At 51.8% G+C, this 50931-nt stretch overlaps 1 protein-coding gene across 1 annotated transcript; it reads right to left on the minus strand.

The window, feature by feature from the left end:
- Positions 1-456: 456 nt before the first annotated feature.
- Positions 457-40640, minus strand: LOC135184131 (sodium/hydrogen exchanger 2-like). Its single transcript, XM_064159720.1, is given in 13 exon segments — positions 457-1004; positions 2600-2672; positions 9732-9866; positions 11299-11410; positions 12661-12825; positions 14423-14493; positions 16615-16704; positions 24538-24734; positions 29435-29652; positions 36653-36903; positions 39223-39686; positions 40381-40540; positions 40542-40640. Coding segments are annotated over 13 exon segments (2169 nt in total). The 3' UTR covers positions 457-870.
- Positions 40641-50931: the final 10291 nt, after the last annotated feature.

A 50931-nucleotide genomic window follows, 5' to 3' on the forward strand; every position in this document is an offset into this window, starting at 1 on the left:
GCTCTACGGCAGTGAGGTTTTGGGTGCCTCTCTCTGCTGTGTTTCAGAAGCAGACATATCCAAACCTCCTCTGACACTGCAGCCTTAGCAATGGCTGCAGAGATCGCCTGGGACAGTTGTGCCAGGCTTGCTGCAAACAACCAGCACAAGGCTTGCCCACCTGTTGAAGAGCTGGCACATTCAGCACCTGGTACCAGCACTGGGGTTGGAGCTTCCTTGGATTCGTTTTTTTGAGGTGAACTATTCCTCAAACACTTTGAAGCATCACCAAGAATATCTTTTCCCTTCTTAATGCAGCTGCAATGAGATTTCACGAGGTGTAGGGCAGTCCCCCTGGCAAGACACATTGCCTTACTTAACTATGTGCTTTAACTCTGCCCTTAACATGACTGATGTTCATAGCCAGGACCCACCAGCTCCTGAGGAGCAGAAGAGATCTTCTGTCATTCCTGGTGGCATGCTCCATCACCTAACAAACTCCCCCTTGAGATTAGAAAGTTTTTTTCCCTAACATATAATCTAAAATGCTCCCTGCTGCTTACTCTGTCCCTGCTGACAGAGAAAATCTGAGAGCTCACCTTATTAAAACCTCCTCTCCTGCAGTTGTAGACAATTCCAGCAATTTCCCAGACTGAACAGACTAATTTTTCCTAGACATGTCTCAGAAATCCTCTCTCAGCCATCACCTCACATTGCCAGTGCTCAGCTGGGCACCTTCTCCTTGGTTCCTGCGGCAGGGAGAGCACAGGCTCGGCTGCAAGCCACTCGGGGTACCTGCCCTCTCCATGCTGTGCTTTGCAACGTGCCTCTTATTTACACTATCTACACGTAGGGAAGCAAACTTGGGTCCCTCTTGGAGAGCCAGAAGCGTCAGTGCTGCTCTTCCATCTCCAAAGCCAGCTCTTTCTCCCCGCTCCTGGCGGTGCCGCCGGGCTGTGGTGGGATGACACACACCGACCTCGACCGGTTCTGCTTCACCTCCCGAACCTGCTCTGCGTTCCCCACTGCGGGAGGAGAGAGAACACCAACCTGTGTGAGAAGGCTTCTCCCTTGTGGGTCAACAGGAATGCAAAAGTACTTAGGGGAAGGGACTTCTGCAGGGGCTTGTGATAGGCTGAAGGGCAATGGCTTTAAGCTTGAGGAGCGCAGATTTAGACAAGGATTTTTTACAGTGAGAGGAGTGAGACACTGGAACAGGTTGCCCAGGGACACTGTGCATTCCCCCTCCCTGGAGAACTTCATCTCCTTCTGACCCCCCTGCCATGGGTAGGGACACCTTCTACTAGCCCAGGTTGCTCGAGGCCTCATCCAACCTGGCTTTGAACACCTCCAGCAAGAGGGCACTCATGAGCTCCCTGGGCAACCTGTTCCAGAGTCTCACCACCCTCACTGTAAAGGATTTCTTCCTAATAGCCAGTCTAAATTGGCCCTCCTCAGGCTCAAAGCTGTCCCCCTGCCATCCTATCACTATGAGCCCTTGACTCTGCACCCTTAACCTGTGGCAGCCCACGCTGGGAGGCAATGTTCTTTCTTTGTTGTTTTCAACAAGCACCCATCCCTCCCACGGCACTAAAGGTGTTGTGCCTGGTGGTGTAAAAACCCAGTGCTCAGCTCCCCACTGAACACCTCATTGTGCCAACTCTGCTGACAGCTTTGTCCAACTCTATGTCGTGCTGCTGGTATGAAACCATTGATATCACACCTTTGCTGCTGCTAAGTGTGAAAACAATGCTCTCAGTAATCTAAAAACTGAGCCTGGGCTTACAAAAACATGAGGCCCTGAGCCACAAATCTTGCTGTAACAGATAATCAAAGCAGTCAGTGCTGCTAATGGGGCACTCAAAGTGCATTTTAATAACACTTAGCAAGCAAGCAAGCACCAAAAAAAAAAAAAAAATCTTAATTTTTGGAAGGCATTTGGACACAAACTTCACATTTTGAAGTGTGGTTCATTTTCACAAGGCTTTAGTTCATGCATTAGCATCACCGTGAGCAGAGTGATCTGCAGTTGCTGCCAAACCCTCTTAGTGCTCAGTGGAATATGAAGGCTGTACCTGTTTCAAATCATGACCTGGCTGGACTTGGGAGACAAAGAAGCTTCATGGAAATCCCTGCACCCCCCTACCAGCACACAGGTAATAAAGAAGGCAAACATCTGGACTGGGGCACACTTCTCACTGTTCTGGTCCCCAGCACCACTCATGTCCCCAAGCAGATGCCTGCTGCCCCTTCACACATCCCAGCGCACACTACAACTAGTCTGAGGTCAGGCTGGGATGGGGCAGTGGGGCTGGGAAGGTTCCTGGTTCTGTTTGCTCATCTAAGGAGTCCCCACTTTGTCCCCACAGACTTGGATTGATGTCCCTGCAGCCACCAGCCTGCAACACACAGCCCAGATCCTCCTGCTGCTGCCTGTAGCCAGGGAGGGACGGCAGAAAGCTTGGCCTTGGCTGTCTCCTCAACCCCAGTCCTGCAACGGACACGCCATGGATCTCAGCCCAGCCTCTCTGTCATATGCTGGACCATCACATGGGGATGGGGCAGAGTGAGCAGGGGAGGGAGGAAGTCACCACCAGCACCCACCAGCTCCCAAGCTTACCGGTGAAGGAGCGGCACAGCTTGGGCTGCACGCTGGAGTCACTCTGCGTTGAGCAGGAGTCATCCTTCTGTGACTAAAGAAGAGAAGGACTTTACTGCACTCGTGAAGGCTGCTGGCAAGCCTGCTAACGACACCCCACCTTCACAAACCAGCCACTTGCAAGCCCCGGGGGCTTCTCTTTCCACCGGTTTTACTCTCGCCAAAGAAAACACAACGCTGCTAAAACCAGAGCAAATAGATGGCAGGAAATATTGGCAGACACTGCTCTGCCTCAAGTTGGCAGAAGAGGTCTGAACTCCCCAGGAGCAGTCCAACAGAACGGATGGGAAGGAGCAGTCTTGGAGCAGAGGGCACGGGACAGGCAAGTAGGGAAGGCAAAACTCACCCCCAGGACATTTCTCACCTTGGCTGCTGCCCACCCTGGCTGCAGGCCAAGGAGGCAGGTAACGAACTGGCACTAATGAGCTCCCTGTCCTTTCACTCCAGCGCTAATCTCCACCCTTCAGGAGACAAACCAAAGCAAACCAAATCAGGTAGCACAATGCTGCCCGAGCTGTTCAGTGCTTCTGTAAAGTGGGAATAAGTCTCTCTCCGTGCAGCTGCGATTTGGCACCCCGGTCCAGAAACCCAGTCTGCCAAAATAACTCTGGACACCTCCCAGCCTGGGTTGCTGTTTTGTTCCAGCTCGCTCTCCTCCCTCCCCTAACGAGGACCGATGCCCTCCATCCCTTGTTCACACTTTTATTGACCGTTTCCCTAACAATGCCTTCCCAGCTCCAGCAGCAGCAGCCGGCTCCCTGGAAAGCCATTCCCAGGGGCGGTTAAGGATTCGCAGAGCATGCTCCATGAAAGGGCTCCGGCATAATTACCAAAGGCACTATGTCATTTAGGCACACGGCTTACAGGCAGCTCCAAATAAGCTCCTTCTGGGGGAGTGTGCTCATGTTTTGGCAGAAGAAAAGAGGACAAAGTTGCCTGGCTACAGGTGCAAGGATTTTCTGGGTGCTCGGTGGTAAATAAAAGCCATCCTGGGTCTCAGAGAGCTCCCTGCCAGCCCAGGCGGTGCTGGATCCTTGCCCAAAGCACAGCAAGCCCAAACTCCGAGCGGCGTTCAGGGCCAGTCTGATGCACAGCTCCAGGAAGCAGCAGCCTTCAGGAGGAATTTTGTCCTTAGGCAGAGGAAGGAGAACTTTCTGCTGGAAATAGATAGTCTTGGAGTTAATCCTCTGGGCTACGATTCAGGTCTGAAGTCACCTTGTAGTCTTGCCAAGGGTTTTCTGCCTGGTGTAAATCATTTAACCTGCACCGGTGGCTCAGCAGGGATGAGGATTGTTCCCTTCTTTCCTCTGCCTTCCCTAATCACTGCCCAAGCTTTCCTTGGCAGAGCCTTCTGATGCACCCTGAGAGTTGTCTCGGGTTGCACCTGTCAAAGCAAAGTAGGCACCTGAAGTGCACCAGACCTCTAAAGCCACCCAGAGGTGATTCACCCTGGCTGAAGCCCTTGGACTGCTGCCTGCCCTGGTGAGGACGCCGGCTTATCCACACTGACTGTGCAAGGACTGACTGTCCATCAGGTGAGGTGACCTTCACTCCTGGCTCCTCCTCAGCCTGGTGGAGCCTCAGGGCTCTACAAAGATGCCCTCTCACATGCACCTCATATTTCTGGTGGCTGACACTGAAGAAAAAACCCCAAGCAGCACCTAATAAACCAGGACATGAATCAAACCGAGCCACAGCAACTCCAGGTTTTCAGAGCAAAAGACTGAGAAAAAGACAAATCTCTATGCAGGAAAAGCAGAGCTTCTACCCAACCAAAGGGAGCCATTCATCATGCTCTCAGCTCGTAACAGCCAACTGATGGAACGTCTCACCAAAGCTTCTTGCAAGCAGCCTGGCAGGAGCAGACCTGCAGCACTCGGGCAGCACCGGAGGGGTTTCAGCGGCTGGAAGTTCGCTGCGCAGTTGCGGTGGGGTTGGGTTTGCAAACACAGTTGTAATGCTTCCATCTCGCGGTGAAGAGCAGAATAGGAACGTGGGTGGCATGACAATGCTGATTTATTTTGGACGATTGGCTTTTTTTTTTTCCCCTTGCTGACTCAAAACCTGGAAGGCCAAACCCTTCCCTTTGGAACTACAAAAGAGGTAGTATCTGGCAATCAGAAAGAACCCAGGCATTAACCAGCTCCATTAATTTCTTTTCAGGAGGAAGATGCTATTTGCTTGTCAGCTTGGTGTGCAACTAAACCCCAGAGGCTTCATGGGGGTTTCCCCCCCCAAAAAAAAAAAAATTAAAAATATTCAGCTGCTTTTAATAGGCTGAAAGCCACTTTTTAGCACAGTGTTCCTGCCTTCTGCTGACAAACTGTGCAATCTCTCCTCCCACAGCAGGCAGCAACAGTGCTCACCCACCCTCCTGCCTGGTGTTAATATTCATAGAATCACAGGATCAAACAGATTGGAAGAGACTTCCAAGCTCAGCCAGTCCAGCCTAGCACCCAGAGCTATCCAATCAACCAGACCATGGCACTAAGTGCCCCAGCCAGGCTTGGCTTCAACACCTCCAGGCACAGCCACTCCACCACCTCCCTGGGCAGCCCATTCCAATGCCAATCACTCTCTCTGACAACAACTTCCTCCTAACATCCAGCCTAGACCTCCCCTGGCACAACTTCACACTGTGTCCCCTTGTTCTGTTGCTGCTTGCCTGGCAGCAGAGCCCAACCCCACCTGACTACAACCTCCCTGCAGGGAGCTGCAGACAGCAATGAGCTCTGCCCTGAGCCTCCTCTGCTGCAGGCTGCACACCCCCAGCTCCCTCAGCCTCTCCTCACAGGGCTCTGATCCAGGCCCCTCCCCAGCCTTGCTGCCCTTCTCTGGACACCTTCCAGCACCTCAACATCTCTCTGCAACTGAGGAGCCCAGAACTGGACACAGCACTCAAGGTGTGGCCTGAGCAGTGCTGAGCACAGAGGCAGAAGAACCTCCCTTGTCCTGCTGCCCACACTGCTCCTGAGCCAGCCCAGGATGCCATTGGCTCTGCTGCCCACCTGGGCACTGCTGCCTCAGCTTCAGCTCCTCTCTACCAGCACCCCCAGGTCCCTCTCTGCCTGGCTGCTCTCCAGCAACTCTGTCCCCAGCCCGCAGTGCTGCTTGGGGTTGCTGTGGCCAAAGTGTATTATCCCATTACTTTTGGGTGTTGCCTTATTTCCACTTGCAACAAATTCCCAGAATCAATCATAGAATCAATCAGGTTGGAAGAGACCTCCAAGCTCATCCAGTCCAACCTAGCACCCAGTCCTGTCCAATCAACAATTACCAGTGGGGCTTGGAAGTGACCTCTGGAAATCATCCAGTCCAAACTCCTTGCTAAAGCAGGGTCACTCACAGCAGGTTGCCCAGGACCACAATGTCCAGGCAGGTTTGGAATCTGCAGAGAAGGAGAGTCCACAACTTCCCTGTGCAGCCTGGGCCAGGGTGCTGAAACTCTTACATCAAAGTTTTTCCTCATATTTAGATGGAACTTTCTGTGGCTTAGTTTGTACCTATTGTCCCTTGTGCTGTTGCTGGGGCACCACTGAAATGAATCTGGCCCCATCCTCTTGCCCTTTAGCTACTGGTGAGCACTGAGAAGATCTCCTCTCAGTGTGCTCCTCCTCAGGTTTAACAGCCCCAAGTCTCTCAGCCTTTCCTCATAATGAGGCAGCTGTCTAAAACATTAGCAAATGAGCTGCTGGTCACACAGCCCACACCTGACTTTTCCTTTAGGGCACAGAGGGATGCTGCTGGGGCTTAGAGTCACCCTTACAGTTATCAGTGGAATCAGCTCCCAGTGCTGACATCTGCTCCACTCAGCCCAGCAGAAGGCAAGGGTAGCTGTTGTGAGAGGTGTGATTAGCCAAATAAATGAGCCTCTGAGTGTTCAGCATATCCTGAAGGTTGGCCAGGAGGGTGGGGACAGGCTTCTTTCACTTGCTCCCTGTGACAGAACAAGGAGCAGTGGGTGTAAGTTGCAGCAAAAGAGGTTCTGCCTCAACACAAGGGGGAACTTCTTTACTGGAAGGGTCCCAGAGCACTGGCACAGGCTGCCCAGGGAGGTCATGAAGTCTCCTCCTCTGGAGCCTTTCCAGGCCTCTCTGGATGTGTTGCTCTGTGTTAGATAGTATTGTCCTGCTCTGTCAGAAGGTTGGACTCAATGATCTCTTTGGGTCCCTTCCAACCCCTAACATCCTATGATCAGACTGGCACTTTGCATCATCCACAGGAGCACTGCCCAGGCTCACAGGACATTAGCCACCACCCCTGAGGCAATGCAGAGACACAGCCAATCCTTCAGCTTCTGCTACTCCCTCCCCACAACATTCTGTGCCCTGAAAGCCCAGCCATGAGCACTCAAAGGGAAAAAGAGAAATGGTCTTCCCAAAAGTGCTAAATTGCCTCCCAAAGGCACCAGAGAGGAGCAAGAGTGAAGGGGAGAGCAGGAGCAGAAGGGTTAACAATCAAATGTCCTTAAAGTGTGCAACGTCATGCTGTTCTTTTGAAGTTTAATTATACCAAATGTTCTACAGGAACATGCCATGTTCTTGCCTATCTATTTTGAATTGTAAGTACCAATCAGCATGTAAATGATCAAATTAAATCTTCCAAGTTGTTTGCCAGAGCTGGAACACCTTTCTGTGAATGAAGGGCTGAGAAGCAGCAGCATTTGGTGCCTTACTGCCGTTCTCGATGGGCTCTTCAGCAACTGGCATTTGAACAGAGAAATGGGAGTGGAAGGAAGCCTGTGGCAGTCCTGAGTCCTTGTGCTGTCATGGAAAATTACTGTCTAAATAAAGAAAGACAAATTATTTCTTTTTAAAAGGTCATCCTGTTCTCCTAAGTGATGGAGCACTGCTGCCCAGATTAGAGACCACAGCCTGCACTTGGATGGTGCTTTAGCTCGAGCCATCAAATGCTTTGGTTCAGATAAGTGGGTAAAATTTGAGGATGGCCCAGCAATGACTGCTGATGACCTGGAGGTTTAGGGGCAAGATATTAAAGAGCTTGATTGCTTTTCCTCTGAAGCAGAGGATGGGAGGAACTGAAAAGTCCAAGTCTCCTCCTTAAGCACTACTCCTGGACCATTTTTGTCTTTCCACAGGGAAATGTAGGCTCAGGTCCTCTCATTTGATTTCCAAGAAAGTCAGCAAGTGTCTTTTCCAGCTACAGACATTGCACTTACCTTGTTACTCCTCTAATTCAGAAGATGAACCAACATGGAGCTGTGCTAGCAGCAAATTTGGACTCGGAATCTGCTAACACACCTATTTTACTCTCCTCAGTAAATCACAGAATGGGTTGGGTTGCAAAGAATCACAGAGTCACCCAGGTTGGAAGAGACCTCCAAGCTCATCCAGTCCAACCTAGCACCCAGCCCTGGCCAATCAACCAGACCATGGCCCCATCATGTGTTCAAGAAAAGACTGGATGAGACACTTAGTGCCATGGTCTAGTTGACTGGACAGGGCTGGGTGCTAGGTTGGGCTGGATGAGCTTGGAGGTCTCTTCCAGCCTGGTTGATTCTATGATTCTATGTTCCATCCTTTTCTTGAACACCTCCAGGCACAGCCACTCCACCACCTCCCTGGGCAGCCCATTCCAATGCCAATCACTCTCTCTGGCAAGAGCTTCCTCCTAGCATCCAGCCTAAACCTGCCCTGGCACAGCTTGAGACTGTGTCCCCTCGTTCTGTTGCTGGTTGCCTTAAGGGTCATCTACTTCCAAGCTCCTCAAAAGGCGAGTAGAAAGACTTTCCTGCCAGCAGTCTGCCCAGAAACATAGCTGCTTCTCAAAGCAAACCACCTTCAGAATAGAGAGAGAAGCTCACAACCATGCTTCTGTGCTTCGGAAAGAGGAGGGAGGGCTGGGCTCAAACACCAAAGGGTTTCAAACATTTGCAGTCCCCCTGGGCCACTGGCAGTGGGTGAAACAAATCCCTGCCTTCGACAAAACCTCTCAGAAACAAAACCATGGGAAGAGCAGACCTCTGAATCCAGAGAGTGGAGCCAAATGAATAACATTTGCTCAGCAAATAAGGGTCCCAGCATGGGTGGCAGCCTGTGCTCACAAAGCACCCGAGAGCACTGCGTGCAGCGCGGCTCAGCTGGCTGGCAGGAGCTGGGATGGGCTGGTTGTTGGTTTGTTGTTGGTGGCTTGGGGGTTTTTCACCTCTGTATTTTCTGCTCAGGGGAAAAGTAATTCAGGGCAAAGAGAGACTTTTTCTTCTCATTTTAAGGCAACAGGATTTGTCTTTGAAAGGAAGCAGCATCAGTGACAAACAGCACTATTGCTGGGGTGTCAGGTACAAACTGGAACAGAGAAGGTTTCAACTCAGCATGAGGAGAAACTGCTTTACTGTGAGGGTGACATCAACACAAGAGAGATGTGGAGGTGCTGGAGCAGGTCCAGAGGAGGGCAATGAAGCTGGGGAAGGGTCTGGAGAGTAAATCTGATGAGGAGCAACTGAGGCAGCTGGGGATGGTTAGTGTGAAACAGGAGGCTGAGGGCAGACCTCATTGCTGTCTACAGATACCTGAGGGGACACTGTGAAGAGGCTGCTGCTGGGCTCTGCTCACAGGGAATTGGAGACAGAACAAGGAGAAATGGCCTCAAGCTGAGGCTGGGCAGGTTTAGGTCGCACATTAGGAAAAAGTTTTTCCTGGAGAGAGTGGTCAGGGACTGGAATGAGCTGCCCAAGGAGGTGGTGGAGTCACCCAGGCTGGATGTGTGTAAGGGTGGTTTGGATGTGGTGCCTGGGGCTATGGTTTGAGGTGAATCTTGTAGAGCAGGGTTCAAGGTTGGACTTTGCCAACCTGCATGGTTCTCTGTGTGATTCTGTGTGTGTGTGACAGATCCCTAGAGCAGGCTGCCCAGCGAGGTTGTGCAGTTTCCTTCTCTGGAGACCTTCAAACCCTCCTGAATGCATTCCTGTGCAGCCTACCCTGCGTGATCCTGCTTTGGCAGGGGGGTTGGACTCGATGATGTCTGGAGATGCCTTCCAATGTTCTGTGACTCTGACAGTGCCTGTCATACCTGCCCAGGGATAGCAGCCCACGCTTGGTCTGTGCAGATCTAAGCGCTCCTGGCTCCCTCTTACCTGCTTCCTGGAGCTGGCCACGTCCCCTCCGCTCAGCTCCACATGCAGCCCCCTGTGCCGGAGGATCAGGATCTCCTTGGCGTGCTCCGCGGGCTCAGTCTCTCCAGGGAGGGTGTGCCTGTTGTACGCCGGCCCCTGCACATGGCACCAGAGACCGTGGCTGCAGGTGGGACCATCCCTCCTGCCACGGCACCATCCCCTCACTAGCGCCCTGCCTTCCACGGTCCTTCACCCCCCGGCAACCTTCCTGCCTGGTCGTGGGGATAAACTGATCTAGCCACGCACGAGAGGTGGGGATGGAGATGAAAGAAGGAAGCTGAGACTCCAAACCCTGCCTTACCCAAAATTGCCCAGCCAGTCACTGACTGACAAGCTCAGGGCATCTCTAGCAGTCCAGCTGGCACACCCACCTAGTGCAACTACTCTGCTGGAGGTGTCCTCAGCCTCAGTGCCTCTACCCAGCCTTCAATATGCTATAACACCTCCAGCTCCATACATAAACCACAGCATCACAGGAACCTTCTCTGGAGCCTTTCCAGGCCTGTCTGGATGTGTTCCTGTGTGACCTGAGCTAGATTGTATGGTCCTGCTCTGGCAGCGGGGTTGGATTCGATGATCTCTTTGTGTTCCTTCCACCCCCTGGCATCCTGTGAGCCCATGAACCATAAATCCTGCTTCAAAAGCCATCAACCCACAAAGTCAGATCTTCCACTGACATCAGCCAGGGTTGAGATACAAGGAGTGAGGCTGGATTTAGGCAGGAGTCAGTGCAAACAGGAGGAATGCCTTCATCTTTATCCCAGTCACCATTCCTGCTGGTCTCCTCCTAAGCTTATCTAGCTGTTTCTTTCTGGACAGGGGAGGGTGGTGGATCCCTCTATGCCAAGCTGCCCACACCAGCTGCATCCCCAAGGACTCAGCACTTCGTGTGTAATCCCTAAAACAAAGGCTTAAGATGGATTTTAAGGACAAGGCTGCATGTACCACCACGTGAGCAGCAATTACAGCACAGAGCCCTGGCTGCTGTGTAAAACCTCAGACAGGTTACTCTGTAAACAGCAAGTGAGCTCTGTGCTGTTTGCCACTGGTGCCAGGTTCGTGGCAAAACTGCTGAGTGATTTTAAAACCTCTGCAGATGAATTTTTTCTCACTCCCTGAGCTCTCTTTCCGTGGGGGGTTAAAAATCCACAACATGAGGGTAAGTCTGTTCCCGCCTTGCCCCATAGGTAACCAGGAGCTGCCGCAGCTGCTGGATCTGCAAACCTGCTGCCTGCTGATCCATGTGCTCCTCCTTTCTCCTTTCTGGTTCTGGGTACTGATGCCTAAAATACTTCATGAAATTATAGGCTGACTGGGTGAACCTTTCAAAAGCTGTCATGCTGCAAACAGAAATGTGCCACTGACTTGGAAACTGGATCTGGCTTCACACAGCCAACTATTCTCTGCTCACAAAGAGACATCATTAGTAATTCTGTAAATATTCATAACATCTGCTCAGGCTGTTAGGGTAAGGCAGATCTATTTTGTTATTGGACATCTAAAATAGAGATTGAGGGAAGGGTTATACCGTTCTCCTCGTTCGGTACAGGTTCCTTGCCAATATTTCCTGTATGTTGTCCAGGACGTCCGGATTCAGAGCATCCTCCAATCTTTTGTCTGTTATGACAGCCCTGTTGTTGCTGCAGGGAAAAAAAAAACACAACAAAATGGGCAACCAGAGCATCCTCACAGCAGCCCTTTCACATCCCACCAGCAGCAGGTATGGCCAAGACCAGCGGACACGACCAACAGCTAATCCTTGCAGATGGAGCTCAGTGCAGAAAGAGCATTTGGTACTTGCATCAGAGCTGTGCCATCTATGTGCTTCTTGGTAGCTAAAGGAGCTGTGGCAGAGCAGAACAGTCTGTGAGAGGAGAGATGAGAAGAGATGAGATGAGATGAGATGGCCATTCTGACACACCGTTTAGCCTCAGCTAAACTTTGTTCTCACTATTGATTCCTTCAGTATGTGTGATGGTGCAGATCCACCATGAAATGATGCAGAACCACCAAAAAATGGTGCAAGACCATCAAAAAATGGTGCAAGGCCACGGGGAAACAGTGCAGAGCCATGAAGAAGTGGTGCAGAACCATCAAGAAGTGGTGCAGAGCCCTCAAGAAACAGCACAAGAGCCTCTTTCTCAGAGCACCATTTCCGTGCAGCTGAGGTGTGGACACAGATGACTTCCCATGCCCAGAGTCAGCAGCTCTGTTTGCTGATGCCAGTAGATTGCTCACCCCCCTAGCTATCTCAGTGCCCACCGTCTGACTTTTGATCCTGCTTTCCATGCATTGTCCAAGCTAAGCTGCTCTTTCCCGTCAGGCTGAGAGGGTTGCAAAAGCTTTTTCCTAGCATCTTTCAGCAAATGGCTTCTGTGCCCTCAGGTGGGATGCTGGGGTTTGAACAGGATTGAGCAGAACTGGATAGTGTGAGAAAATAAGGAGAGTAGGCCGAGTAACTGAACAGACTTAGGTCATTCTGATAAGGAGGCACAGCTGCAGAGGGGTGGCCCTTGGAGGCTGGCAGAGAAGCTGCTATCTGTAGCTGAGCTGTGTGTGGAGGGTAGGCTGGTCAGCCCTGGGAGCAAGCAATGTTGTGGCTAAGCTGCTGCAAAGGGGGATTAAGAGGGGTAGTTGGTCAGGTCTGCCTCTGTGTGGGTGGACAGCCCAACTCTGCCTGTGTAAGCCTATCAAAGTACAGGCCCCTGTACCAAACTCCATGATATAAGTGGAGTTATATATTGGATACAGGTTTAGCTTCAATAAACAGATTGACCATTACGCATCACGTTGGTGTAAGCCTGGTGTCTCCCTCTCCCACATGGCCTAGAAGAGAGGCCAACTCAGCAGTGGGAAGGCTGGGGGCAGTGCTGGGAAGGGGGGCACTTACAGCAAGGCTGGGTGTGGTGGGGCATGGCCCAGCTGCCCTGCCTCTGCCAGCTCGATGGCATGCTTCCGCTCCAGCTTCTCGTAGAGCAGCACGATGCTGGACTTGGGCTGGTCGTACTCGCGCAGCAGCATCTTCTGCAGGTACTTGCTGTTGAAATATTCTAACCTGTTGGAGAACAAGATGGGCTTAGCCTCCTCCTGCTGCTCCCCAGTACCAAACCAGAGCTGCTGAACAAGCCAGCAGGTTCAGAGAAGCACAGAATGGTTTGGGCTGGAAGGGACCTTTAAAGGTCATACAGCCCAACCCCCCCTGCAGTCAGCAGAGACATCTGCAACTACAGCATGTTGCTCAGAGCCCCTTACTCTATCCTGTTGTATTCCATTACCTTCTTTCCAGAAGCTAATGGTCCTGCAGGTCAGTCCCCAACGATTTCTGCATTACAATGCATGAACTAAGATGTTAAAACTGTGCCAGATACAATAAAAACTCCCTAAAGTGCCCAATTTATCATGGTGAGTACTGACCATGCTAAAAGTACATGCAGTATCCCTAAGGGATGTCATTTCCAGACTCCCTTTTGATCCATCTCCTCTTGCTTTCTGCTCCAATGCAGCACGACCTTTGGAAAGGGTCTAGCTGGTATCAGATCCTGCCACTCAAGTTCGGCTGCTGGTGGCCATTCACAAGCCTCCTCACAAGGAACCAGGACAACCCTTAAAAGCAGTGATTCCCATACCCTCTAGTGGCACTTTCAAGCACTGGAATTCCTAAGAAAGTCCCTGCCAGCTGTATGAACCAGAGTCTTTACCAGGAAGCTAGCTGCATCTGTGCCTGCACAGCCAAGGGATTAACCCTGGTAGAGAGCTACTTGTGTATTTGATGTTACTCGTGCTTCAAACACTCCCTTACGTGTACAATCCACCTGAGCTTCATGAGAACTGAGCACTTTGCTACAGAAACCTGCAGAAATCAGAATCACAGAATGTCAGGGGCTGGAAGGGACCTTGAAAGATCATCTGGTCCAGCCCCCCTGCCAGAGCAGGATCACCCAAAGCAGATCACACTGGAATGCACTCAGATGATTGTTGAATATCTCCAGAGAGGGAGACTCCACAACTCCCCATGGCAGCCTGTGCCAGGGCTCTGTCACCCTCACAGGGAAAAAATTCTTCCTCAGGTCCACATGGAACTTCCTATGTCTCAGCTTCCACCCATTGCCCCTTGTCCTGTCACTGGGCATCACCAAGAAGAGGCTGGCTCCAGCCTCCTGCCACTCACCCTGCCCATATTTCTAAACACAGCTGAGGTCACTCCTTAGTCTCCTCCTCTCCAAGCTAAATCCTCTATAATATTTCAGTCTACAAGTGGCTGCCCATCTGAGTGCTGTAAGCTCATATTGTCCTGCTACTTGTGCCCACCCTGAGTTGGGGTCCTCAGCTCCCAGCTGGCCAGCTAGGGACAGGCTGAAGCCACAGCAGCTGTGTTGTGCTGTCATGCACCTTGCACTTCCAGCAGATTTCTTTGGACAAGAAGGAGAGAAGAAAGGAGTCCTTTCAGGGTGAAGTACAACATGGGACCTGCAGCAGGGAAGTGCCCCAAGAACTTGGCCTCACCTTGGACAGGAAAAGCTGCCCCTCTGTCACCCGCCTTGTGCCACAAGGATGGACAGGGCTCAGCTGCCCACGCTGGAAGCTCAGGGAACATAAACCAGCCTCATTCTTTTTCTACACATGTACACAGGTGTGCTTTGGCAAATCCTTACTTGTCTTTCCAGTAATACTGTCCCCAGTGTCCAGATATATCTTCAATGCCAGCCAGCAAATGATCCAAGAACTAAACAGAAGAGAGGATTTTGCTATACACCGGTTGCACGTGTTGCATGTGGGATGAACTCAGGCAACAAACATCAAAAGGCAGCTGAGGAAACTGGAGAGGCTTTCAGCTCACCACAGAGCTCCAGAAAACAAGGGAAGGGGATGTCAGGCCAATTCCCCATCCAGGCACCCACGTGTATCCCTTGGTTCTGGAGCATAATAACTAGTTTGGCTGTTTGCTTTCAGGTCTGCACAAGCAAAGGATAAGCACCGAGGGAGGCAAATCCGCTCTTTAGGATAGGTACAGCAGGGCTCATGTCCTGCATATTGGGCCTTGATAAGTAGGACAACTTGTCCCAGGAGATCAGTATCTTCAGGACAGAGATGCAGATAACACATAAATCATGTTTTGACTTGAATAATGAATGCTGCCTTCCCCCAGACACTTCCCACTGAATTAAATCATTGGCCATATTATGCCTCATGCCAAAACACTCCTACTGGTTAACACCACGTTCAAAGTGCCAGGCATGTTGCTTTTTTTTCCCACCTAGAAGTTAAAACCCCAATTTTCCCATTTGTTTTTCCTCCTCCTGACATCTCTAACTGGGAGAAAGCTCTGCTCTGGGTCACTGCCCCCTCCAGGCTTAGCTACCAATGTCCCCAGAGCCTCCTCCAGCTCTGATTCTCATAATAATTAATTTGTGTGAGGTCAAAGACAGAAAAATGTCAGAGTGGTTCAGCCTGGTACAGGTTTAGAGTCCCCACATTGCTGCTAGCAGCTGTATGGTCCGAGGACCAGCAAATGAGCCCCACTCCTACCACTGCCCATCACTCTTGTGAGCAAGAGCATCCTGACTACCTGAATGGAGAAATTAATTTCAGGAAGAAAGCTGCTTCTGGCTTCTGCCTCCCTGATTTCCAACCATCTGCATTGTTACCTTCTCTACTTAACTTAATTGGTACACGGCCATTTTCAGCTCACATCTCCTAATAAACACGTTTCCAGAGATGATTTACTATTCACAACCTAACAAAAGAAGAAAGTCTCCTCTGTTCACGACAGGAAAAGCCTCTTCAGCCTATTGAACCCCTCCGTTAACCTCAGACAAAGCCCTGTAATACAACCTAATTGTGAGGATGCCAAACAGCTTCTATAAATGTCCTCAGACCTAATGTCTTCATTTCCAGCTACCCAAAAATGATGACAAAATTATTCCTGAAGGAGCCATACCCACAGAAATGTGACTGGGCATAAACAGTCAGATGGGAAGCCACAGCTCCACACTGGATGCAGACACAAAAGATGGGAAGCCACAGCTCCACACTGGATGCAGACACAAAAGATGGGAAGCCACAGCTCCACACTGGATGCAGACACCAAAGATGGGAAGCCACAGCTCCACACTGGATGCAGACACCAAAGATGGGAAGCCACAGCTCCACACTGGATGCAGACACCAAAGATGGGAAGCCACAGCTCCACACTGGATGCAGACACCAAAGATGGGAAGCCACAGCTCCACACTGGATGCAGACACAAAAGATGGGAAGCCACAGCTCCACACTGGATGCAGACACAAAAGATGGGAAGCCACAGCTCCATACTGGATGCAAACACAAAAGATGGGAAGCCACAGCTCCACACTGGATGCAAACACAAAAGATGGGAAGCCACAGCTCCACACTGGATGCAGACACCAAAGATGGGAAGCCACAGCTCCACACTGGATGCAGACACAAAAGATGGGAAGCCACAGCTCCACACTGGATGCAAACACAAAAGATGGGAAGCCACAGCTCCACACTGGATGCAAACACAAAAGATGGGAAGCCACAGCTCCACACTGGATGCAGACACCAAAGATGGGAAGCCACAGCTCCACACTGGATGCAGACACCAAAGATGGGAAGCCACAGCTCCACACTGGATGCAGACACCAAAGATGGGAAGCCACAGCTCCACACTGGATGCAGACACAAAAGATGGGAAGCCACAGCTCCACACTGGATGCAGACACAAAAGATGGGAAGCCACAGCTCCATAGTGGATGCAAACACAAAAGATGGGAAGCCACAGCTCCACACTGGAGCTTACTGGACTGCCCTGGCTGTGTATGCTGACTGAGGCACCACTTACCCGGATGTGGATCTGCTCTCCCACTGTTGGAGCACTCTCTCTTTTCCTCTTGACAGCCAACAGGTCAACGAGAGGACGGATGGTCATGCCCTGCAGCACAAGCACAGAGACAAAACTCAGCCTTTCTTCACACCCAGTGAAGTTCTGGCCCAGCTCTGGGCCCCCCAGCTCAAGAAGGACAGGGAGCTGCTTGAGAGAATCCAGTGCAGAGCCACCAAAATCACAGAATCAAGCAGGTTGGAAGAGACCTCCAAGCTCATCCAGTCCAACCTAGCACCCAGCCCTGGCCACGCAACCAGACCATGGCACTAAGTGCCCCAGCCAGGCTTGGCTTCAACACCTCCAAGCACGACGACTCCACCACCTCCCTGGGCAGCCCATTCCAATGCCAATCACTCTCTCTGCCAGGAACTGCCTCCTAACATCCAGCCTAGACCTCTCCTGCCACAACTTCGCACTGTGTCCCCTTCTTCTGTTGCTGCTTGCCTGGCAGCAGAGCCCAACCCCACCTGGCTACAGCCTCCCTTCAGGTAGTTGTAGCCAGCAATGAGCTCTGCCCTGAGCCTCCTCTGCTGCAGGCTGCACACCCCCAGCTCCCTCAGCCTCTCCTCACAGGGCTGTGCTCCAGGACCCTCCCCAGCTTTGCTGCCCTTCTCCAAACACCTTCCAGCACCTCAGCATCTCTCTTGACTTGAGGAGCCCTGAACTGGACACAGCACTCAAGGTGAGTGCTGAGCACAGGGGCAGAAGAACCTCCCTTGTCCTGCTGGCCACACTGCTCCTGAGCCAGCCCAGGATGCCATTGGCTCTGCTGCCTCATCTTCAGCTACTCTCTCCCAGCACCCCCAGGTCCCTCTCTGCCTGGCTGCTCTCCAGCCACTCTGTGTCCACCCTGTTGCACTGTTTGGGGTTGTTGTGCCCAAAGTGTAGAACCCTGCACTTGGCTTTGTTCAGTCTCATCCCATTGACCTCTGCCCACCCATCCAGGTCACTCTGCAGGACTCTCCTACCCTCCAACAGCTTCACAGCTGCTCCTAGCTTGGTGTCATCTGCAAACTTACTGATGCTGGACTCAATCCCCTGGTCCAGACCACCAATAAAAATACTGAACAGGATCAGGCCCAGCACTCTCCTCATCTGCTATCTCAAAGATCACAAAGAGTCAACCAGTAACTGCAAGGTCAAGCCTGTGGCTTACTCTTGCTTGTCTCTTATCAGATGCAAAAGGGCTTGAAACTTTCAAAGTTCAAATGCCTGAAATGGTGACAGTCCTTGAGACTCCCCAGCACAACCCTTGCTGCTAACTTCTCGAGGTTTCTGTGCCACAGATCATGACTCCAGCAATCTTTGCTGGCCAGTAGATGGCTAAGATCACAAATCAGAGTACCCACCTGGTGGGAAGGGGCAAGGGAAGGATTTTCATGTCCTCTAAGCCTCACAAGACAACTTCTAAAGTGCTGCTGCGGTGCATTTCTGAGCTTGGCTTCTGTATGAAACGACTTTCCTAGGGCATGTTTACAGCAAAGATGCTGGAGTGGTTGATGTTTATGACTTCTGAATGTCAGAAACACTGGCAAGGAGGGAAGCTGGACACATTTTTAATTGCAGAAACAATTAATGTGTCACATTAATAGCTAATAGCAATAAAAACCTGCACCACTGCTCGGAGCAGCTAACAGAACACTCACAGATTCAGAAATCACAGGGACCACAGAAATGAAGCAGCTTGGGCCCTTGCCTCCACTGGCTGAGCAGCTGCATTTGTTTTCATTTTAAAGTGGAATTCTGGAGTTCTGAGAGCAGAAATGTCTGAGTTACTCCAGCCCTTCCTGGCCTTGGGAATCCTGTGTGTCATGAGGCAGCAGTGCACTCACGCAGCCCAGAAGGCAAATTGTATCCCAGGCTGCATTCAGAGGAGTGTGGCCAGCAGGGAAAGAGAAGGGATTGTGCCCCTTGACTCTGCTCTGCTGAGACCTCACCTCCAATACTGCATCCAGGTCTGGTGTCCCCTGCATAAGGAGGACACAGAGATGCTGAAGTGGGTCCAAAGGAGAGCCACAAACGTGATCTACGGGCTGGAACACCTCTGCTATGAGGATAGGCTGAGGGAGCTGGGGGTGTTCAGCCTGGAGAAGAGAAGACCCTGGAGGCACCTTGGAGCTGCCTTCCAGTACCAGCAGGGATCCTACAGGAAGGCTGCAGAGGGACTTTTCATAAGGGTGTCTGGAGACAGGACAAGAGGAAATGGTTTGAAGCTGAAGGAGAGCAGGGTTAGACTGGAGCTTAAGTTTGTCAGTATGAGGCTGGTAAGACTCTGGAGCAGGTTGCCCAGAGATGTTGTGGATGCCTCTTCCCCAGGGACATTCAAAGCCAGGTTGAGATGTGTCCCTGTCCATGGCAGGGGGAGATTGGAGTAGATGATCATAGAATCACAGCATCAGCCCTGGTTGGAAGGGACCACAAGGGTCACCTAGTTCCAAGCCCCCTACCCCTTCCAACCTGAGCCATTCTGTGACTTTAGGCCACCTGTCACTGCACAATGCACACAAAGGGCCCCTGTGATGCTCCTCCACCCACCTAAAGTCCTTAAAGGCATCTTCCAACCCAAAGCATCCTCTGAGTGACTCTGCAGGTTTCTGAAGGTTCACCTTGGCAGCTGTTCTGTTGTATTCATCTGTGTTTTCTGTGCTGAGCTGCAGCAAAGCCTTTCTGGTTTAGCTTTTTAAGCAAGTTTACTGCTTCCTCTGCTCCTGTTCCAGCAGTGGCCTCAGCTCCACAGTACTGCAGGTACCTGGAGCCCGAGCAAAGTCTGTCTGCAGAGATGCTGTGCTCCATCTAAGCAGCTGAAGCTCAAGGGGTCGCCCTGCCGACACCTACCCAGCGGGGACCCTGTTTCACTCCCAGCCTTTTGCACGGGGCTGACATCACCAGTTGAGCTTTGAGCTGCCACAAAAGCCCTTTTCCCACTCCCGGGCAGGATTTCCCGAAGCCTCAGAGAATGGAGCTGATGCCTTAGAGCAACCTTTGTCTGAGCCTCAGGGGCATCTCTGCGTGAGCAGACGTGCCCAGTGACCGGAGCTTTTCAGTTTCTGACCCACATTTGCATCTTAAAACTCGGCAGGCTCCACCTAAGCATGAGCTCCCTACCCCGGCCCCTGCTCCCTCCTTTCAGTCTCCAACACACCTGCAGTCCAGCTGTCCAGGGGTCTCAGCTCCCAGACCATCAGCATGTCTCACTTGTTGACCACTTCTGCACCTTCTGATGTGGATTAGGTGGACATAAGGAAGCAGAGAGTCAACTCCAATGCTTCACATTGCCCTAAGAGGTTCAGGGAGGCCAAGTGAAAGGAATATGATCTTGAGGGGTGATGCTCAGTTGTGAGGCCACTCAGTAGCTGTCACCATGGCTCACCATCTCCCAGAGCCCCAGCAGCTGCTCTGCTCCCTCCATCTGAGGGCAGCACGAGGACAGCACCAGGTCAGCAGCTCCACGTGGAACTCAAACCCTTCAGCAGGAGCTCTCAGGGATCCATTTCTGGGCCACTCAATTCAAGAGAGATGTTGAGATACTGGAACATGTCCAGAGAAGGGCAGCAAAGCTGGGGAGAGGCCTGGAGCAGAGCCCTGTGAGGAGAGGCTGAGGGAGCTGGGGGTGTGCAGCCTGCAGCAGAGGAGGCTCAGGGCAGAGCTCATTGCTGCCTACAACTACCTGAAGGGAGGCTGTAGCCAGGTGGGGTTGGGCTCTGCTGCCAGGCAAGCAGCAACAGAACAAGGGGACAGAGTCTGAAGTTGTGCCAGGGCAGGTCTAGGCTGGATGTGAGGAGGAAGTTGTTGTCAGAGAGAGTGATTGGCATTGGAATGGGCTGCCCAGGGAGGTGGTGGAGTGGCCGTGCCTGGAGGTGTTGAAGCCAAGCCTGGCTGGGGCACTTAGTGCCATGGTCTGGTTGCTTGGCCAGGGCTGGGTGCTAGGTTGGGCTGGCTGAGCTTGGAGGTCTCCTCCAACCTGGCTGGTTCTAGGCTGCTGTGATTCTTTTCCCCACAGCATCACACCCAGGCTCCTCTCCCACTTGCTCCAGTCCTGTGGAGATGCACTCAGCCCTTTGTGAGAGCACCGCAGCAGGCAGCCTGGCCCGCCCTGCAACCCCTGTTTGCCCTCCACATGCCCCTGCGGGCGTGACACCGCTCGCAGCCGAAAGCAAAGGGTCCCTCAGAGAGCCCCCAGCAGCAGCCTGCCGCCGGCCCGAGGAGCGCAGGGAGAGGCAGGCCCAAGCTCTGCGGCAGGGCAGGCTGCGGCAGTGGTTTTGCCGCTAGATGTCAGAGCCATGCCGAGAGCTGCCTGCGCCTCCCGAGCTGCGCTGCTCACAGCCCTCCCTGTGCCGCACGGCAGAGACCTCTCTCCGGCACACGCCGGCAGGGGACAGCAACAGATGCGCCAGGTTCTGCCGCGGCCCCAGCGGCAGGCTGAGCTGCCTGGCTCCTTGCTAGCTGCGCAGCCGTGGGCAGGAGGCAGATGTGGCACCTCCAGGAGCAGCCCAAACTACAGAGGAGGAATCGGTTGGGTTGGAAGGGACCTTTCAAGGTCATCCAGTGCAAACCTCCTGCAATCAGCAGGGACATCTTTAAATAGATCAGGTTGCTGGAAGTCACAGAATCAACCAGGCTGGAAGGCAGCTCCAAGCTCAGCCAGCCCAACCTAGCACCCAGCCCTGGCCAAGCAACCAGACCATGGCACTAAGTGCCCCAGCCAGGCTTGCCTTCAACACCTCCAGGCACAACAACTCCACCACCTCCCTGGGCAGCCCATTCCAATGCCAATCACTCTCTCTGACAACAACTTCCTCCTAACATCCAGCCTAGACCTCCCCTGGCACAGCTTCAGACTGTGTCCCCTTCTTCTGTTGCTGGTTGCCTGGCAGAAGAGACCAACCCCACCTGGCTACAGCCTCCCTTCAGGTAGTTGTAGCCAGCAATGAGCCTCCTCTTCTCCCTTCAGGTACTCCCAACAGCCTGACCCAGAATGGTTGCAGAGATGGGGTTTCTACCACCTCTCTGGTCAATCTTGGTCACTGTCACCATCCTCAGTGTGAAAATTTTCTTTAGATCTAATCTAAATCTCCCCCTGTGTAGCTCAGAGCCATCACTCTTGTCCTGTTGTAGTAGATGCTGCTGAAGAGATTCTCCACATCTTTCTTACAGAGCCCTTGAAATACAGAAATGTCACAGTAAGATCTCCCCTGCAAGCCCTACCCTTCTCATTGCTTCTCAGACACAGCCTGCAGCCCTTCTTCTACAGGATGGGGCCTAAAAACAAAAGGGACTCACAGTGGAAAAAGCCCAAAAAAAAAGACTGACAGTGGAAATCAGCCTCCTAAAATAAATAAGCAAAAAACCACAAACAAACAAATAATAATAATAATAGTAGTAGTAATGATAACAGTAATAACTATAATAATAATGATGATAACAACAACAGCAATCATAATCATACCAATAGAAGCAGTCAAGGTTGGAAGGGACCTCAAGGATCAGCTAGTTCCAACCTCCCTGCCATGGGCAGGGACACCTCACACTAGATCAGGCTGCCTAGAGCTTCATCCAGCCTGGCTTTAAATGCCTCCAGGGATGGGACTTCCACCACCTCCCTGGGCAACCCCTTCCAAGGTCACACCACCCTCATGGGGAATACTACTAATAATAATAATAATGATAATAATAATAGGAATAACAGTAATAATTGGAATGGGCTGCTCATGGAGGTGGTGGAGTCATCATCCCTGGAGGTGTTCAAGCAAAGCCTGGCTGGGGCACTTAGTGCCATGGTCTGGTTGATTGGACAGGGCTGGGTGCTAGGTTGGGCTGTATGAGCTTGGAGCTCTCTTCCAATCTGCTTGATTTTATGATAATAATAAATAATAATAACAACAACACCACATTTGTGCTTTCAACAATAAACTAAATATCTCAGTTAGAAAGAACCATAGGGCAGAAAGAGAAAGCAGGCAGCAAAAGGGCTTAGGGAACAGCTATAAAAGACAAATGAGAAGCAAACCAATCAAATATGCCAGGACTTTTTTACTGCCCTGGGCAGGGACACCTCACACTGGATCAGGCTGGCCAGAGACTCATCCAGCCTGGATTTAAACATCTGGAAGCACCACCTCCCTGGGCAACCCATTCCAGGGTCTTACCACCTTCATGGTGAATAATAATAATAATAGTAATAATAATTATAATAATTTATTAACTATAATTTATTAGTAATGCATTATTATTAACAATAGAAGCACATTTGTGCTTTCAACAATAAACTAAACATCTCAGAGCACCTAGAAACAAGCCCAGAATCCCTAGGGCAAAAAGAGAAAGCAGGTAGCAACAGGGCTTAGGCATCAGTTATGAAAGAAAAATTAGAAGCAAGTCCATCAAATGTGCCAGGGCTTCTTTTACTGCTTTTCCTTGATGTACAACAAGTAGCACACCCCACTTTTTTTCCCAGTGGAAGCACCAAAGCAATGCCCTTCCTGCTGCACCATCACAAAGCAGCTGCAGCTGCTCTGCTGCGCGGATGTGGCAACGTCTCAGGCAGCCGTGCAAAGTGTTTTGATGGACAGCTAATGCCTGGGGGTGCTCCAGCTGCTGGGTGCACCACTGAACTGGAACTCATTCTCAGACTGTGTGAAAAGCATTTCCTGCTAAATTAGATCCCTTTAAATTGCCCCACTTGTGAGCTACCAAAACTGAGACAAGCAACTACAAAACTCTTTAAATTCTTGCTGCCTATGGTCCCAGCCTTTGGGATATCTCCAGTACCTTCCATCTCCTCAACTATGGGATCAGTAAAAGTGACCTCCATTACTGCAGGTCTCAGGTAGCATTTCATTTCATAACAAGGCCTACAAGAGGTTCTTGCCCTGCTCAAACAGCACAAGTTGCTTTGTGTTGGCTTTGTTCACAGAATCAGAACGTTGGGAGATGGAAGGGACCTTGAAAGATCATCTAGTCCAACCCCCCTGTCAGAGCAGGAACACCTATACCAGACTTTGCTCTCATATAGGACACATAAAAGCACTGCTTCAGAGAAGAAACCTTTGCCAGTAGCACTCTGGGCAATTTTTACCTGTGCTATCCCAGTTATGGATGGATCAGATCAAAGATGGGCCAAGGTACCATGGCAAACACTACAGCACATATTGCAAGTCAACAGCTGCTAGTCACAGCCTCATGAGCCTGTGACACATTCTCACATCTCCTGCCTCCTGCAGTAATAATATTAAACCCTTCTATGCCTTACCACCCTAGGGATGGGATCACAGAATCATAGAATTAACCAGGTGGGAAGAGACCTCCAAGCTCATCCAGTCCAACCTAGCACCCAGCCCTGGCCAATCAACCAGACCATGGCACTAAGTGCCCCAGCCAGGCTTGGCTTCAACACCTCGAGGCACAGTGACTCCACCACCTCCCTGGGCAGCCCATTCCAATGCCAATCACTCTCTCTGCCAACAACTTCCTCCTAGCATCCAGCCTAGACGTCCCCCTTCTCACTCTCTACATCTCCCTGAAAGGATGCTGGAGCCAAATGGAGGTTGGTCTCTTCTCTCAAGCAACAAGTGATAGGATGAGAGGAAATGGCCTCAAATTGTACCAGGTTGAATATTAGAGAAAACTTCTTCCCTGAAAGAAATGCCAAGCCCAGGGCAGTGGTGGAGCCATCATTCCTAAAGACATTTAAAAGAGACCTAGACATGCTCCTTAGGGAGATTGCTTAGTGGTGAGCTTGGTAGGGTTGGGTTAATGATTGGCCTCAATGATCTTAAAGATCATTTTCCAGTCTAAAAACTCTATGATTTGGAGGGAGGGAAAAATTATCATGCTCACTCCATACACCTGCTAAAGATATGGTGATACTGAGACTGTTTTTACCTGTATGAACACAGTGAAGAGGATGACAACAGTTGTTGCTGCGATGAAGAGCTTCTTCCTGTGGAAGTCAGGGAGCAAGAAAACCAAAGAGAAGCAAATGGCTCCTCGGAGACCCCCATAGGCTATAATGAATTGGTCTTTGCCAGTGATGGTGTTCACATGAAACCTGTTCACAAAGAAAGTCAGCACCAGGACCCCTGGAAAGCAGAAAAGAAGATAGGACCACATCAAACAACAGCATCAACAACAACGAAAAAGGCAACTAGATAAAATTCATAACCTTGATATGTTATACTGAACACCAATCATGAGGAATTGGTCAGGGCCCAAGGTGCTGTATTCCCAACATGCCACTGGAGAAGGGCTTTTCTCTCAGCCTGCTCCAACAGCTTCACATTTGTTTTGCCCAAATCAAAGCCAAGCCTCAGTATGTTTCAGCTTTGGGGGATTATAAACACCACCAACTGGCCACAGCTCCAGGGGGCTGCAGGATTGAAATTTTAGGTAGCAAATTCTCTTGTTTTCTGTTAACTCAGCCTTGTGCTTGTCACAGTCCAGCTTAGAAACAAAGGAGAGGCTTTCTGAAGGGCTCTGAACCCTGCAGGGGAGTTTTAGTGTCATCCTGCTCCCCTGCCCAGGGATGCTCAGAGCATAACCTCCACCTGACGACTCAGTGTTAAGCATCAGCTCAGTGCAGGACAACCAACAAGCACTGGAACATGGGGTGCAGGAACACTTTTATTTTGATGGCAGTTAAAGCTTCTAGGGACTCCATGGTCACCTGCCAGATGAAATTGTACTCTTGTAATGACACAGAGCCCAATTCCTGCCTCTCCATTCAAGAGAGATGTTCAGGTCCTGGGATGTGTCCAGAGAAGGGCAACAAAGCTGGTGAGAGGCCTGGAGCACAGCCCTGTGAGGAGAGGCTGAGGGAGCTGGGGGTGTGCAGCCTGCAGCAGAGGAGGCTCAGGGCAGAGCTCATTGCTGGCTACAACTACCTGAAGGGAGGCTGTAGCCAGGTGGGGTTGGGCTCTGCTGCCAGGCACCCAGCAACAGAAGAAGGGGACACAGTCCCAAATTGTGCCAGGGGAAGTCTAGGCTGGATGTTATCATAGATACAGCCAGGTTGGAAGAGACCTCCAAGCTCATCCAGTCCAACCTAGCAACCAGCCCTGGCCAATCAACTGTTCTTGCTAGAGAGAGTGATTGGCATTGGAATGGGCTGCCCAGGGAAGTGGTGGAGTCACTGTGCCTGGAGGTGTTGCAGCCAAGCCTGGCTGGGGCACTTAGTGCCATGGTCTGGTTGACTGGACAGGGCTGGGTGCTAGGTTGGCCTGGATGAGCTTAGAGGTCTCTTCCAACCTCCCTGATTCTATGATTCTATGAACTGCACTGAAATATCAATTGCTTTGTTCTAACTGGTGACAACTAAAGAGTGAGCAGCTTGGATTATAAATGCTCTTGAGGGAAACCATCAGCAACAACTTAGCCATGAGCCACCCTCCAGTTTCCCACAGTCCCCACGCAGCAGCTGCATTCTGCCTGTGCTAATGGTGCTTCTTCACAAATCACTCACTCAAAGATTTATGCTGCATGAATTTAAGACTAGGTGAGGTGACGCAGCCATTGATGTAATTTATAGTCATTTACAGTCAAATTCACAGGAATTTATTAGCTGCAAATACATAAGCAGATGCAGAAAGGTACAAGAAGCCAGGCCTTAAATCAGCAGGCTCTGATCTTAATATCACCAGATAAGATAAACATGCTGTTTGCTGAAGATTAATGACAATGGTGAGAGCTGATGGCACAGACTGGGACTGACTTCAGCTAAGAATTAGCTGCAGCCATACCACCACTGCTTGTCTGAAGGGTGTTTGGGAAAATAAATCACCAAACACCCTCCCAGACAGGTGCAACTGAAAACAGAATCATAGAATCAACCAGGTTGGAAGAGACTTCCAAGCTCAGCCAGCCCAACCTAGCACCCAGCCCTAGCCAGTCAACCAGACCATGGCACTAAGTGCCCCAGCCAGGCTTGGCTTCAACACCTCCAGGGGATGGCAACTCCACCACCTCCCTGGGCAGCCCATTCCAATGCCAATCACTCTCTCTGCCAACAACTTCCTCCTAGCATCCAGCCTAGATCTCCCCTGCCACAACTTGAGACTGTCCCCCCTTGTTCTGTTGCTGCTTGCCTGGCAGAAGAGCCCAACCCCACCTGGCTACAGCCTCCCTTCAGGTAGTTGTAGCCAGCAATGAGGTCTGCCCTGAGCCTCCTCTTCTGCAGGCTGCACACCCCCAGCTCCCTCACATCAGACTGCTCTGGAGGAAACAAAAAGCTGGGGATGATCAGGAACAGGGAACTCAACTAAATGATCCTTGCAACAGCTTTCCCATCTCCAGAGCTCTGTGGAGCAGGTGCCCAGACCAGCAGATGGGAACTGCTTTGGTTTCAAGGTATAAACAAATCAATCAATTAGTAAAATACATCTCAGACCACAGCTGCAGCTACCATGAAGCTCAGGCAGTGTTGATGATTTAAAGGAACAAAGTTTTCTTGAACTGGTATCTTGGCCTTTGTCTTCATTTCATCCTTCCTCATAAATTCTTATTAGCACTCCCTAAATGAATTCATGGCCAATTTACCCCAAGAAGGCTCCTGCCATTAATCATTCTGTGCAGAATGTATTTTATTCTGGAGATAAACCTTAAGAGTAGAAGAAAACCTCTCTGGTGCTTGGGTAACAGCAGAACAGAGATGCTGTCATGAAATGAATGCATCCTGCTTATTAGATTATCTCTCATATCAAACTAATTCCAATCCTCAGCAGAACCATTTCTCACTTGAGAGCACTGAAAAGGTCCAGGAAAGGACAACTCAGACCCTAACCCAGCACTGGCAGCCCTGAAGTCCCCAATTCCTGCATGCAAACTCTGTGGGTGCCTCCCATTTCTGGAGCAGTGCCTCAAGCTGCTGGATGAGTCTGAGCAGGTCAGGGGCTAATCTCAACCACCACCTCCACAGCAGGAATGTTCCAGGAGCAGCACCCTGCCCAGCTTGCATCCTACAGCCTGCAGAGAAGGGATCAGATATGCAAGATGGTTTTCAGCTCTGCCTTCTGTGTCTCTATTTAATCCAAGGCTGTAAAGGGAGGTTTCTTTCCTGGCTGCAGCACTGAGCCCTTCCCTAACACTTTGCTGCAGCAGAAGAGCTGTGTTCAGAGAGCCAGAGGATTCTCTGTGTGCTTCTGCAACATTACTGTCTTCCAGTGAAGCATTTTTGAGCTAAAAAAGAAGTCAAACTCACTCAGAACTTCTCATCTGAGCACAGCACTTAAGACAAACCCCCTCAATCCCAGTGAAACATTTGAACTTGCCCACGAGTGACCAGCAGGCAGGTTTCTGAGGGCATTCATGGCAAGGAGCTCTTAAAACAAACCTTGGCATGTGCTACCAGCTAATAACCCCCTTTCTGGGCTCTCTTGCTAATCATGGCCTAGCCTATTTAGGCAATTTCTGGAGGTGTCTATCAAATTGGAGTTTGGCTCAGTGATTTGTAAACAAATCTTGCTGAATGCATCTCAGGCCCAGGTTCTTTGCCGAAACAAGAAGTGTGCTCTGACAGAGCTGCTGACAGAGTTCATACAAAAAACCACCTATGAGGTAGGGGCTCTGCACCCACTTGGGTGGCAGTGCACACTGGAAGAGGCAATGGAATAACAGAACCAACCAGGTTGGAAGAGATCTCCAAGCTCATCCAGTCCAATCTATCACCCAGCCCTGTCCAATCAACGAGATCATGGCATTAAGTGCCCCAGCCAGGCTTGGCTTGAACACCTCCAAGGAGTGGCTGGAGAGCAGCCAGGAAGAAAGGGACCTGGGGGTGCTGGTAGATGGTAGCTGAAGAAGAGCCAGCAGTATGCCCAGGTGGGCAGGAGAGTCAATGGCATCCTGGGCTGGCTCAGGAGCAGTGTGGGCAGCAGGACAGGGGAGGTTATTCTGCCCCTGTGCTCAGCACTGGTCAGGCCACCCCTTGAGTGCTGTGTCCAGTTCTGAGCTCCTCAATTCAAGAGAGATGTTGAGGTGCTGGAAGGTGTTAAGAGAAGGGCAGCAAGGCTGGGGAGGGGCCTGGAGCACAGCCCTGTGAGGAGAGGCTGAGGGAGCTGGGGGTGTGCAGCCTGCAGAAGAGGAGGCTCAGGGCAGACCTCATTGCTGTCTGCAGCTCCCTGAAGGGACATTGTAGCCAGGTGGGGTTGGGCTCTTCTGCCAGGCAAGCAGCAACAGAACAAGGGGACAGAGTCTGAAACTGTGCCAGGGCAGGTCTAGGCTGGATGTTGTTAGGAAGTTGTTGGCAGAGAGACTGATTGGCATTGGAATGGGCTGCCCAGGGAGGTGGTGGAGTCTCTGTGCCTGGAGGTGTTGAAGCCAAGCCTGGCTGGGGCACTTAGTGCCGTGGTCTGGGGGGTTGTCTAGGGCTGGGTGCTAGGTTGGACTGGCTGAGCTTGGAGGTCTCTTCCAACCTGCTTGATTCTGTGATTGATATGAGGAGAAAGTTTTTCGCAGAGAGAGTGGTCAGGGACTGGAGTGAGCTGCCCAGGCAGGTGGTGGAGTCACCCACCCTGGATGTGAGTAAGGGTGGTTTGGATGTGGTGCTTAGGGCTATGGCCTATAAGGTGAATCTTGTAGAGCAGGGTTCTAGGTTGGACTTGGTGATCCTGAGGGGGCTTTGCCAGCCTGAATGCTTCTGCGATTCACATCTGGGACACCACACAATACAGCACAAGCAGGAAGGGATGAGGAGGAGGGCAGGAGGGCATTCTCTCCTTCCATGGCACCACAATTTCCCCTCCCATCTGTACAGTCCATATACACAAAATCCACCATTTCCCCATACCTAGTGCTCTCCAAATGAGGCAGAAGATGACAGTGAAGCAAATGTATGGCCAGTTCCACTCGTGGTTTTCTCCAATGGTGGAAACTCCAAGGAAGATGAAGATGAGGGTGTCGCTGACACTGCTCCACATCTTCATGAAGTATTTGACTGTGGTGTGAGACTTCAGAGAGATGTTGGCCTCCACATAACGTTTCATGCCCATGGCACAAGCAATGATGCTGAGAAGACAGAAGCAAAACAGGTTTTGCAACTGAAGCACATAAAGAGATACATCATTAGTCATTAAAAAGATACAGATGTTTGCAGACATCTCACTTCACTTCTTGCAGCAAGAACAAGAGGACCACCAAGACAATAAGATATTATATAGGTTGACCAGACTCTTTGAATCTGCTTTTTAACAGATAAATGATTCACCATCTACTGCATTTATGGAGGCTTTATCAATGCATTACTTATTCCTTTAGGAGGAAGTTGTTGGCAGAAAGAGTGATTGTCATTGGAATGGGCTGCCCAGGGAGGTGGTGGAGTCACCATGGCTGGAGGTGTTGAAGCCAAGCCTGGCTGGGGCACTTAGTGCCATGGTCTGGTTGCTTGGCCAGGGCTGGGTGCCAGGTTGGACTGGCTGAGCTTGGAGGTCTCTTACAACCTGGGTGATTTACCACAGACACACTGCACTACCTACAATTAACTAGACCAAACTTCCTATCACAACACAGTTTTCAGTTCTTTGACTCTGCCAAACTCTAACCATCCAGGCTGAAGAGCCTCAGGCTCAGAAATCCACATTATAGAGTCACAGAATCAATTAGGGTTGGAAGGGACCACAAGGAGCAGCCAGTTCCAACCCCCCTGCCATGCCCAGGGACACCCTACCCTAGAGCAGGCTGCACACAGCCTCAGCCAGCCTGGCCTTAAACACCTCCAGCCATGGGGCCTCAACCACCTCCCTGGGCAACCCATTCCAGCCTCTCACCACTCTCAGGCGCAACAAATTCCTCCTCACCTCCAGCCTGACTCTCCCCACCTCCAGCTTTGCTCCATTCCCCCCAGTCCTGTCATTCCCTGACAGCCTAAAAAGTCCCTCCCCAGATTTTTGTAGCTCCCCTTCAGATCCTGGAAGGCCACAAGAAGGTCACCTGGGAGCCTCCTCTGCTCCAGCCTGCACAGCCCCAACTCTTTCAGTCTGTGCTCACAGCAGAGCTGCTGCAGCCCTCTGAGCATCCTCCTGGCCCTGCTCTGGCCACACTCCAGCATCTCCACATCCCTCTTGGAATAAGGGCTCCAGAACTGGATGCAGCCTGACAGTCCTTGCACACAGATTATCTGGGCACAGCTAGGAAGCTGTTGACTCCATGCAACCAAGAGACTACAAAACACTCAAGCTCACTCACAAGGCCACAGAGTGAACCAAGAAATGCTGTTGCTATGGTTGGAACATCTGACCCCTCCAGCTACTGCATACCCAAGGTCACTTCAGAAGTGTGCTGCACCAATTAAAGCTTCTGCCTTGCAATTTTTCTCTGGGTAATTGGTTCTTCAAGTTCCAGGGTACATGCAGCCAGCCTAATTCATCAGCTTTTCAAATCAATACCTTTTGCAGGCCAGCAATCTTAGAAGGTCAAGACAATTGAGTGCTCGAAGATTCAAAGCTGCTTTATAGAGCTCTAAATACTAACCTGGAGAGAAATATTTTGTTCTAAATATTGCACCAGCACTAAAACCATAGAATCATAGAATCAAGCAGGTTGGAAGAGACCTCCAAGCTCAGCCACTCCAGCCTAGCACCCAGAACTATCCAATCCACCAGACCATGGCACTAAGTGCCCCAGCCAGGCTTTGCTCCAACACCTCCAAGCACAGCGACTCCACCACCTCCCTGGGCAGCCCATTCCAATGCCAATCACTCTCTCTGCCAACAACTTTCCCCTAACATCCATCCTGAACCTTTCCTGGCATAACTTAAGACTGTGTCCCCTTGTTCTGTTGTTGGTTGCGCGGCAGAAGTGCCCAACCCCACCTGGCTGCAGCAAAACAGCTTTCCACTTCTGAGATCTCTTTATGTGGCATCACATGTAGATGAGCCTACAGAGCAGATCCTCAGCTTGCAGAAGTGCAGGTCTGGCAGAACCAGTTTAGGCACCAGCTGTGACCACATTCACAGATGGCATCAGGTTGGAAGGGATCCTCAAAGGCCATTTTGTCTCACCTCCCTCCCACAGTGAGCAGGGATGCCTCCACCTAGATCAGGCTGCCCAGAGCCACATCGAGTCTGATCTCAATTGCCTACCATATAGATCCAAATAGGTGCTAAGATAGGCAGTGGCCTCCACAATGTAGCTTATCAGCTAAGGACTCTTTAAGAAGCAGTCATGCAACCACAGCCTTGCAGTGAGCACCTCACATTTCACCCCAGAATCATCACAGCATTAACCAGGCTGGAAAACACCTTCAAGATCATCAAGTCCAACCTGTCACCTAACCCTTCTAATTAACTAACCCATGGCACTAAGTGCCTCATGCAGCCTCCTCCTAAACACCTCCAGGGATGGGGACTCCACCACCTCCCCAGGCAGCCCGTTCCAATGCCAATCACTTTTTCTGTGAAGAACTTCTTCCTAACATCCAGCCTGAACCTGCCCTGGCACAGCTCCTCTTGTCCTCTGGGTGCCTGGGAGCAGAGACCAGCTCCTGCCTTTGTGTTATGTGAGCTTTGATGGAAGCAGCCCAGGGGTGCCTGCTGACCCAGGGAGCAGGACAGACCCAGCTCACTCTTTCTACAGCCACTTATTGATGTCAGGAAGACACTCTTGGCTAGTGCATCACTGCCCCTTATCTGCACTGCTGCTGCTAACACAGAGCAAAGTCCTCTTTCCTTCTGGCTCATCAGTGCTTCAGCAGCATATCCTCACTTGGCATCCATGGCTGGACCAAAACAGAAGTGGACAACAGCTGCCTTCATCCCTGCTTCACTTAAAGCACTAAGAAAACCAGCAGCACTGCCATGGGGAAATATTTATCAGAGGACTGAAGAGAATGGAGAGAGGGAGGGGCAAAGGGGGAAAGGGGGAGAGCAGGGGCAAAGGGGGAAAGGGGGAGAGCAGGGGCAAAGGGGGAAAGGGGGAGAGCAGGGGCAAAGGGGGAAAGGGGGAGAGCAGGGGCAAAGGGGGAAAGGGGGAGAGCAGGGGCAAAGGGGGAAAGGGGGAGAGCAGGGGCAAAGAAGAAATAAAAAAAGAGAAAGGAAAGGAGAATGGAAAAGAGAGAAAGGAGAATTAAGAAAATAGAGAAAAGAGGGAAAAAATATATTAATAAGGGGAAAAAAAAGGATAAATAAATGAAGCCAAACCCATTTGCAGAATTGTTTAGCAGGCTGAGTTTCACTCACAGATTTATCTCCTTTTAAACAAATTGATTTGGGGCAATCAAATTCTTTTTTCCAAGAAACAACCCCCCGAGATCTGCTTCTCCTAACGCAATATTCCCTGCTCACCAATGCCTGAATGGTTTGAAATCAAGATATATAAAGGAGGCATTTGTGGTCTGGCAATTCCAAGAGCAGCAGTGCAGGATTCAGCTGCCTCTGCAGTTGTTTTGCCTTTGGAACAATGCATTATTCAAAAGAACAGAAAATGGGATCCATAATGGGTACAGGAGATGGTGATTGATAGGAGCAGACACCATTAGGATTGAATGTTTTCTGCTCCACAGTGATTATGCAGCTTATTTATTTCACTGCTCTGTCTTAGGCTCCTATAAATAGGCTCTCTCTTACCTATTCCCAGAGCTGGAATTGTTTTCAGTAACGCTGGAGTATTGCTCCTATTAACCACTCGAGGAAACAAAATCTGCATGACAGAGGAATGGTTTTGTACCCAAAGCAGCAGCCTTACTTTTAAGAGAGGTCTCCCAGCTCCTGCTGTGCATGGCTGGTGTCTGACTTCGTTTGCTGATCTCCTTCTTCTCTTCATGATTATCAGATTTGCAGTTGTTTACACTGCAGCAGCCTAAGTGCACCTTGCAGCCCTTTGGGAAATACTAAATGGCTGTGACCCTCAGCATCACCTGGCTGGGTTTGGGTAGGAGAACCAAATGCAACAGGTATCAGCCTGCAGGAGGACCAAATCACTCTGGTTTTCACCTGCTTTCTGAGGTGAGCTTTCACTGACCACGAGGATTATAGCCCTTACTATAGCTACTTTTGCTTCAGCACATTCTCTGCAAGCAAAATGCAGAATGAATCATAGAATCACAGAATCAACCAGGTTGGAAGAGACCTCCAAGCTCATCCACTCCAACCTAGCACCCAGCCCTGTCCAGTCAACCAGACCATGGCACTAAGTGCCTCATGCAGTCTTTTCTGGACATAAGGAATCTAGACATAAGGAATCATAGAATGGTTTAGGTTGGAAGGGACCTCATCCAGTTCCAAACCCCTACCACAAGCAGGGACACCTCCCACTAGAACAGGCCACTCAAGGCCTCATCCCACATGGCCTTGAACACCTCAAAAGAGAGAGCAGCCACAGCTTCCCTGGGCAACCTGTGCCAGTGTCTCACCTCCCTCACTGCAAACAACTTCTTCCTAACAGCCACTTTCAATCTCCCCTCTGCCAGTTCAAACCCATTCCTCCTCATCCTGGCATTACAAGACCTTGTCAATAGTCCCTCCCCAGCCCCCTTCAGATACTGGAAGGCCACTCCAAGGTCTCCTTGAAGCCTTCTTTTCTCCAGGCCTCAGAGCCCCAACTGTCTCAGCCTGTCCTCGTAGCAGAGCTGCTGCAGCCCTCTGAGCATCTTGGTGGCCTCCTCTGCACTCACTCTAACAGAAAACACTTGTCTGCTCTGAGGGTGCCAGAGTCCTGGCCCAGGCTGCCCCAAGAGGTTGTAGAGCCTCCTCTGGAGAGACTCCAAACACTCCAGAGCCAACTTGCTCTGGTCCCTTCCAACCCTCTCCATTCTGTGATCTATGGATTTGTGAAAGCTCACATTTGCAGAACCAAATAGTTCTGCTTCTCTGATCCTGAAAGTGGTGAGGGGATCCATGAGCTGGTGCCTGCCACAGCGTGGGGCAGCTGCTGCAGTCAGCCAGTCCATGTCCCTGTCTGCCTCCTATTGCTGCAGCCTCACTGAATGAAGGCTTCACAAAGTAACCTGCCTGTGCTCTGAAGTGGTTTTAGGCTGAAGAGTGCTACAACTGCAACTGCAAGAATTCTGGTGTCACTGCCTTCAAAATCTTCATCTCTGGTAACTTTGGCTGGAGTTGGGCAGTAGATTCCCAGCACTACAGGAGATAATGGATTAGAGCCTCACTCAGGAGGACAAACTCCTGAGCTGGGTCTGAACCTCTGGCAGTCACTCAGAATCTCCTGAGCAGAGGTTTCCATTAGGCCACTCCACCTCCAATCAGCAGGAATACTTCCAGGCTTCGGCTCTGCACAGAAACACAACTCCCACTCCAGCACTCTCTTTGCTCTGCCACCATGAGCTCTGCCTCAGCACACCTTTGAGACCACCACCCCAAAGCTGGCTGGCAGGTAGGGCATGCAGATGAGAGGGATGATGCTAGAACAAATGTGCTGTAAACTGAGATCAGACCTTTCTGAGGGGTTGATCCAACACTCCCTGCAGCTCTTCAACTGTTGGTTGACTCAGTGACATGGAAAATAACAGAGCATGCCAAGAAAGCCTCTTCTGGCTCTGCCAGATCTGCCAAACATGTGACTGCTGGAACACCCAGGCTTTCCAAACAGAAACCATGGAGCTCAAACAAACATTCCTCAGTAACCCACACAAACCAGTCAGCCATGAGGAGCTTGCCCAGCAGTAGTCATTTGGGCTGCTTGAGACTTGCAGCCATCACCACTGATGTCATGGTGTAAGGTATGAAATGGGGTCACACCTCTGCTCCTCCACAAGGCTTTTGTCCTCCTCCTTTGCTGCCATACACAGATTTCCAACTAAGCAAACTTGCTTTGGAACTTCACCTGATACCTCTCTGTACGCACTTAGAATCATAGAATCAAGCAGGTGGGAAGAGACCTCCAAGCTCATCCAGTCCAACCTAGCACCCAGCCCTGGCCAAGCCACCAGACCATGGCACTAAGTGCCCCAGCCAGGCTTGGCTTCAACACCTCCAGCCACAGAGACTCCACCACCTCCCTGGGCAGCCCGTTCCAATGCCAATCACTCTCTCTGACAACAACTTCCTCCCAACATCCAGCCTAGACCTGCCCTGGCACAGTTTCAGACTCTGTCCCCTACTTCTGTTGCTGCTTGCCCGGGAGAAGAGCCCAACCCCACCTGGCTACAGCCTCCCTTCAGGTAGCTGCAGACAGCAATGAGCTCTGCCCTGAGCCTCCTCTTCTGCAGGCTGCACACCCCCAGCTCCCTCAGCCTCTCCTCACAGGGCTGTGCTCCAGGCCCCTCCCCAGCCCTGCTGCCCTTCTCTGGACACCTTCCAGCACCTCAACATCTCTCTTTGAATTGAGGGGCCCAGAACTGGACAGAGCACTCAAGGTGTGGCCTGAGCAGTGCTGAGTACAGGGGCAGAATAACCTCCCTCATCCTACTGGCCAAGAAGGCCAATGGCATCCTGGGCTGAATCAAAAGTAGGCAGGTCAAGAGAAGTGATTCTGCCACTTTACTCTGCTGTGGATAGACCTCACCTGGAGTATTGTTCCCAGCTCTGGGGGCTGCCAACACAAGAGAGACAGAGGAGGCCACAAAGGTGATCAGAGGGTTGGAGCACCTATCCTGTTAAGACAGGCTGGAAGAACTGGGGCTGTGCAGCCTGGAGAAGAGAAGGCTCTGGGGAGACCTCAGAGCTAAATTTCAATACCTGAAGAGGATCTACAGGAAGTCTGGGGAGGGACTGCCTAGAAGGGCCTGCGGTGGTAGGACAAGGGGCAGTGGCTTGGAACTGCAGCAGGGGAGGTTTAGGTTGGACACAAGGAAGAAGTTTGCAGAAGGGGCTGCCCAGGGAGGTGGTGGAGTCGCTGTCCCTGGGGCACTTCAAGGCAAGGTTGGACGTGGCTCTTGGTGCCATGGTCTAGCCTTGAGCTCTGTGGTAAAGGGTTGGACTTGATGATCTGTGAGGTCTCTTCCAACCCTGATGATACTGGGATACTGTGACTGTGATACTGTAATTAACCAGGTTGGAGAAGAGCCCTGGCCCCACTGAGGCCAAGGCTGTGGCGCGAGAAGCTGGCCGGCACTTACGCCACAATGCCCGAGAGGTGGAACATCTCGGCGGTGAGGTAGGAGAGGTAGCTGTAGAGGAAGACGAAGAGCGGCTCGATGACGCGGATGTCCTTGGTGAAGCGCGTGGTGAAGGCGGCCGTCAGCCCGAAGGCCAGCCCCACCAGCACCCCTCCCAGCCCCACCACGAAGAACTGCCCCACGCCGGCAAACACGTCCACGCCTTGGATGGCAGGCATCTCGCAGAAGGAGCGGAACAGCTTGTACAGAACCTGGCGTGGGGAGAGAGGAGAGGCACGGCCAGGAGGTGAGGAGCTGCAGCAGGCAGCAACACCAGGCTGGCCACACCTGGAGTGCTGTGCCCAGTTCTGGGCCCCTCAATTCAAGAGAGATGTTGAGGTGCTGGAAGGTGTCCAGAAAAGGGCAGCAAGGCTGGGGAGGGGCCTGGAGCACAGCCCTGTGAGGAGAGGCTGAGGGAGCTGGGGGTGTGCAGCCTGCAGCAGAGGAGGCTCAGGGCAGAGCTCATTGCTGTCTGCAACTACCTGAAGGGAGGCTACAGCCAGGTGGGGTTGGGCTCTGCTGCCAGGCAAGCAGCAACAGAACAAGGGGACAGAGTCTCAAGTTGTGCCGGGGGAAGTGCAGGCTGGATGTTAGGAGGAAGTTCTCCCCAGAGAGAGTGATTGGCATTGGAATGGGCTGCCCAGGGAGGTGGTGGAGTCGCTGTGACTGGAAGTGTTCAAGAAAAGCCTGGCTGGGGCACTTAGTGCCATTGTTTGACTGGATAGGGCCGGGGGATGGGTTGGACTGGCTGAGCTTAGTAGCCCGTTACAGAACCACAGAATCAAACAGGTTGGAAAACACCTTCAAGATCATCGAGTCCAACCTATCACCCAACTCTTCTAATTAACTAACCCACGGCACTAAGTGCCTTGTCCAGCCTCCTCTTAAACACCTCCAGGGATGGGGCTCCACCACCTCCCCGGGCAGCCCATTCCAATGCCAACCACTCTTTCCGTGAAGAATCTCTTCCTAACATCCAGCCTAAGCCTGCCCTGATGCAGCCTGAGGCTGTGCCCTGTTGTTCTGCCGCTAGGTCCCTGCCAGTGCAGAGTCAGCATCTGCCTCTGGAGGTCAGGCTCCTACCGGGGGAGGACTGTGCCACCCAAGTGAATTTCTGTCTCCAGATAGAGCGGACGGTGGCACAGAATGACAGAAAGGTGGGGGTTAGAAGGCACCTCTGGGGATCATCCAGACCAACCCCCCTGCTAAAGCAGGGTTGCCCACAGCAGGTTGCCCAGGAATGCAACATTCAGGTGGGGTTAGAATCTATTCAGAGGAGACTCCACAACCGCTCTGGGCAGCCAGGGCTGTGGCACCCTCACAGCAATCAAGTTTGTCCCTCCTTCTGCTCTAGTTTCTGCCTGTTGCCCTTTGTCCAGTCTCTGAGCACCACAGAAAAGAATCTGGTCCCATCTGCTTGTCCCCTGCCCTTTAGCTATTGATCAGCATTGATCAGATCCCCTCTTAGGCTGCTCTTCTCCAGGCCAAACAGCCCCAGGGCTCTCAACTTTCCCTTGCCACAGAGATGCTCCAGGCCCCTCAGCATCCTCCTAGCCTCCACTGGACTCTTGCCACTAATTCTCTTTGTTTCTTGAACTGGAGAGCCCAAAACTGCATCCAGTACTCCAGATTTGGCCTCACCAGGGCAGAGTAGAGAGGGAGGGAAATCTCTCTTGATGTGCTGTGCACACTTTCCTTAGTGCACCCCAGGAGACCATTGGCATCCATGGCCATGAGAGCACATTGCTGGCTGTTCACCAAGTCTCCCAGGTCCTTCACTGCAGAGCTGCATTCCAGCAGGTCACAGAGTCACAGAAACATCCAGGTTGAAAAAGACCCTCAGGTCAATCCCAAACCCATATGGGTGCAGGGGAATATTCCTCCCCAGGAGCAGGACTCTACTTGCTGAAATTAATGAGGTTCCCATTGCTCACCTGAAAGCTTCTCAGTAGCTCAGACTAGAGAAGCAGATGAGGACTTCTCTGCTAGGAGAGGCTGTTGATGCATTCTGTCTACAGCTGCCTGAAGGGACAGCCTATCCATCCAACTAGACCACAGCACTAAATGCCTCATCCAGGCTTTCCTTGAACACCTCCAGGGATGGTGACTCCACCGCCTCCCTGGGCAGCCCATTCCAATGGCAAATCACTCGCAGGAGGCTGGAGACAGAACAAGGGGGAATGGCCTCCAGCTGAGGCTGGGGAGGTTTAGATTGGACAGTAGGGAAATCATTTTCACAGAGAGAGTGGTCAGAGCCTGGAATGAGCTGCCCAGGGAGGTGGTGGAGCCACCCACCCTGGGTGTGTTTAAGGGTGGTTTGGATGTGGTGCCTGGGGATATGGCTTGAGGTGAATCTTGCAGAGCAGTGCTCTAGGTTGGACTCAGTGAGACCCTGAGGGGCTTTGCCAGCCTGCATCTTCCCGCGATCCTGTGACCTGCCTGTGATATTCCCTTCTGCAGATCTCACTCTCACCCCTCAGCAGCTGCCCACCCTTCCCCTGCACACGAAGCACTCCGAGCCTGCCCCTTACCACCGTGACGGCATCGTTGAGGAGCGACTCCCCGAAGACCAGGATGTGCAGCTTCTCGTTGACGTGGATCTCCTCGAACACCGCCAGCACCGCCACCGGGTCCACCGCCGCGATCAGGCTGCCGAAGAGCAGGTTGTGCAGCAGCGACACGTCCTGCAGCTGGAAGGCTTTCACCTGGCAGATGCCATAGAGGGAAAAGCCGATCCCAAACACGTTCCAGATGGTGCCCACCACGGCGTAGAGCAGGATGGTGCCCATGTTCTCGAAGAAGGGGCGGCTGGGCATGAAGTAGCCTGCGTCGAGCACGATGGGCGGCAGGAGGTAGAGGAAAAAGATGTCGCTGTCCATCACCGGCGGGGACCTGTCGTTGAAGCCGTAGATGATGCCCCCCATGATCAGTCCCACAAAGATCAGCAAACAGCTTTCGGGAACGACAGAAGGCAGCTTGTTATAGAGGTGAAAGCCTGCAAGAGGGTGGAGAGAGGAGAAAACACATATATACATCTTACCTTACTGGCCAAACCTGGCTGCAGAGGCCAGCAGGGCAAGGGAGGTTATTCTGCCCCTGTGCTCAGCACTGGTCAGGCCACACCTGGAGTGCTGTGTCCAGTTCTGGGCTCCTCAATTCAAGAGAGATGTTGAGGTGCTGGAAGGTGTCCAGAGAAGGGCAGCAAGGCTGGGGAGGGGCCTGGAGCACAGCCCTGTGAGGAGAGGCTGAGGGAGCTGGGGGTGTGCAGCCTGCAGCAGAGGAGGCTCAGGGCAGAGCTCATTGCTGGCTCCAACTACCTGAAGGGAGGCTGTAGCCAGGTGGGGTTGGGCTCTGCTGCCAGGCAAGCAGCAACAGAAAAAGGGGACACAGTGTGAAGTTGTGCCAGGGGAGGTCTAGGCTGGATGTTAGGAGAAGCTGTTGGCAGAGAGGTTGGAAGAGACCTCCAAGCTCATCCAGCCCAACCTAGCACGCAGCCCTATCTAGACCACAGCACTAAGTGCCTCATCCAGGCTTTTCTTGAACACCTCCAGGGACGGTGACTCCACCACCTCCCTGGGCAGCCCATTCCAATGGCAAATCACTCTGGAGACTGGAGGAGATGAATCAAAAGTCCCCTTGTCCACACCATCCCCACAGAAACCCTTCCTCACCCTTTCAAGATGCCTTACCTATTTTGGCCAAGGATGCAAGCATGATCCAAAGTGTGATTTCAAAGGGGACCTGGACGTGCTGGTAGTCCACAGAGAAGAAGGCATGCTGAGAGGATTCGTTGCCCTGGGACTCCTCGGCAGCCCAGCTGACGTTCTCCAGGATCACATCCTCCAGCAGCGGCATCGCTGTGGACTCCGGTGGCTTGGAGGATGCAGGAGAGCAAGGACCCAGCCAGCACAGCAGCTGCAGCTCTGCACCCCAGCCCCTGCCTGCCCATTTATCCTGGACGCTGCCTGCCGCAGGGCTTCGGCCTCTGGCTGCTGCCGGTTGGTGGGTGATGGGTGAGCGACGGGGAGCGGTGCTGCAGACAGCAGCTCTTGTCTCGCCCTCTGTCTGGGTTGCTGCAGAGAGAAGCAGCTGTCCCACCCCTCCCTCAGCTCTCCTCCCTGGTCCATTAGTTTCCAGTTGGGAGACCCTGTGAGGGAATTGCATCCTTTGGCACCACGCACCCCAAAAGGCAGAGGCTCTTCTGCAGATGCTTCTTGGACCACACCTCACGCACCCTGAGACCAGCTGCACGTCTCTGCATGCTTCAGAAGGGGACAGGGTGCATTGTAGCCCTAACTCCTGACAGATATTTGGCTTCTGGTCTCTCAGAAACTCTTCTTGAAGGTGAAGAAAAAAATACCTTCTGGGCTTTGACAGAACAGGTCCCAGATAAAACAGCTCCACCCAGAAATGCACCTATCTCACAGTGGACCTCACTGGATTTCTCCAGCACCCACAGAGAGAAGACTTAGAATCACAGAATCAGCCAGGGTTGGAAGGGACCACAAGGAGCAGCCAGTTCCAACCCCCCTGCCATGGGCAGGGACACCCTACCCTAGATCAGGCTGGCCACAGCCCCATCCAGCCTGGCCTTAAACATCTCCAGGGATGGGGCCTCAACCACCTGACACCAACATTCCCTTTGGTCAGCCATCAGCTCTCTTGGGCTAAACACAGAGCTGCAGCTTGATGCTGCATGGAGCTCATCTGTGCTGAGTGCAGCTCATCCCTAGTGGGACAAGGTGTTCCCACAATTGCTTAAAGCTCCTTCCTATAATAAGAGCTAACACAAAAAGTTCTCTTCCTCTCTTCCCTGCTTGAAAATGGCATCAAAAGCTGAGTGAACTTTGCTTGGGAAAGTTGGAGAGGCAGGGAAAAAAAGGCTTATTTGTAACAGCTGTAGATGCATTAATAACGAGGAGGGGGAAGGAGGGAACTGTACTGGGGCAAATTCCTCCATGTTGGAGTTGCTGAAGTTCCAGCAGAGATGAATTTGATCCAAAGAGCACATGTAATTAAAATCCAGAGGCCCCAGGCTGCTGCCAGGCTGATCGATGGCCTATTTGTTTCTCTTCAGCTGCCTAAATGACACCAAAATGAAGTTGCCAATACCAGGCTGGTGACCCACTTTTCCTGCTGGGAAAGCAGAAGCCAGCCTCGTGCAGACAGACCCTAGGTTTCTCAGAACCATGGCAGCTCCCTGTCCCCAACCCAGTTTGTAAAGCAGGAGGAGGATAAGCTTTGGGAGACAGGAAACACAAACACAAATGTGCTTCCTTTCCCAACTGGTCCTTACTGCAGGCACACAAACGGCTTTCACCTGCCTATTGCCACCACCTTTTGCCCTTTTGGCATGTGGAGAAGCTAGAGAGACTCTTTGGTAGTGCTCAAGAGGTGGTATTGGTGCCTTACAGAGGCCACAACTGCCCCTTTGACTATTTCTTGACTAATGCTGTTGAAAAGTCATGGTGGTGTTGATCATAGACTGCTTTGGGACAGCCAACCTGGGTGGCTCTTTGTTGGATGGGTGAGCTTGGAAGTGCTGGTTGGGTGAGCTTAGCAGTGTTGGTTGGCCATGCCAATACCACTGGTCCTGGCAGACCACCTTATCTCTGCCCCCTTTGTGGAGGTGTTCAAAGCCTCTATTCCAAGAGGGATGTGGAGATGCTGGAGTGTGGCCAGAGCAGGGCCAGGAGGATGCTCAGAGGGCTGCAGCAGCTCTGCTGTGAGCACAGACTGAAAGAGTTGAGGCTGTGCAGGCTGGAGCAGAGGAGGCTCCCAGGTGACCTTCTTGTGGCCTTCCAGTATCTGAAGTGGGCTACATAAAATCTGGGGAGGGACTTTTTAGGCTGTCAGGGAGTGACAAGACTGGGGGGAATGGAGCAAAGCTGGAGGTGGGGAGAGTCAGGCTGGAGGTGAGGAGGAAGTTCTTCAGCATGAGAGTGGTGAGAGGCTGGAATGGGTTGCCCAGGGAGGTGGTTGAGGCCCCATGGCTGGAGGTGTTTCAGGCCAGGCTGGCTGAGGCTGTGTGCAGCCTGCTCTAGTGTAGGGTGTCCCTGCCCATGGCAGGGGGGTTGGAGCTGGCTGCTCCTTGTGGTCCCTTCCAACCCTGACTGATTCTGTGACTCTAAGAGCAGTAGGAGCAATTCTGAGCCTGGGCTTGCACATCACAGAGTCACAGCGTGTCAGGGGCTGGAAAGGACCTAGAAAGATCATCCAGTCCCATGCCCCTGCCAGAGCAGGGCCATCTATAGCAGACCACACTGGACCACACCCACGTGGGTCTCGAATACCTCCAGACACCACCAAGCCATCATCTTCCCTCTTCCTGCTGAACTATTTGGTTCTGAATTTGGCAATTTGAAGACTTGGTGTCAGGAAAAAGGACTTTTGTTAACCTTCCATTTCCTGCTGCCCCAAGCCACCCACTCTGATTTCTGCTATACTCAGGGGAGGGGGAGAGGCACTAAAGTGACTAATACATTTCCCTTAAGCCAAAACTGAAATGTTCACATCTTGGAGGGGAAAGAGAGCTGCAGCCAGGAGCTCAACAGCATTGCCTGGGAAATGGTTTTGTGCATGGAATCAATATCTATTTCATAATGGAAGCAGACACCACCAGCAGAGCTGGGGCAGCATCTGAGAAGGTCAGCAGAGAGGATAACATCTGAGCGTGCTCCATGTCTCAAATGAAGGTAGCTTATAAAGCAGGACCCTAAAGACAAAGCAGCAACTGAAGCTGGTGAAGACAGGCAGATGTTCTTCTTTACCATAGCTGCTCATCAAACCCCTCCACACCATGGCTCTTAAGAGATCCAAGGACAGAGCCTGGGCCAGAGCCCTGTGCACAGCTCTAAATGCACCTGTTCCATTTGGTTTTTTCTCTGCTCCTTTTGGTGAAGGAGAGAGGTTGCAGCCCCACCACAAGCTCCATGCAGACAGATGATGAAGGAGCATCTCTCTCATGAGGAGAGCCTGAAGGAGCTTGGGGCTCTTTAGCTTGGAGAAAAGGAGACTCAGAGGTGACCTCATCAATGTTTATCAATATGTGCAGGGTGAGTGCCAGGAGGCTGGAGCCAGGCTCTGCTGGGTGATGCCCAATGCCAGGAGAAGGGGCAATCACAGAATCAACCAGGTGGGAAGAGAGCTCCAAGCTCAGCCAGTCCAACCTAGCACCCAGCCCTGGCCAGACAACCAGACCATGGCACTAAGTGCCCCAGACAGGCTTGGCTTCAACACCTCCAGCCACGGCCACTCCACCACCTCCCTGGGCAGCCCATTCCAATGCCAATCACTCTCTCTGCCAACAACTTCCTCCTAACAGCCAGCCTAGACCTCCCCTGGCACAGTTTGAGACTGTGTCCCCTTGTTCTGTTGCTGCTTGCCTGGCAGCAGAGCCCAACCCCACCTGGCTACAGCCTCTCTGCAGGTAGCTGCAGACAGCAATGAGCTCTGCCCTGAGCCTCCTCTGCTGCAGGCTGCACACCCCCAGCTCCCTCAGCCTCTCCTCACAGGGCTGTGCTCCAGGCCCCTCCCCAGCCTTGCTGCCTTTCTCTCAACACCTTCCAGCACCTCAACATCTCTCTTGAATTGAGAAGCCCAGGGGCAGAGGAAGTTTCATTTAAACATGAGGAGGAATTTTTTTTCCTGTGAGGGTGACAGAGCACTGGCACAGGCTGCCCAGGGGGGCTGTGGAGTCTCCCTCTCTGGAGATATTCAAAACCCACCTGGAAGTGTTCTGTGTGATCTGGTCTAGATCCTGCTCTTGCAGAGGGGTTGGACTGGATGAGCTTTTGAGGTCCCTCCCAGCCCCTGACATTCTGTGTGACTCCATGTGTGATCAGTACAGCCTCTCTGCAAACTGCTTTCCACCCTGCAAACCTATGAGCACCTCCTCAAAAGCTCCCTTTCCCTTCTCACAGAGCTTTCCAGCTCACCACATCTAGACCTCTGCAAGGATAACAACAGGCTCTGGGCCAATATTTGGAGTGTTGTGTTTCATTACAGTGATAACTCATGTTTGCCTTTGGGATCAGAATTTTTCCATTTTGAGTGGGTTTACTCTCAAAGTGTGTACCAATAAATTTGCTCCTGCCCTCAACTCTTGCATCTATCCCTGCTCATTGGATATGAGTTATAAATAAACCAAAAGGCAAGCCCAAATGTTTGGGTTTTTTCCATAGTTGTGTGATGACAGAAAGTGTTCTCCTCTTGGAATGGCTATTGATGGTATTGAACCATTTTTTACTGTCAGCACTGCTTGATCATATGCTTATCATCAATGTGCATTCATCTTGCTCTCATCTAACCTGGGCAACCTCTTGCAATGCCTCACCACCCTCAAGGTGAAGAATTGTGGCTTAGAGATCACAGAAAATTAGGGGCTGGAAGGGATCTCAAAAGCTCACCCAGCCCAAGCCCCCTGCCAGAGTAGGATCACCCAGAGCAGATTACACAAGAATGCATCCAGGCAGCCCCTGAATATCTCCAGAGAAGGAGACTGCCCAACTCCCCTGGGCAGCCTGCTCCAGTGCTCTGTCAGCCTCACAGGGAAAATGTTGTTCCTCCTGGAGCTTCCACCACTGCCCCTTGTCCTGTCACTAGGCATCACCCAGCAGCACCTGGCTCCAGCCTCTGGGCACTCCCCCTTTGCATCTTTATAAACGTGCATGAGGCTCTCAGGCCTGTCCTGGCAGGGAGATCTTCCACTGCCTTCAGCATCTTTGTGGCTCTGCACTGGACAATTTCAAGCAGTTCCCCGAGGTCCTTCTTGACCTGAATGGCCCAGAACTGGACACAATGTTCCAGATGCAGCCTCATCGAGGCAGAATAGAGGGAAAGGAGAACCTCTCTTGACCTACTGAACACAGCTCTTCTAATACACCCCAGAATGGCATTGGCCTTGTTGGGCAGAAGGGCACAATGCTGGCTCATGAGCATCCTTCCATCCACCAGGACCCCCAGGTCCTTTTCCCCTTCTCTGCTCTCCAGCAGGTCAATCCCCAGCCTGTACTGGTCTGTGGGGCTGTTCTTTCCCAGGTGCAAGACTCCACACTTGCCCTTGTTGAGTTTCATTCCATTTCTCCCTGGGAATAGAATCAGAGAATCAAGCAGGTTGGAAGAGACCTCCAAGCTCATCCAGTCCAACCTAGCACCCAGCCCTATCTGACCCAGTTGATGTGACAATTCCCTCTCCACCCCTGACTTCAAGCCAAAGTTCAGATCTTCAGCCTCATCTGAGCTGCTTCTGAGCCATAAGAAAGGTGTAGGACACAAATAGAGAAGCTCCCTGGAAGTCACCCACGCACTCCATCCCACCAGCTCACCTAGAGATAAGATATGAAAGTTAATGGCCCCTACATTTGGCATGAAAATGGGGGTTTGCAAGATGTGCAGGAGGAAGCTGCCCTCCTTTCTGAATGTGCAACATCTCCCCTTCCCTCCTCAGAAGCATATTTTCATCTATAATCACCTCCTTTTCCAGCTTCTCCTCCTCACTGCCTGCAGCCTCTGGTACAATGCAATATGCACAGTGAACACTGTGCATAAAATCCTTCTGGAGAAACTGGGACAGAATCAGAGAAGAGAAGCAGAGAATCACTCAGAGTTGGAAGGGACCACAAGGAGCAGCCAGTTCCAAACCCCCTGCCATGCCCAGGGGCACCTCACACTAGAGCAGGCTGCACACAGCCTCACCCAGCCTGGCCTTAAACACCTCCAGCCATGGGGCCTCAACCACCTCCCTGGGCAACCCATTCCAAGCTCTCACCACTCTCATGCTGAGCAACTTCCTCCTCACATCCAGTCTCAATCTACCCATTTCCAGCTTTGTTCCATTGCCCCCAGTCCTATCACTCCCTGACAGCCTAAAAAGTCCCTCCCCAGCTTTCTTGTAGCCCCCTTCAGATACTGGAAGGCCACAATAAGGTCACCTGGGAGCCTTCTCCTCTCCAGCCTGCACAACCCCAACTCCCTCAGTCTCTCCTCACAGCAGAGCAGCTCCAGCCCTCTGCTCACCCTCATGGCCCTTCTCTGGACACCTCCCAGCACCTCCACAGGCCTCTTGCCCCAGGGGCTCCAGCACTGGATGCAGCACTCCAGGTGGGGTCTCAGCAGTGCAGAGCAGAGGGGCAGGATCACTTCCCTCGCCCTGCTGCCCTCACTGCTCTTGCTGCAGCCCAGGCTCTGGTTGCTCTCTGGGCTGCCAGAGCTCACTGACAGCTCAGACTGAGCTTCTCCAGCACCCTCAAGTCCCTTTCCCCAGGGCTGCTCTCAAGCCAGGCACTGCCCAGCCTATATTGGTGCTTGAGGGAAGAGACCCTGCCTCCATCCCTGCACAGCCTGTGAGCCAGCACAGAGAGCACAGGCAGCAGAGAGGCAGCTCAGCAAGGAGATTTAGTTGGAACTAAGACCCTCTGGGAAGCATCACACTCACAGCCACTCTGGACAGCAGGGATGGAAAAGCCCTTAACATTTAAAGCTATAGCATGAGTTTCTCTCAGTATATCCCAGGCTACAAATATGGACCCTGACTTTGTGCTGCAGTGAGCTGGAGGAATTGCTGTGCTTCTGAACTCAAGTGCATCCCCCAGACAGGAATGCATTATTTAATTCAGCCATCAGAAAGCCACCTTTAACCCTAACTGGAACAACATTACAGCCAGGAAATTCAACAGGAATAAGAAATGAGTGAAGAAACAGTCAAAATAATAAGATATTCACTTTAGCCATCCTCTCTTTCATCAGCAGGAACATGCAGAGGATGTACCCAGGGCTGGATGTAAATTTTGTGGCTCATTGCTTAACATTCCACCCACCTGAACAGCACAGAAAAACCCAGATTCAGCTCTGATGCTTTTACTCTGCCTGGATGTAGAATCATAGAATCAGTCAGGGTTGGAAGGGACCACAAGGAGCAGCCAGTTCCAAGCCCCCTGCCATGCCCAGGGACACCCTACCCTAGAGCAGGCTGCACACAGCCTCATCCAGCCTGGCCTTAAACACCTCCAGCCATGGGGCTTCAACCACCTCCCTGGGCAACCCATTCCAGCCTCTCACCACTCTCATGCTCAGCAACTTCCAGATCACTCAAAGATCACATTGGGTGCTTCTGTGCTCCACAACACAGAAACAGTTGTTTCTCAATCATGGGGAGCCCAAACCAGCATGGCTTTGAAGGATCCTTCAAGCCCTTCTCAGAAGAATACAGCTAAAGGCTTTTCCTGCACTGGCCTTGAGCACTGCACCTAACAAGACCAGAAGGTATTTCCTGGTGTGAGGAACAGCAGGAACACATCCTGGTAGGATAAGTGTGGCTCACACCAATGCTTTTGAGTACCTCTATGCCTTCTCCAGCTGCAGTTTGGCTGCTGGGCAGGCCAGAGGATATCAGCTGCTTCCTCCTGGTACTTTCCCTCACACACAGGCTCAGCCTGCTCCACAGGATGGAACAAATTCTTCTCATTCACTGTTTTCTGACAGTTTACTCAACTCTTCCTGTCCCCTGACCAAACTGCTAACCACCCACTGGGAAAACACACCAGGCTGAACAAACCAAACACTGACTATTGCTGTTGTCATGGCACTTCTCTAATCCCAAAATAAAGCAAAAGAAGCCTGGGAATCAGCAAAAGTCCTTACTCACAGCAGGAGAACTGCACTGCCACCTGCTTTAAGCTGATGACTCTGAATGGAATCACAGAATGGGTTGGGAGAGACCTTTAACATCATCTAGGCAAACACCAGTGGCTCTTCCTTCATCCACCCATGCCATGACCCTGCTGCTAAAGGCCACCAGAAGTCAGGCACCATTTACCCTTAGTGGACTCATGTTGGCTGTCTCCAGTCCCTTCCTTATTTCCCAAGTGCCTTGTAGTGAAGTTGTAGTAGAGCCAATGTCTGCGAGCACAGCAAGTTCTCACCTCAGGCAGAGGGGTGGGCACATTCCAGTGGCATCCTGGGCTGGCTCAGGAGCAGTGTGGGCAGCAGGACAAGGGAGGTTCTTCTGCCCCTGTGCTCAGCACTGCTCAGGCTACACCTTGAGTGCTGTGTCCAGTTCTGGGCCTCTCAATTCAAAGAGATGTTGAGATGCTGGAAGGTGTTGAGAGAAAGGCAGCAAGGCTGGGGAGGGGCCTGGAGCACAGCCCTGTGAGGAGAGGCTGAGGCAGCTGGGGGTGTGCAGCCTGCAGAAGAGGAGGCTCAGGGCAGAGCTCATTGCTGTCTGCAGCTACCTGAAGGGAGGCTGTAGCCAGGTGGGGTTGGGCTCTTCTGCCAGGCAAGCAGCAACAGAACAAGGGGACACAGTCTCAAGCTGTGCCAGGGCAGGTCTAGGCTGGATGTTAGGAGGAAGTTCTTCCCAGAGAGAGTGATTGGCATTGGAATGGGCTGCCCAGGGAGGTGGTGGAGTCACTGTGCTTGGAGGTGTTGAAGCCAAGCCTGGCTGGGGCACTTAGTGCCATGGTCTGGTTGATTGGCCAGGGCTGGGTGCTAGGTTGGACTGGCTGAGCTTGGAGGTCTCTTCCTACTTGGCTGATTCTATGATTCTGCCTCCTGCTACATTTTGATTCACAGGCTCAACTCAGCATGGAGATCAGCCCCCATCTCCTAGCTCACTGAGCACCAGGCTGCTGTCACTGGATGCCCTCACACTGGTGCCCTGCACTGCCATACACCAAGGTAGGCTGGAGCTGTGCTCTTAGGAGATGTCTGCATTCTCTGAAGCGCTTTATCTGCTGCATGCAGCCACTGATTTCCTTTCATGGAGCAAACATAAGCAGATGCCTACCTCCTGGGGAGCATTCGTTACACAAAAATACTCAATAACTCTGTCTGAAAGCCATTTCCATCGGATGGCCTTGCCTGTCACCAGTGACCTGTGCTTTGTGCTCACCAGCTGCACTCAAGCAGCACACAGCAAAGGGAAACGTCCATGTGCTGCCTTCCTCCCTGAGCACACAAACACCAGCAGCACAAACACCCAAACATGTACCTTCACAAGCTAACTACCAGGGTATTGTTTTGCACACAATGCATCCACATTTCTGCTTTCTATGCCTGGGAAGGCTTTTTCTTTCTATTTTCTAGTTCAGCCAACAAGGAAGAGGAATAAGAATGAACAAAATTTGTTCATTTGGAAGTTTGAGGCAAGATCCCAGGCAAGCAGGAACAGAACAAGGGGACACAGTGTGAAGTTGTGCCAGAGGAGGTCTAGGCTGGATGTTGGGAGGAAGTTGTTGGCAGAGAGAGTGATTGGCATTGGAATGGGCTGCCCAGGGAGGTGGTGGAGTCATCATACCTGGAGGTGTTGAAGACAAGCCTGGATGGGGCACTTAGAGCCGTGGTCTGGTTGACTGGCCAGGGCTGGGTGCTAGGTTGGGCTGGATGAGCTTGGAGCTCTCTTCCAACCTGGCTGATTCTATGGTTCAGAGCATTAGGAAGCATTAGGAAGAGTGTGGCCAGCAGGCTGAGGGAGGTTCTCTTTGCTTTCTACTCTGCCTGTGTGAGGCCACATCTGGAGTGCTGTGCTCAGTTCTGGGTTCTCTAGTTCAAGAGAGGCAGAGAACTACTGAAGAGTGCAGGGGAAGCTACAAAGAAAGATTTAGTTGAGTGAGTTAGTCCTTATTTGGGATAAAACCTTGAAATAATGCTTTGTATTGCCTCTTGGCTTCTAGGCTTGCAACAGGCAGTGGCTTCTGTGAAGAGTGTTGGCATCCAGTGGCAAGATTCATGTGCAGAAAGGGCTAGGCAGGAGGCTGGCCTTTTCCCCACTCATCTTTGTTAACAAGGTAAGGCTGGATGGGCTCTGAGCAACCTGAGATGTCTCTGCTGCCTGCAGGACCTTGAAAGGTCCCTCCCAACCCAAAACATGCTGACTTTTGTTGCACTTCAGATCAGTCCTTAATCAGTGAAACAACTTTATATAGAATCACAGAATCACTAAGGTTGGAAAAGACCTCTCAGATCACCAAGTCCCACCATAACCCAGCTCCCACAAGCACTAAACCATCTCCTGAAGCACCATACCTGCAGTCTCTTGAACACCTTCAGTGATGGTGACTCCACCACCTCCCTGGGCAGGCTGTTCCAACACCTCACCAATCTCTCAGTAAAGAAGTTTTTCCTGATGTCCAACCTAAGCCTCCCCTGGCATGACTCAAATCCACTTCCTCTCAACCTATCCCTGGCTACCTGGGAGAAGAGACTAATGCCAACCTCCTTTCAGGTAGAGCAGCAAGTTCTCC

The sequence above is a fragment of the Pogoniulus pusillus genome, chromosome 19, assembly GCF_015220805.1.
Source record: "Pogoniulus pusillus isolate bPogPus1 chromosome 19, bPogPus1.pri, whole genome shotgun sequence".
NCBI lineage: Eukaryota > Metazoa > Chordata > Aves > Piciformes > Lybiidae > Pogoniulus > Pogoniulus pusillus.